Genomic DNA, 69,997 nt, shown 5'->3' with positions numbered 1-69,997 from the left:
GAGGTTTGCGTTTGATACGTGAGCGGACACCCAAGTCAACAAGCTCTTCAGGTCAGTGTTATTAATAGCACAGTTCTGCTCCTCTAACACTTTTGTTAGACTCGTTAAAACTGATTTATGTTCCTTTGAAGCAGTGCTTCTTGTCGTTCTGGTCTGGAGGACCGCGGCTCTATCACCCGCCGCTTTCTCCTTGATCTCGGGGACCGTGGCTCTTTTCAGCACCAGGAAAGCGCTAGGACCCTGCTCCGCGTCCCGCGACTCCTCGGGCGCCACCTCGAAACTGGCTCCAGCCTCACTATTGCCCCTCCGTGAATTTACAAGCGGTGGAGCCGATGGGGCAGAAGGAGAGACGGAGGGCACCCCCGCGTCCTCACATCCGGGGGGTCGCCCCCTCAGCCCAGGCCCCCCCAGCAAGCAAGGCGCAACACACGGGGGAGCACACCCAAACTCCATCGCCCCTTATCACTGTCAGAGGCTCTCGGCCGAACCGGGCAGGCCACCGGAGTGCCACCCCCTAGTCTCATCCACGCCGTCTCGACCCTGTTCGTCCCCCTCCCCTTCCGAGGGCCACCCTTCTTTGATTGCAGTTAAAGCCGCAACCCACACTTCGTGTGCCTCTCGAGCCTTAGCCAGCAGTCTTTTCACCGAACCTAACGTCTCCAGCTGTGCCGCCACACCCTTTGTTCTGACCCCCCCTTCTTCCAACGACTCTTTCCCCGCCACCTGTAACCGCACCACTTCCATCACCTCTCCCGGCTTGTTCATCAAGCCCCTTTTCTGCATCCATAGGATGAACTCCGTCAATGGTGCCCTGTGCACCAGACAATTAAGATCTTTACCCAACGCCTTTAATACCTTCACTGTATCACAGATGGATGCCATCCTAACAGCAGGCAGGCACGACCGCCGCGCGGCCCCAGCTCAAAACTGTCCGAACGTGTCACACATTGGGGTCACCGCTTGCCGGCTCTCTTGCCAGCTAACCTACCCCGCACGCAGTGGAGCCCCACCCCGGGGAAAGCAGGGCATCACACGGATACCGTCAAGCCAAGCCTTCAATTTAATGCTGTGCAACACAGGGCTAAATACCCGTACACCCGCTACGCACGCGAACGCACCCGCCCCCTGCGCCCATGAATCTATCCGTGCCGGCCACGCACCTGCCCCCTGCGCCCATGGACTTATCCGTGCCCACCATGTATGTGGATGCACCTGCCCCCTGCGCCCATGGACCTATCTGCGCCTAGCGCGCGAATCACCGCGGACTGCCCCTCCTGCATACATGCAGCCCTGCTAACGTTACCCCACAGGGGGAGATAATATAAGAAAAAAAGACTTGAGGTTTGAGATAAGGACAGGGAGAAAATCCTTAAAGTTACTGTTTCAGGCAAAACAGACTCGACTTGGGGAAAACTATTCATTTGTTAATAAAACCAAAGCAGGATAATGTGACAGAGAACAAGATAACCTCCCCCCACCCCTCCCTCTTCCCAGGCTTAACATTATCTCTACCACCTTCCCCTCCCCGAGTGGCACAGGGGGGAAAAGGGAATGGGGGTTGCGGTCAGTCCATCAGACGTTGTTTTACACCACGGCTTCAGTGTTGGGGAAAGAACTCCTCACATTCCTCCCCTGCTCTAGCGTGGGGTCCCTCCCACGGGCTGCAGTCCTTCGTGAAACTGCTCTGGCGTGGGTCATCTCTTCCATGGAGTGCAGTATCTCCAGAACAGCTGCCCCAGAGGGGCCTCCATGGGCCACAGCCTCCTTCAGGCATCCACCTGCCCTGGGCTGGGGTCCTCCATGGGCTGCAGGGGGACAACCTGCTCCACCATGGCCATCACCATGGGCTGCAAGGGAATTCTGCCCAGGAGCTGCATTACTGCTCATCTTCCTTCTTTACTGACCTTGGCGTCTACAGCTGTTCCGCTCACAAGAAAAAAACTTCACAGCAGGAAGGCAGACGCCTCTCAGGATCTCTTCACATCTCATCTCCTCTCCTCTTCTTTCAGCTGGGCCGGGCCGAGTTGGGCCCAGTCGGCAGCCCGGCGGGAGGCCAGAGGGTGAGGCCTGCAAGGCCCACGAGGCTCATGCCTCCGCCTCTCTGCCCCTGCTTCAGCTTCTTCACATCCTCTCTCCTTTTTTTTTTTTTTTTTTTCTTTCCCTGTCTTAAATACATTATTGCAGAGGCGTTATCACAGAACATTCTGCTGCCTTGGCCACTCAGCTCTAGGCCCAGCCGAGTCCACTGAACAAAGGGGAAACAACTTCTAGCAGTTTCCTACAGAAGCTACCACCATAGTCCCCCCTTAATAAATAAAATGAGAACACCAGGGGTGCCTGAAGCGCCCACATGGGACTAGGAAATGTGACCCAGGGCTGATGGGAGCATTTCTGGAGCAGGAGATGGTGGACAGGCAGGGTAGGCCAAAGCATCTCAGTTGAGACAACTCATTTCTCTCCCTTGAGGAGAAGGGAAAATATGAATAATGGCACCCGAGCTGTCCAGTGTTGGAGGAGAATGAGAAATGAGTGGGTCTCGATGCTGCAGAGCCTGCCTGAAGACATTTCTATAGCCCAGATCTGCTGCGATTAGCGCAGGCTGTTCAAAAAAGAGCTTTTCACTGACTTTGTCTCTTTGCTTCCCTCTGTGAATCGAGGGAGCTCATGGCTTCAGAGTGTGACATGCTGTGAGCAAATATGGACAAACAGCGTCCAGCGCAGGGAGTGCTTTGGGGGCTCCTGGGCTCTGTGCTTGGCACAAAATGTATTTTCCTTTGGTCTAAGGCCATCCACGGTGGAAAGTGAACTTCAGAGGAGGTAAGGTGGGCTTAATATACAGCAGAGGAGTGCATTTTTTTAAAAATTGAACTGGACATTCACTTAATTTTGTTTGGTTTTTTTTTTTTATAATTAAGAAACATCATTCTGTATCCAGGGGCACGTCATTCCCCAAGTAAAACAAGTGGAAACTGGTGTCAATGGGCAAAATGAGGCAGCTACAGGCTGGAGTGGAGAAAGCTCTGATCTGAACAGAGGTGCTGTCAGTCCCAGGTGGCTGAGGAGAGACATGTGAGGTTGTACATGGGGATGAAGACTGCCCATAGAGTGTCTGACATACAGGGTCTTGACTTCCGTACATATTCAGATTCAATCAGGACTCCAGATCAGTATCAACAGGAGTTTGCTGATGGCACGTAATGCATAAGCAGAAAAAATGGCGTGGTGCATAAAGAATAAATTGTTTCTTACTGACATTGATCACTGAGAACTTTGTACTTTGACTACACTCCTGTAGCCTCTCAAATTAGCCACATAAGAGCGGAGGAATTGAATTAAGTCCAGAGACTTGGCTTGTTAGGGCATTTTGCATGTTAATGAGCCCTCTGCTGCCAAGTTCCTGAACTGCAGGTACCGAAAGTGGATTCAAGTGGCCTCTGGAGCAGTCAAAGTCAGCAGCAAACCTCCAAATCTCTGGGGATGTCAGTGGGCTCCACTGAGGGCCATCACTGAAGAGCCCATGAAGGAATGAGGAGATAAGGTTGCTGTCCCTGCGAGCTGGTGAAGTAGGAAGTCAGAGGCACTGCTTACAGGTTGAAAATCCAGTGTTAAGGCAATTGTGAAAGCCCTGATGTGTTTCATTGAGCAGGATGATCAACTACTGACCCCATACCCTGGGCAGTGGGATCCTTTCTCTCACGGGATGCTGAAGGCCATTCCTGGGAGCACTGAGAAGTGAGGGTGTGTGATGCTGAGTGCAGGAGAGCAGTAGGACACCTCCCAGCCTCTATGGAGAGTGGGGAATGGGAAAAAAGCCTTGTGGCTGTAAGGAACTCATGTTTTCTCAGGGGTCTCACTGGAAGAGACAGCAGCCAGAGTAGAAAGGAAAATTATTTCAGTTCTGTTGCGGGCTTCCAGTCTCAACAAAGAGACCATCTCCACCCCTGCTTCCCCACCTCACTCTGACCCCATGCTGTCCCAAGTTTGACTGAACTCACAATGGCTGTGAGTTCCCCATCACCCGTGCAGCTTCTTCCAAAGCCCCGCTAATGCTCCTCAGATACTGAAGGTGCCAACCCCTGACTCCCTTGACTCCTCTTTTTAGCTCCATGTCCCAGCCCTGAACTGCTCATCCACCTCTTTCTTCTGCCTCAACATCAAAACTGAACATATTTCGTCTGAGGATGACACACTCCCACCCCTCGCCATCTTCTTCCTCTCTTTTACACGCACACTGCCACACACACCCCACTGCATCCCTGCACTCCCATGTGTCTCACAATCTTTCCTCTTCCCCCGCAGTGATGGGAGCTCAGTCCAGGAGGTCTGTGCTTCTTCCATGCTCATGGATGTTTCCTGAGGTCCATCCAAGCATGGAGAGTGAAGGAAGAAAACAGAGGTGTCTCAGGGCTGAAGGCCACCCATGGCATGAAGAGACAGAGGACAGTGTCTCCGTGTGTCCCTTGTGCCTGTCTCCCAGACATCCTTCTTGTCCACTGCCAACAAGTTGTTCTGTGCCAGCCCCTCTCCCAGGAAAAGACTCCTGGCCCAGGGACTCCTCAGGCTGCTGCAGCTCCCCAGCAATAGAGAAAGCTGCCCCGACCTGGTGCATTCAGAAATAGGTTTCTCTTGGTCATTGACCCCCTCCTGGAAGCACAGAGTTGCTCCTTTGCTCTTCCCCAGGAATGTCCCTGCCCCCAGAGAGCCGTTCTCCAGGGCAATGTGTCCATGCTGACCTGACGTGCTGCCCCTGACCCCTCCCTGTACTCTCCACATGGCCCTGAGCTGCTGGCCCTGCTCTGCAGAGTGAGGTGGTGACAACACCATGAGGTGGTGACAACGCCATGTGGTGAGTGTGGTGACAACGCCATGTCGTGACAGTCCCAGGCAGACCCCTGTTGATCACTGTCTCCAGGGTAACCAGACACCCACATGCTAAGGCTCAGCCCATTCTCGAACACGTTGCCCTACGCCCTCCTCCCCTCATCCCATGGAGAACCCCGGCACAGCACCATGGTGCTGTGGGGAGAACTCCTTCAGCTTGACCTCACCTTTGGAAGAAGAGCCCAACCTCCAGACACAGATATTGTAGGAACTTTCTTTTATTATCGTGATGCAACATGGGAGGCTAGCTCTACCATTGTGTCAGACACATGTGAACAGACCTCTGGGTCAGACAGGCTGGGTCCATGCCTCTGGTGAAGTGGAGTGCGTGTAGGCATGGACAAACATGCTTAGCATAGATAAAATACCCAAAGCACAGAAGAACGCCAAGGTGAATTTGCAATGACTTCTGTAGAGACATGGGCAGCTTAATGCTTCTGAGGAAGGGCTGATTGAATCAGCTTCTTCACTGTGTCTTTCAGCTCCTGGTTCCTCATGCTGTAGATGAGGGGGTTCACTGCTGGAGGCACCACCGAGTACAGAAATGACACCACCAGATCCAACAATGAGGAGGAGATGGAGGGGGGCTCTAGGTAGGCAAATGTGCCAGTGCTGATAAACAAGGAGACCACAGCCAGGTGAGGGAGGCACGTGGAAAAGGCTTTGTGCCGTCCCTGCTCAGAGGGGATCATCAGCACAGCCCTGAAGATCTGCACATAGGACACAACAATGAACACAAAACAGCCAAGACCAAAACAGGCACTGAGCACAACAAGCCCATCTTCCCTGAGGTAGGAGTCTGAGCAGGAGAGCTTGAGGATCTGGGGCACTTCACAGAAGAACTGGTCCACAGCATTGCCCTGGCAGAGTGGCAGTGAAAATGTATTGGCAGTGTGCAGCAGAGCATAGAGAAACCCACTGCCCCAGGCAGCTGCTGCCATGTGGACACAAGCTCTGCTGCCCAGGAGCGTCCCGTAATGCAGGGGTCTGCAGATGGCAATGTAGCGGTCATAGGCCACGACAGTGAGAAGCCAGTACTCTGCTGACATCAAAAAGGAAAAGAAAAAGACCTGAGCCGCACATCCTGAGTAGGAGATGGTCCTGCTGTTCCAGAGGGAATTGGCCATGGATTTGGGGACAGTGGTGGAGATGGAGCCCAGGTCAAGGAGGGAGAGGTTGAGGAGGAAGAAGCACATGGGGGTGTGGAGGCGGTGGTTGCAGGCTATGGCAGTGATGATGAGGCCGTTGGCCAGGAGGGCAGCCAGGTAGATGCCCAGGAAGAGCCAGAAGTGCAAGAGCTGCAGCTCCCGTGTGTCTGCGAATGCCAGGAGGAGGAACTCCGTGATGGAGCTGCTGTTGGACATCTGCTGCTTCTGGACATGGGAACACCTGAAAGGACAAAAAGTCATTGAAAAGCTTGAGAGACTTTTCTGAGCCAAACCAAAAAAGTTTCATACAGACTCTTCCCTTCCTAAACATCTTGTCCTTTTTTTTTTTTTTCTTCCATTTCTGAAGACCTTCCTTCTCCTCCATGGCTGTAGCTCTGGTTTGGTGCTGGCTGAATGTGCCCTGAGGAGCTGGGCCTCTGCCCGCTGGCTGCCCAGGTGTCAGATGTGCTCTGCAGCAGTGAGTTCATGGGAACGGTAGAAGAAGGGGCCAGCTCTGGTGCTCAACATTGTGAAAGGAAACCACCCCTAACGCAGAAGGGCTTGTCAGCATCTGCATTTCCTGTTCCAAGGAAAGAAGATGGTAGAAGGCAGACTGAATATGTAGGTTTTTGGGGGTTTGATTTTTTTTTTAAATATTTGCCATATTAATAGGAAATTATTTTGAGATACCAGTAACACCCAACATCTCTGCTGCACTCAGAGAGAACAGAATGAGTCTTGTATGAGAAGAGAATTGCTGTGGCTTAGTGCAGAGTGAGGGGAGCTGGTCTGTCCCTCAGTCCCAGGGGCTCTGGGCTTGCAGCATTCTGAGATTAAATGCAATCGCACTACTATGTTTCCAAAAAAGCCAGCAAGCACTGCTGAAAGTACAGGGATGCACTGCAGACCACTAAATGCCTCACCCTTACTCGAAATCTCAGTACCCCGCTTCTAGCCCACAGCACTCAGGGCTCATTTCACCAAAACAACAGCAGGGTTTTGGCCTCAGCATCTCTGTGCTGAACCATGGGGTGTTCTGGTAACACAAAGATGTTATGGTAGATGTTTTCATCCTGAAAGGAAACTCACAGCTTGGAAGGATACTGGAAGAAGTTACACTAAGTGTTTCATGATGGTATCTCACTGAGGGAAAAGCAGCTGATGCCCCAGCCCCACAGCCTGCAGTGCCCACAGCCCCACAGGTGAAAGCTGGGACAGTTGTTCCCATGGACACAGCTGCAGGAAAGGACCCACAAGATCAGGGGGTGACTCTGCAGCTGGAACTCCCCTCCCCAGACAGCCTGACAGCAAGAACAAGATCCCAGCAGCAACACCACAGAGAGGTGGAGGCACAAGGGCAAATACAGCGAGGGTGGGGCTGAGAGAGGACAGGGCAGAGGCAGGTGGGCACTGGGGCTAGCATCCCCCTCCCCTAGCTGTGCGTGCCCCCTCCCTGACACCACCATTGCCGGGCAGCTGCTCTCAGCCCCTGTGCTCTGCAGAGGGCCGTGGGCACGTGGCTGGAGAGCTGCAGCACGGCTCTGCTGGAGCTCTGGCTGCAGAGGAGGGGGTTCATGGCTGGGACCCCACAGCCCTGAGGGCAGAGGCTTGGGTGGGTGGGAGAGGAGGCCAGGGGGCTTGCTCAGAGGAAGGGGTCTGCCCTGGAGGGGATGATAGAGAGATTTCTGAATTCTCCCTCCCCACCAAAACTCTGGTTTCAGTTTCCTCTCATTCCCTCATCATATCCCTGATGCCTGGAGATTTTCCTCCTGGGAGGTGTTTCCCTGTGCCATCTCTTTTCCCTGTCAGCACTCAAAGACCCCATCCCAACCTCTGTGCACTCACCCTGGCCCTACACACACCTGCCTGTTTGCAGGGCGCTGGCTGGGTGCCTGTTCCTGTTTGGAGGTTCCAAAGGCCAGGGCAGGACAACCCTGCTGGGTGCAGCAAGGGTGATGCTGGTGCTGTCCCTGGGCAGAGGAGTGGCTGAAGGCACTTGAGGAGGCTCTTAGCAGACCAACTGACCACTCACAGTTACAGCTCAGAGGTCTCAAGGACTCGTCCAAGCTTGACAGCTCCTTTTCTATTTCTTTCCCTCCCTTCTCCTCACCTGCTATCTGTCCCCTACCCTCAGAGCAGGAAAAAAAAAATCACACTCAGGAAATCTCTTTATCTCTACAGCAAACCCTGCCTTGACCTTCCTCTTGAAACATCCCCTTGGAAGTTTCCCAGTGGTGATGTGGAGGTGTGAGCAGCACTGACCGACACAGCACCCTCTCGACAGCAGAAGGGCCCTGCTCGGCCAGAAGTTGTTCCTCCCACCCACAGCTTCTTTCCCCAGCGCCGTGGGGAGCTCACAAAGGGAGGCTGAGTGCTGAGCCTGGCAGAGGCAGAGTCCCTGCCCCAGCACACAGCCCCTGGGGCGCAGGGACCCTGCTCTGAAGGACAGCCCTGGGCACCCCTGGCTGCACACACACATTCACACCCTGCAGCCGTCCCTGGGAGAAGGCAGCCATCATGCTCTGTCCCTCTGACAGAGCGGCAGGGAATTCCTGCTGTGTAGCACGTCCTCCTCTCTGCTCTGGAGAAAATGAGAGACTCCTCCTTGAAGATCATATATGCTTTGGGATAGCTTTTGGGTGTCCCTCCAGCTGCATTGCCCTGCATCCAGAGACCTACCATATCCAGGGCTGTGAAGATTTCTCCATCACCAAGGTCTCGGCATCCTCCCACCCCAGGCTGCCTTTCACCTCTCTGTGCCTCGCTCCTCTTCCCTCAGCTCCTGCAGGCAGAGCCCTCAGCCCTGCTGCGCTTGGCAGAGGAGCTGCTCCTGGGCAGAGCTGTCTCTCTGCAGCGCTGCCCTGTTACCAGCAGCTCCCTCCATCCCAGGAGCCCGGCCCAGCTCAGCAGCAGAGGCCCAGCCCAAGGCAGCACTTCCTCTGTCCCCTCTGGGCTCCCTCCAGCTGTCCCTGGGGCTGCAGGGGAACCTGCTGGGAAACAGCCTGAAGCCATCACTGATGGTTCCTCTCTCAGCTGCGGAAAGAGACTGATTTTCAGCAGTGTAATTCCTTTTTTACTGAGAGAGTCTCTGTAAATATAAACTCTTCTTGGCACATTGTTAGGCAGGACACCCAGATAGAGATGGGCAGGGATCACATTTGCCTTTGCTGAGGGAAGGGATTCAACTGAGTTTGTGAATGCATCTTCTCCTCAGTTTGTGTTCCTGGGGCTGGAAGGAGACTCAGCTCCCTCCCATGCCCGCAACAAATGCCCAGGAAGTGGGATTCCTCTTGCCTCTCTTCAAGTGGTCATTAAATAGGCGCCTGCATGTCACCTCCTTAGGTCCCTTCCAGATGGTGGGGACCGCAGGGGATGAGGCACTGAAGAGGACTCTGACCCACACACAGCACGCCATGCAGACCTCACCCATAGACGACATTCCTCTGTTGTGATCAAGCTACTGTAGGAATGCCTCTCAAAAGAAAAACTCTTTTCACCATCTCTACAGTCAGACAGAAATGATGTTCTCATGAGAACACCTTCCCGCATTGTTGGATACAGGCAAGGCCACGCAGGAGGCGTAAGGGCCGGCGCTGAGGGGGAGCTGCCCGCAGGCTCCGCTGTGACAATGAGCTGCTGAAGTTGTCCTGCAGCCAAAGGCTCTGCTCTGCACAGCACAGGCGTGAAGGCCAAGCTGCACATGCAGCGCAGCACAGCTCCATGTACAACGGTCTGCTGGTCAGGGTCACTGCTCAGGTTTCCCTCTGAGAAGTCTGCACTCCACCCTGGTGCCACGGCTGAGCCGCTACGGCCCAGATGTGCACAGCCAGGAGGAGATGGGTCACAGGCAGGAGGAGCTGGAGCCCCAGGGCTTGTCACACAACTGTGGTGGTTTAGGATTAAATGAGATGTGGTGGGACAGCTTCCTCACATGGGGTTTTGCAATGCAGGAATAGAGGCTCTGCTGGAGAGACAGTCAGGGAGGATGAGCATGGAGGATGCCCTCTGTGTTGAAGGCTATGGTTTGTTGGTTCTCTTGCTATAGAGGTGAACAACCAGTGGTGGATGAGGATCAGCTCAAGGGTTACTTGAGCAAACTGAACCACCATGACAGAAATGGAGATGGGTGTTTTGATCAGATCCCTGAACACAAGTGTTGGGATGCCATTACATTTGAGACTCCATTTTTTGGTCCAGAGGACTATGACGCCTCTTGAGGTGTCCTGAAATATCTGCTGACCCATGTGGTGCTTTAGTCTGTGAAGAGAATCAAAACAACACCTCTGACTGCAGTAATATCTTCTTCAGTACTGACATACAGAGCAGACAGAGGGGTCTCAGACCTTCCAGACACTCTGCTGAAAAGTTAGGTCTTCAGAGCTCCAAAGCTAATGGTGGTGTACCAGTGTCCATCCCATGAATATTTGCCCTTCTTTGTGCTTTTCACCAGTTTGAGACATGTCCCTTGACATTTCTGGGTAGCAAAATAAACTCCTCTCACACAAAGTTCAAATAAGGATGAAAGAGAGCAGAAAGGAATGAGGGGCAATATTGTCTGAGAGGTGTTACCATGAAATGATAACGCACACTGCAGTGAGAGGAAAAGCACTGTTCTAAAAACTCCATACCAGAGGCTAAACTCTGTTACGTTACAGCTGCCCAGTCAAGTAAGAAGGCATGACAGGAATAAAAGTAAAGAAATTACATTTATCATCATCAAGAAGGGGAAGAAATTGTAGAGCATGGTACTGTTACTCTTTGAAGTGAAAACAGAAATACGTCCATAACGTGGCTGTTAAGCCCCCATCCAGCTGCTCGCTCACTCGTCTCTCCTGAGGGATGAGGAGAGAATCAGAAAGGGCAAAGTGAGAGAAACTCCTGGGTCAAGACGATGAAAGTTGAACAAATAAAGTAAAAGCTGTGCCCAGAAACAAAATAAACCGAGGGATTCATTCATGACTTCCCATTGGCAGACAGGGGCTCAGGAAAGCAGGATTCTATCACAAAACTCTAAATATCCGCCTCTTCCTTCTTCCTCCAGCTTGTATTGCTGAGCATGACATCATGTGGTACAGAATATCCCCGTGGTCAGTTGGGGTCAGCTGTGCTGGCTGTGTCCCCTCTCAACTACTTGCCCACCTCCAGGTAGGGAAGTGTGAGGAACAGAAAAATTCTTGGCACTGTGCAAGCACTGCTCGGCAACAGTTAAATCAATGATGCATTACCAACACTGTTTTGGTCACAGATCCCCAGATTGCAACTACGCGGACTGCTATGAAGACAATTAACTCCATCTCAGCCAGGCAGGGTAGGCTAGAGGTCTTGGAAGCCGTGAGGATGGTAACAGTGAAGAACTTGTGAGGGGGAAAATGAGCCAGTAAATTAAAGGTGAGGCCAAGGATGTCAAGATATCTGTGGAGTAACAGCTTACTCAAAGCAGGATCACACCAGGTTGCTCTTGGCTTTATGCAGACGGGTATGAGAAACTTCCAGGGATGGATGAAGCGCACACTCTCCGGGAAATGGCTTCCCATGTCTCACTGTCCACGTGTTGCAACAGTGTTTCCCTATATTGAGCCTGACCATCCCTTCTTTTCACTCCTTGCCTCCTGTGCTCCTGCCTTTCACCAAAGTGTCTTCTGATAAACCTCACCGTAGGTAGTACAAGTCTGTGACATCCTCCCCTCAAAGCCCTCCATCCTCCTCACACCACAGGAGTGAGAGCTCCTCTTGGGAGGTGTATTTTTCATTTTGTGGTTTTGTCTTTTGTTTAGTATACATTGCACACTGAACAGTGTACAATGTGAAATATCTCTCTCGTAAGAACATCAATACAGCTTCATGCTGTAAAGACTCAATGACATGAAAGGGAGGGAAATGTTCATAGCACTCTGCAGACACACACACAGTGTGGTTCCCTCCAGGAGCTGGTTTTAGACCCTCTGTCTATTCAGCAGCTAGCCCTGGGATCCCCTCATCCCCCCTGTTCCCCCATGCCCACACAAGCACACACACACAAATGGCTCTCTCCAGCCCAGAATTTCTGAACCATTGAGGCTGGAAGGCAGTCAGCTTCCACCCTCTCTGTGCTGCCTCTTCATGCTTTGTTTTAGTCAGGAGCTCCTTTCTCATCCATGCCAGCCCCCTGACAACTATGCATGACTTCCTGTCTCTTGGGGTGGGCTGTTCTGCAGCTGGGAGAGACCCTTGACCATCCAACAGCTCTCTGCACCCTTTTTCTCTGCAGTGCCATATCCCATGGGATTCATCAAGGCAGGTCCCTCAGTAGGCCAGAGCCTGATGTCCTGAAGCCCTGCTCTTGGCCTTGTCCCTTTCTTTCAGGAACCTCTACCTTCTTACCCCTGGCTTCTACATTTCTGACCACCTCTTCCTTGTTTGTAAGTATGACGTCCCACAGGGCAACTCACCTCACTGGCTGCTCTGTCACCTTTGTCAGGAAGACGCTGTCAATGTGCTCCAAAAAACCTCCTTGCTATGTTGCCCCTTCAGCAAATACTGGGATAGTTCAGGTCTGCCATGAGGACCAGGGCCTGCAAACATGAGGCTTCTTTTTACAATGAGAGTGGTGAAACACTGGACCAGGTTGCCCAGAGAGGTGGTAGATGCCTCATCTGTGGAAACATTCAAGACCAACTTGGACAGGGCACTGAGCAACCTGATCTGGTTGAAGATGTCCCCGTTCCTTACAGGACGGATGAACTACATGACCCTTAAAGGTCCCTTACAACCCAAAATAGGCTATGATTTTAGGATTCTATGATACTTGTAGTTTTCTGCAGAAGGCCTCATCTACTTCCTCTTCCTGATCACGGCGTCACCACCAGACATCCACCAACCACAATGCTGCCCATGTTGTTCTGCCCTCTCATGTTGACCACTCAGCTCTCAGCTGACTCATTGTCCCCAGGCAGAACTCCAGGCCCTCCTGCTGCTCTCTCCCATAAAGGGCAACTTCCCCTCCGAGCACACATCTGTGGCCTTGTGACTTGTAGATCCCCCCGGCCCCACAGTTTCTCCCAGAGGTGTTATTTGTAGTGCCCTGCAACTCCTGCTGCTGTTACCTTGTGAGAGACCCCACCATCATGGTGAGCCATCTGCACACAAACATGAACAGCTGGCTCAGTGCAGAGGAACCTTGAGAAAACCTGGGATTGGACCAACAGAAACCTCTGGAAGTTTTACAAGGAGTAGTGTCCAGTTCTGCAAAGGGGAGAGATTAACCAAATTCATAAGGACAGGCTGAGACCTGACACGGACCCTGAGGAGAAGGGTCTGGACACTGAGGGACACCACAGGAGCCAGTGGTGCACGCTCACCATGAACAAGGCCAGCTGCATATGACGCTGTATTAAGGAGGAGCATGGGCTACCCAGACAACCTGAGTTAACATCCTTCTCATCTCAGAAGTTGTGTAGCCCCACACACACAGGTGTGTCCCAGTGTGGGGATCTCCATTTTAAAGTGGGAAGGAATTGGAGAGTGTCCAGAGAAGGTCTGCTGCCATGGTGTTTGGGACCTGGTGCATGTGACCTTTGTGAGACAGCTGAAAGACAAGGGCTTCTTTGGCCCAAAGTTCTGGATGCTCCAGAGAATACAGGAGTAGCCTGAGAGTTCTTGAAGGGTGGTTTCAGAGATGGTGGTGCTGTTCTTTGTAGTGCAATACAGTATAAGAAAGAAATAATGCCCTAATGTTCATCTTGGAAGGTCCAGAGTGGTCATAAGGAGAAAGAAATGTCACTCAAGAGCAGTGTTGTTGTGCAGCAGGTCACCCTGGATCAGCCCAAGGCTCTGTGTTTCACGGGAGGGCCAGGGAGGACAGAGAGATATCAGTAAAGGAAGGAAGATGCTCAGGTGAGAGTGAGGTGCAGTAGCAGGGTGGATGTGCACAGCCTGTGGGGAAGGAGGCAGAGGTGAGGCAATGCTGTAGGGCAGCCCGTGGTGGAGATGGCAGGGGGACGTGGAAAGGCTTAAAGTCCCCTAAAATGATGAGGTCTTTTTCCCATTGTCAATGGCTGTTGTGTCTGCCACTGATGGCTATGAGACACCCTATCCGCAGAGCATTAGGGCGTCCTTGCCTCCTTGTCCATATCCAGCAGCCTGGGAGGTGTCGTACCATAGTCCTGCCCTTGGCACCACAGCTTCCCAGATCACAGTGCCCCAGGAAGAGCCCTGAGCCACTTGTGAGGGACAGCATCTCCCTTCCTAGGGGCTGGGATTTAGGGCTGGACACTTTGGCTTAATGTGACACACCCAGGTTCACTCAGCATCAGAGCCACCTCGACATTGCCTTTGCCTGTCACCTCTGCCTCCAGGTTCCTGCTCTCACCAGCCCCAGGGAGCCTTTGTCAGTAATGTCCCTCAGTGGGACCCATTAAAGCTCGAAGAAACTTTGGAGTTTGCATCTGACTTGGCTTCTGGAGTGGTTTCCTCAACTTCATTGCAGTGTCTGAGGTTCATGGACTCCTCCCAAAACCCACCAGAGAGGTTATTAAAATGCCTTGGGCTGGTCCTCTGCTGATGAGCTGTCCTGTCCCTGGGGCTCCTTAGGTGGCTCCCACATCTCTCCAGTCTCACCTCCCTGTGCCTGTTTGGCACTGACCCGATGTCACTGGAGAGTCTTGTTTGTGGGAACCTTGATTCACTGCTTCACTTGTGAGAAATTTCACCTTTGAGGGAGTTTCACCTTCTGAGTCACCATTCACTCCCAGCCCAAGGCACATGGTGAGTCCCCATCCTGTCCTGACCTCTCTAAACTAATTTGCAGAGAGACTGAACATGCCATCAGTGCAGTCATACATGATGCAGCCTGAGGAGACAATAGGGAGCCCATACACCATCTCCACTGTCATTGGACTCCAAGAAAAGAGCTTTTAAAACCACAATTTTTGGTCCAGTTGAACCCAATTTACTGTGAGCATAACTCAAAACACCAGGAGAAAACAAAGCCCAAAGGTTCTTTAAAAGATCAATTCCTTGGAAATTTTTTTTGGCAGCAACTTTGGCAGAAGTACCCAGCCTTCAGTCACTGCAGACGGTACATATAATTTATTGAGAAGCTGCTATTGGACAGGTCACATCTGACACACTTTAGTACAAGACTCAGACGCAAGAGGATCAAGCCTCAAAAGAAGTAAAAGAACATAGAAAATCACACAGAAGTAGAATTATCACAGAGGAAAAAGATAAGGTAAACTCTAAGAAACATGCAGAGAAGGGGAGGTAGGTTGCTGTTAGTGAAACTACGTCAATTGCATGAGTTTCCATAGGGCATCCTTGAGCTCCTGGTTCCTCATGCTATAGATGAGGGGGTTCACTGCTGGAGGCACCACGGAGTACAGAAATGACACCACGAGGTCCAGGATTGGGGAGGAGATGGAGGGGGGCTTCAGGTAGGCAACCATGGCAGTGCTGATAAACAGGGAGACCACAGCCAGGTGAGGGAGGCACGTGGAAAAGGCTTTGTGCCGTCCCTGCTCAGAGGGGATCCTCAGCACAGCCCTCAAGATCTGCACATAGGACAGCACAATGAAAACAAAACAGCCAAATGAGAAACAGAGACTAAACGCAATAAGCCCAGCTTTTCTGAGGTAGGAGTCTGAGCAGCAGAGCTTGAGGATCTGGGGGATTTCACAGAAGAACTGGTCCACAGCATTGCTCTGGCAGAGTGGCAGTGAAAATGTATTGGCAGTGTGCAGCAGAGCATGGAGAAACCCACTGCCCCAGGCAGCTGCTGCCATGTGGACACAAGCTCTGCTGCCCAGGAGGGTCCCGTAGTGCAGGGGTCTGCAGATGGCAATGTAGCGGTCATAGGCCATGACTGTGAGAAGATAGTACTCAGCAGATATAAAAAAGAAAAAGAAAAAGAGCTGGGCCATACACCCTGGGTGTGAGATATCTCTGATATTCCAGAGGGAATTGGCCATGGATTTGGGAACAGTGGTGGAGATGGAGCCCATGTCAAGCACAGAGAGGTTGAGGAGGAAGAAGTACATGGGGGTGTGGAGGCGGTGGTCGCAGGCTATGGCAGTGATGATGAGGCCGTTTCCCAGGAGGGCAGCCAGGGAGATGCCCAGGAAAAGCCAGAAGTGCAAGAGCTGCAGTTCCCGTGTTTCTGCGAATGCCAGGAGGAGGAACTCAGTGATGGAGCTGCTGTTGGACATTTCCTTCCTCTGAACATGGGGGCCTGTCCAAGGCAGAAAAGGCGGTGAAGCGTTATGAAAGACAACTCTGAGGAAAACCTCTTCAATTTCTCATAGAACCATTACCCTCCCCAAAGACTCTGTCCTTCCAGAAAGACCTTCATGCAGCTCCCTGGCTGAGCTCTGGGTTCTGCTGGCTGAGGGTGCAATGGGGAGCAGAGGACTCTGCTGTGGGCTCCTGAGGAGTCCGTGCTGCTGTGCACCAACAGGCAGGTAGGAACCAGCAGTGATCTCTGTTTAAATCTCCTCATGAAATCAGTGACATTTCAGCACTGTCCCTCCCAACTCACCCGGCTGCAGAGCAGAGCTGTGGGGGTTGGATTATGTTTCTTTTACTTTTTGAAGCAGACAGCCTTGACATTTCTGACACACTACAAGTGCTACATTGGGAGAGCTGGGATGCAAACAGGCAGACCCTTAGTGCAGAGTGAGTCCATCAGACTTTCTCCCAGGTGCCCTGGGCTTGCACCTCTTTATTGTGGAGGATGATCATACCCAGCTGTTCCCTTGAAAAGAAGATCGGATACTGCTGAGAGCAGAGGAATCCAGTTTAAAACTCCCCTCCCCAGTAAAACTCTCCTCAGTAAAGATCTGTGAGCTTTCTGATCCCTTGAAGATGGGGTGTCTGGCAAAAAGAGCCAGCTTCATCCCCACCCTCTGGACTGCATTGCCCAGAGACCCAGAGGCCAGAAGAGCACTTGGACACCTTGCTCCCATGGACACATCTGCACCGCGAGACCTGCAGGGTCAGTGGCTGAGCTGCTGCTGAACCCCCATCCCCAGAGAGCCCAAAACCAAGAGCAGCAGCAGCAGGGGCAGGTGGAGAAAGAAGGAGAAATGCCCCAGTGCTTCTGCCCAGGGTGGCAAGGCCATGGAGGGACAGAGGGGCACTGGGGAGAGTCTCCTGTGCTGGAGCTCTGGCTGAAGATTCTAGAACTCACAGAGCCCATCCCACCCACCGTGTGCTCACCCCTGTCATCAGGACAGCTCCTGGCAGCAGGACCCTGCCCAGGCCCATCTTTCTGTTGGCCAGCCCTAAGGAGCGGATCAGAAAAACACTGAAGAGATGACTGAGCTTTCTGTAGGCAAAGGAATGGATGAAGGAGCTTTATCAAGTTTCTCGCAGACCTCCTGATCTGTCAGTGTAACGCTATAGGAGCCTCCTTCTCTTGTCCAAACCCAACAGCTGCATTGCTGTTCCCTCACAGTCACAGCAGGAAACCGAGAGCACAGACCCTGGAAAGCACCTTTCCTTGGAGGTAGCCCCTGCCTGTTGTGCTTCTTGGAAAGCTGCCTTTGCCCATGTCCTGGGAGTGACCTGGAGCTGTGAGAAGCTCTGAGCCATGCAGCACCTTCTTGTCAGCAGAAGGACCCTACCCTGATGGGGGTCTGTCCTTCCACCCACAGCTTCTCCCTCAGTGCCCCTGGGGAGCTCCCTGGGAAGGCTGATTCCAGCAAACATCGGACACCCTGCCCCAGCACACAGCCCCTGGGGCGCAGGGACCCTGCTCTGAAGGACAGCCCTGGGCACCCCTGGCTGCACACACACATTCACACCCTGCAGCCGTCCCTGGGAGAAGGCAGCCGTTGTGCCCTGTCCCTCTGGCAGTGCAGCAGGGAATCCCTGCTCTGGAGCATCTCCTCCTCCTCCTCTACGCTGGAGAGAGATCTCTGGGGGCTGTGGCAGCTGGACGAGACCCCTCCAGGAACCTCCTGTTCGTTGCCCTGCAGCCAGAGACTTACCGTGCAGAGGGCTGTGAAGGTTTGTCCTCCAGTGAGCTCTCAGCTCAGGCCGCCTTCAACCTCTCACCGCCCTGCCTGTCCCCACTCAGTGCCTGCAGCAGTGCCCTCAGCCCTGCTGCGCTTGGCAGAGCAGCTGCTCCTGGGCAGAGCTGTCTGTCTGCCATTCTGCCTCCTTGCCGTGAGCTCCCTGCGTCCCAGGAGCCTGGAGCAGCTGAGCAGCAGAGGACCAGCCCAAGGCATTTAAATGACCTCTCTGGTGGGTTTGGGGCCAAGTCCATGAACCTCGGACATGCTGGGGAATTATAGAATCATACAACGGTTAGAGTTGGAAGGGACCTTCAAAGGTCATCTAGTCCAACCCCCATGCAAGGAGAAGGGACATCCCCAACTAGATCAGGTTGCTCAGAGCCTCATCCAACATGGCCTTGAACATTTCCAGGGATGGGGCATCCACCACCTTTCTGGGCAACCTGTTCCAGTGTTCTATAACCCTCAGTGTAAAAATTTTTTTCCTAATATCCAATCTAAATCTAACTCCCTCTATTTTGAAACCATTGCCTCTCATCCAATCAAAACAGGCCCTACTGAACAGCCTTTCCCCATCTTTCTTGTAGGCCCCCTGGAGGTACTGGAAGACCACTATAAGATCTCCCCGGAGCCTCCTCTTCTCCAGGCTAAACAGCCCCAACTCTCTCAGCCTGTCCTCATAGGAAAGGTGCTCCAGCCCTCTTATAATCTTTGTGGCCCTCCTCTGGACCTTCTCCAACTGGTCCATGTCCTTCTTGTGTTGGGGGCTCCAGAACTGGACACAGTACTCCAGGTGGGGCTCACCAGGGCAGAGTAGAGGGGGAGAATCACCTCCCTCGATCTGCTAGCCACGCTTCTCTTGATGCAGCCCACGATGCGGTTGGCCTTCTGGGCCGCAAGGGTGCATTGCCGGCTCATGTTGAGCTTCTCGTCCACCAGCACTCCCAAGTCCTTCTCCTCAGGGCTGCTCTCAACCCATTCCCCGCCCAGCCTGGATTTGTGCCTGGGATTGCCACGACCCAGGTGCAGGACCTTGCACTTGGCCTGGTTGAACTTCATGAGGTTGGCACCGGCCCACCTCTCCAGCCTGTCAAGGTCTCTCTGGATGGCATCCCTCCCTTCCAGCGAGTCGACGGCACCACACAACTTGGTGTCATTGGTGAACTTGCTGAGGGTGCACTCTATCCCACTGTCCATGTCGCCAACAAAGATGTTGAACAGGGCCGGGCCCAACACGGACCCCTGAGGGATGCCACTCGTGACCGGTCTCCACATGGACATTGAGCCGTTGACCACCACTCTCTGAGTGCGGCCATCCAGGCAACTCCTTATCCACCGAGTGGTCCGTCCATCAAACCCATGTCTCTCTAGTTCAGCGAGAAGGATGTTGTGCAGGACGGTGTCAAAAGCTTTGCACAAGCCCAGATAGATGATGTCCGTTGCTCATCCCTTCTCCACTGATGCTGTCACCCTGTCATAGAAGGCCACCAAATTGGTCAGGCACGATCTGCCCTTGGTGAAGCCATGTTGGCTGTCACCAACCACCTCCTTGCTCTCCATGTGCCTTAGCATGGTTTCCAGGAGAATCTGCTCCATGACCTTGACAGGCACAGCGATGAGGCTGACCAGCCAGGGTTGCCTGTTCCCCTTTTTAAAAATGAGGTTATGTTACCCCTCTTTCTGTCATTGGCGACCTCACCAGACCACCATGACTTTTCAAATACAAAGGCCAGTTTCCCTTTATATCATATAATTCTTGGCATCCTATCTTCTTGATATTTTTCTGATCCACGTACCTCATGTACAAATGGAGCCAGACTGCACTGTAGAGAGACACAATAAAGAAACCAGTACAAAATTATTTCTTCAGACACACATCCCTATTTAACTTCTCTGGAGCAAGGTGCAGTTGCAGCATGCAGGACTGGGTCAGGAGCCAAGAGCCCAAATGCCCTGTGGGGACCTCTGGCTTTTCCATTGCTCTCCAGTTACCCCCTGCCCTTGCACCTTGTTCAGAATCAGATCCCTCTCAAATACCCAGGTGCTGCTTTGAGCTTCAAGGAGTCAGAAGCCTCGCCTCGTCTGTCAGCAACAGGATTATCTCTTCAGCCAGCTCCTTCACTGCGTTTGTATCTATCTATCTCTGACAAACATCTCTAGTGAGGTTGTCCCTTGTGAGTGGTGAACCTCACTGGAAGCACCTTGGACAGATGAGAAGCGTGGGTTCTTGTTTATTAAATTTTACCATCCTCTCTTTCTGTTTGTTTGCAATGAAGGAAACCCTGCTGTGCCTGTGTGCAGCCAGGTCTCTCAGGAAAGCAGGTGGGAGTTTGTGCAGAGGAGCTGTCACCTCCAGCTGCATTCTTGGGTGGAGAAGTCTGATGTCAGGAAAAGTGATGCAAGTCCCAGGAGGTCGATGAGAGGAATGGTGGGGCTGGAGTGGTGAGGAATCAGATTGTCCGTGCAGTGCCTGACCTCCAGGAGGAGCTGGTCCTACCCATCCTGATACCATTAGCAAATGTCCCGCATCCATATCAACTGGAGAGTGCAGCAATCACTCCTTCTGACAACCGAAAAATTAATAAAATTGAAAAAAAAATAATAAACTTAAAAAAAAAACCTTTCTATTGAATATTCATTGAAAGCTTCCCCTTTACCTACACTCTGGAGACCTCTCCAATTATCTCTCCGAGAGTTGAAGATTGTAGGAAATAACTGGAAGAGACATGGCCTTTTGCATTTTAATGAGCCCCAGGGTGTACCTGCTGCGGAGACCATGAAGCTCAGACACTGAGAGGAGCCTGGACAAACCCCTGAAGAAGCCAATGTCAGAAGCAACCCCTGCAGTTTCAGGGAGTATTAATGGGTCCCACTGAGGATTGTTACCAACAAAGCCTCCCTGGGGGCTGGTTAGAGGAGAAAATGGGAGGCAGAGAAGAGAGGCAGGCAAAGGCCATGTAAAGGTGGCTCTGAGGCTGAGTGAACCTCCATGTGTTGCATGAAGACAAAGGGCCATGGCCTGACCCCCAGCCCCTGGGAAGGGAGATCCTGTGGGTCACACATTGCTTAGGGCTTGTCCTGGGGCAGTGTGATGTGGGAATGTGTGGTGCCAAGTGCAGGACTGTGGTACGATGCTTATGAATCTCTCCTTGGTGGAGTGAGGAGGACTTCATGTCTTGGTTCCATCAAGTTATGGTGTCTCCTCACAGGCCTGGGTTGTCCCAGTAACAGCGATAGTGTGGAGGAAGACCTTTTCTCTGTTGTGGGCTTCTCGCCCTTCCACAGCTCTTAATCATCTCCAGCACAGGGTGTCCTGGAGGGTCTCACACCTACAGCTCTTGCCTTGCATGCTGTCAGTCTTCCTGCACGCTCCCAGTCTTCCTTGCTTACCCACCTTGCTCTCTCACTTCAGGATCCCACTACCCTTACTTGTATCTTTCCATCTGCTCTAGCTGTTGCTTAAAACACGAAATGATGGGATGGTCTAGGAGCTCTGTTGGTGACCTGTTGTAGCACAGAATTACCCTTGGAGAGACATTTCTTTGTTTTATTCCCCTCATCTCAACGTCTCCCTTCATCTCAACGTCTTCCATTATTTCCTTGTCATGCTTTTATTACTGTGAAGCAAAGCTCCACCATCTCTGAAACCACCCTTCAAGCACTCTCAGGATACTCCTAGTCTGCCCTGAGCCTCTTTGCTGCTGAGCTGAAGATGCCCAGGTCCTTCTTCCTCTATACTCAGAACATATGGTTGAGGCTCTGAAGCCTGTCTTGGCAGACCTCTTCTGGGACCCCTCCAGCTCCTCCCAACTCCTCCACATGTGGAACTGCAGACAGGGACACACCTGTGTATGGAGCCACACCAGTGCTGAGGTGAAGGGGAAGGTAACTCAAGTTGTCTGATTTGACACATTCTTCCTAATGCAGCCCCAGCTGGCCTTGTTCATGGGGAGCATGCACCACTGGCTTGTATGGCATCCCTCACAGTGCCTTCTCCTCAGAGTCACTTCTCAGCATGTCAGCTTACAGTGGGCCTAATAAATGGGGTTATTCTCCCCTCCGATGCAGGACTGGCTACTTCTTCTGGTAAACTTCAAGAGGTATCTCTTGGCCAATTCCCCAAGTTACTCAAGGTTCCCCAGGCTCCATTTGGTCGGCTGTTAATGTCTGTGTGCTCATGGCTCACCCTCACTCAGGTGTGTCTGACACAATAACAGCAGGAGGAGTTTCAGGATACTATAGAAAATAAAAGACGTACTAGTTTAATTTCTGGCCCAGCTATGAATTATTGTGACAACCGTCTCTGCAACAGCAAATGAGGATACAAAGCAAGCAAATCAAGCACCAGTGGAAATAGACTTGATGAAGGTTGGTGTGCCAGGCTGTGTTAGTGGAAAAAGTTATACCTATATAGACAGACAGAGAATATGACTCCCTCAAGGAGCTGGTCTTCAACCCTTCTGGCCAATGTTCTTCTGCCTTCTCCTGCAGACCCCTCAGCTCTCAGCTGACTCAGATACAAAAACGAGGCATGTAGGTGGTGAAAGCAAAGATGAATAATTGGGAGAAACAAACATCCAAGTATCCAGGAATGAAGTTAGAAAAGCTAATACCCAAATGGAATTGAGTCTGGCCAGGGATGTCAAAGACAACAAGAATGGCCTCAATAAGTACATAGGTGACAAAAGGAAGAATATGGAAAATACGGGCCCATTGCTCAACAATCAAGGGACTGGCTTACACAAGACATTGATACCGTGGACGTACTGAACACTTTCTTCACCTCTGTCTCCACTAGCAAGGCTTTGACGAATCTCAGGTCCTAGAGACCAGTGGGAAAGGTTGGAACAAGGAAAATGCACCCTTCGTAAAAGAGTATCAGGTCAGGGAACAGTGACTTTTTAATGTCATTCTGAGGTCACCCTTGATAATCTTTGATCGATGATGGTGACTGGGAGAAGTGCCTGGAGACAAAAGTAAAGCAAATGTCAGACCCATCTTCAAGAGTGGCACAAAGGGAGAACCAGGGAATTGCAGGTCTGTCAGCCTAACCTTGATCCCTAGGAGGCTGATGGAACAGCTAAATCTGGAAAACAATTACCAGGCACTTTGAAGACAATAAAATGATCAGGAGTTTTCTGCATGGCTTCACCAAGGGGAAATCATGCTTAACAAACTGATAAACTTGTATGATGAAGTGATTGGCCTGGTAGATGAGAGCAGAGCAGCACTCAGAGAGTGGTGGTCAATGGCTCTCTGTCCAGGTGGAGACTGGTGACGAGTGGAGTTCCTCTGGGGTCCATATTGGGGCACATCCTGTTTAAGATCTTTGTCAGTGGCATGGACAGTGGGATAGAGTGCACCCTCAGCAAGTTTGCTGATGACGCCAAGCTGTGTGGTGCCATCGACACGCTGGAGGGTAGGGATGCCATCCAGAGGGACCGTGACAGGCTGGAGAGGTGGGCCTGTGCCAACCTCATTGAGTTCAACCAGGCCTGCATCAAGAGAAGCGTGGCCAGCAGGTCAAGGGAGGTGATTCTCCCCCTCTACTCTGCCCTGGTGAGACTCCACCTGGAGTACTGTGTCCAGTTCTGGAGCCCCCAACACAAGAAGGACATGGACCAGTTGGAGAAGGTCCAGAGGAGGCCACAAAGATGATAAAAGGGCTGGAGCACCTCTCTTATGAGGACAGGCTGAGAGAGTTGGGGCTGTTCAGCCTGGAGAAGAGGAGGCTCCAGGGAGACCTGATAGCGGTCTTCCAGTACCTCAAGGGGGCCTACAAGAAAGATGGGGAGAGGCTGTTTAGTAGGGCCTGTTGCAGTAGGACAAGAGGTAATAGTTTTAAAATAGAGGGGGGTTGATTTAGATTAGAAATTAGGAAAAAATTTTTTACGATGCAAGTTATAGAACACTGGAATAGGTTGCCCAGAAAGGTGGTGGAGGCCCCATCCCTGGAAACGTTCAAGGCCAGGCTGGATGAGCAACCTGATCTAGTTGGGGATGTCCCTGCTCCTTGCAGGGGGATTGGACTAGATGACCTTTGAAGGTCCCTTCCAACCCTAACCATTCTACGATTCTATGATTTCCAAAGACACTACAGGTATCCAGGTCGGCCTCTAGATCCATCCAGCAGTAATTCATTGCGGGTAATAGGAACTTTTCTCTAAGCTGGGCCTGCTGAGTCCCCACTGCATCTTGTGCAATTGTAGAGTCTGTCTTTGTGGATGCCTTGGTTTAGGACTTTACCTTGAGATGACTCCACCGTGGGCAATCCATCACTATGTGAGGTACCAGTCACTGCCCACCCAATGCACATGCTGCTTCAGGAGATCCACTGGGCTCTCCAGGAAGCTCCAGATTCCCCTCTTGAAGGGGTTCTCTGCCATATGGAAAGCCCCAGGTATGTACCTCAGTGAGCATTCACTCTCCCCACTGTGATTAGACACTGACGAGCGAGTTCTAAACCCAACCATTGATCACAAGGTCACTGTAATGTTTTTGCTCCTGAACCCATGGAGCAACAGACCTGTTTGGAGTCCAGTTTCTTGGACCTGTTCATGACAGCACCTTTAGAAGAAGAGGAAAACCTTCAGGCACTGCACTGCGGAGATTTCATTTTATTACAGAGGTGCTAGGACACCTATCCCACCTATCTCCCAGCTCTATCGACTATTAGGTAGAATTTTATACAGGCTCAAAACTGAAAAAAAAGCAAGGTCATACCTCGGTATAAGTGAGGGGAAAAAATTGTGAAAAGGCATAAGAACAATCTACAACATAATGATACAAATACAGTGAATAAAAAGATCCGGTTTTGTCTAGGGCAAATCAACTGTGAAGAAAGACAGGAGGTGTTTGACTGCTGAAAAATGACTGAGAAATCCATTTCCATGCTCCATCCTTGATAACAGTAATGATAATGATAACCGAAATGATAAAAATAACAATAATGACAATGATAACAATAAAGATAATGATAAGAACACAGATCATGATAAGGGTAATGATAACAATAAGAATGATAAACAAAGCACCAGAGTCATCTGTGGTTAGTGATGAGAAGTGTATCACTATTCAGAAACATCCATGAAATCACTTTATTAATGGCATCCTTGAGCTCCTGGTTCCTCATGCTGTAAATGACGGGGTTCAGTGCTGGAGGCACCACTGTGTACAGAAATGACACCACCAGGTTCAGAGAAGGGGAGGAGATGGAGGGTTGCTTCAGGTAGGTAAACATGGCAGTGCTGGTAAACAAGGAGACCACAGCCAGGTGAGGGAGGCACGTGGAAAAGGCTTTGTGCCGTCCCTGCTCAGAAAGGATCCTCAGCACAGCCCTGAAGATCTGCACATAGGACACAACAATGAACACAAAACAGACAAATGCGAAACAGACACTGAGCACAAGAAGCCAAATTTCCCTGAGGTAGGAGTCTGAGCAGGAGAGCTTGAGGATCTGGGGGATTTCACAGAAGAACTGGTCCACAGCATTGCCCTGGCAGAGTGGCAGTGAAAATGTATTGGCCGTGTGCAGCAGAGCATAGAGAAACCCACTGCCCCAGGCAGCTGCTGCCATGTGGACACAAGCTCTGCTGCCCAGGAGGGTCGCGTAGTGCAGGGGTCTGCAGATGGCAATGTAGCAGTCATAGGCCATGATGGTGAGAAGCCAGTACTCTGCTGACATCAAAAAGAAGAAGAAAAAGACCTGTGCAGCACATCCTGCATAGGAGATGACCCTGGTGTCCCAGAGGGAATTGGCCATGGATTTGGGAACAGTGGTAGAGATGGATGCCAGGTCAAGGACAGAGAGGTTGAGGAGGAAGAAGTACATGGGGGTGTGCAGGCGGTGGTCGCAGGCTATGGCAGTGATGATGAGGCCGTTTCCCAGGAGGGCAGCCAGGTAGATGCCCAGGAAGAGCCAGAAGTGCAAGAGCTGCAGCTCCCGTGTGTCTGCGAATGCCAGGAGCAGGAACTCAGTGATGGAGGTGCTGTTGGACATCTCTTATATTTTTGATGAGCCACTATCTGAAAAGGTAAAGACAGAATAGGGCAGACTTCTCTGAGAAAAATTTTGTAGGTCCTTAGACAAAGTAACTGTCCCATACTGCAGGATGAGGAGAGATGTTCTGTCCGTCAGCGCTGGTGTCAGCCGACCTGTGCTGGCACCTCTTTGACCTGGAGGAGGCTCACACACAGACATTTCCCCAAAAAGTATCCGGACACTGCTGAGAGCAGAGGAGTCCAGTTTCCAAGTGCAGACCTGCAAACTCCTCACCTCATCTCATCGCACCCAAGCAGGATCTCATCTCTCCTCGCACAGCCAGGGACACAGAGGGCTCATTGTAGCTGCCCACATAGAAATGCCCAGTAGCATTTCCACGACCTCAGCATAGAGGTGTCTTCTCCATGGGGCAGTTATGTTTCACAGAAAGCCCATGGTAGAGCTGTGCCCTTGGGGAAAGCAGCCTCCATCCAGCAGGACCCTCCAGGGAAACAGCTGAATGTTTCAGTGGTGGGATGTGCTGACGGGAGGGTCAGATCATTGCCAGCCCCACAAGCTACATCTCCCAGACCCCAAAATATAAGAACCAATTTGGATGCTTTTCCTCCATTGATACATCTGCATGAGAGGACCCCCAGCATCAGTGTCTGAGCTGCCAATTAACCCTCAACCAGGACACAGTGAATCCAAGGGGAAGAAGAAGGGAGCGCGGAGAAGAGAGGAGCATGCCAAAGAACTCCTGTCAATAGAGGAAGACAAGGAGACATGGTCGGACACTTGAGCATTTCTCCTCTGTGGTGGTTGGGCTGGTGGGAAGGCAACTCATACCCAAGTCTCCATGATGTTAAAGGGTGGGGTGCTCTGCTGAGGGGGAGAGGAGACCGGGAGGGTTCTCTGGGAAAGGCATCTGCCCTGCAGGGAAATGCCTACATCCCCCCTCGCAGTGCATTTCTGTGAGCAGCTCCCTACACTCCCTGCCCCTCCCTGTGCATCCTGGAGCTGTCCCTGCCAGATGCTGTTCCTCTCTCCCCGTGTCTCTGTCAGTGGTCACAGACCCCATCTCACCCACTGAGTGCTCAGCTCTACCCTGCAGAAACCACCTGGCAACAGGGCACTGCCCAGCAACGTCTCTGTGGATGCAGGGGCTAAGAAGCCGCTCAAAAAAGTCCTCATGAGAATTTGTGTCTCAGTGCCTTCTCCAGAGCAGAGAAATGAATTTCCACCTCCCACTGCCCACCAAACAGAACAAGAGCAAACACAAAGCACAGGCTCATTTCACTTTCAGATAAATGCTGCCTTTATGTCCTTCTTGAACAGGACCCTCTGTAAATGGGGTGATCTGGGGCTGTGAGCAGCCCTGACCCATGCAGCACCATCAAACTGGAGAAGTACCTTACCATGACAGAGGTCACTCCTTGCCCCCTCAGCTTCTCCCCACAGAACCACAGGGAGCTCCCGGGGCCGGCTGAGTGCTGAGCCTGGCAGAGGCAGAGTCCCTGCCCCAGCACACAGCCCCTGGGGCACAGGGACCCTGCTCTGAAGGACAGCCCTGGGCACCCCTGGCTGCACACACACATTCACACCCTGCAGCCGTCCCTGGGAGAAGGCAGCCGTCATGCTCTGTCCCTCTGGCAGTGCAGCAGGGAATCCCTGCTCTGGAGCATCTCCTCCTCCTCCTCTCCAGCAGAGAAGGTCTGAGAGTGGTACTTACAGATCCCGCAGGCTGGGGGAGGTGCCAGCTTTACAAAATCCCTCAAGAAACTGAAGCTTCAATAACCTGCAGCCAGACACTTAATATGTCAAGGGCTGTGAAGTTTTCTCCTCCCGTGGGCTCTCAGTGTTCCCTCACTCCAGGCTGCCTTTAACCTTTCTGCCTCGCTCCTCTCCCCTCGGTGCCTGCAGGCAGAGCCCTCAGCCCTGCTGCGCTTGGCAGAGGAGCTGCTCCTGGGCAGAGCTGTCTCTCTGCGGTTCTGCCTGTTTGCTGTGAGTTCCCTTTGTCCCAGGAGCCTGGCCCAGCTCAGCAGCAGAGGACCAGCCCAAGGTGGCACTTTCTCGGCCCTCCTGGTGTCCCTGGAGATGTCCCTGGGGCTCCAAGGTCTGACAGCACCTGGGAGGCAGCCGTGTCTCTCCTGGGGAGTGTAGGCTGATGCAGAGTGAAGTAATCACTGTCCCTCTCTGAACATTGCCAATACTGATTTTGGAAGTGAGATTTGTCCTTCCATGGTGTTGTCATCCAGGAGAGATGTCAATGCTCACTTGCCTTTACCAGGATCCCTGTCCCATTGCCAGGCAGGACACCACAGCAGGGACAGGCAGGGGTCATTTCTACCCACGCAGGGCAGGGATTTGAGTCTGTACAGGTGTCTCCTCTCTGGTGAGAAGCCCAGAGCCTGGAGTGGGGTTCACCTCTGCCCCATACACCCCACAGACCCACAGGAGTCAGGAATCCTCTTGCCTCAGCTCAGTGTGCACACAATAGGGGCTACAGGCCAGCCACTTCCCTGAGCTCCCACCATCATCCATGGGGATGGACAGTGGCAGTGAGCAGCTCACACACAAACACCTGCTAGGCACTGGAGGTGCGAGGGGTGGTCCAAGACTTGTGTACATGTCTGTAAGCTGTGATGGGGCACACATGGGACACCTGCACCTGCCTGAGTGTCAGCTGTGGAGCTGTGAGGATGGGGTCACTTTGTCACCTCAGATTGCATTCAGTGTTTAGGGCACCTGGACATCTGGTAGACACATTTCCAAGGCAGCTGCTGGACTTCCAGATGACCAAAAGGATGAGTGCACCAGAAGGGGAGTCAGATCTCTCTCTAGGTCCCATCCTCTATACTCAGTAGAGCTCAGCTCACTGCAAAACTGCATGTGCACATCCCTCTGTCGCAGGCACTGACATTATTTCAAGGTTTTCCCTCAATGGCATAAGAAAGGTCGCTAGTGCCCTGTCTGGTCCCTGAGGTGCCCAGCACAACTCCTTGTGGCTGGAAATACAGCATGGGACCTCCAGGAAAGCCATGTCCCCCTGGAGTAGGGGCTGGGCAGAAACCCCAGAGCCTCCCAAAGGGGCCTGGTATGTGCAGCATCTGAACACCAGCACCACGGCAAGCATGCAAGATCCATCCCATCTACACCCAGGGGTACTGCAGGATTGGGAGGAACATCACACCAGGGTCACCACTCATGTCCCTGTGCTCTCAAGCCCTGACAGTTCTCCTCTCCTTTATCCTCTACCCATGTCCCTGATGACATAAAGAAAAACCACGCCACTGATGTCCACAGCGTGGCTGGATCACAGGCCCTGCCACCCAGGGACATTCTTTGTGGTCCCTTGTGTTCCTGGAGATTGGACAAGGCACTGCGGAGTCACCTCTGCTAGAAAACTCTTCTCTTGCAAGGTCCCAAGCGAGGCTAAACTACGACACATGGGAAGTAAGACAGAAGAGCAAGAGAACTCAGGTTTGAGATCTCAGAGAAGCAGACATTGGCCTGCCCAGGGTTGTTGTTGTAGGAGATCCCATGGAGAGGAAGCTCTGAAAGATAAAAATCTATGACAGCTGAGAGTCCTTTAAGGACAGGAAAGGTCTGTCCTGATACTCAGGAAAACAAGCCTTCATCTCAGGAAACTGGCTGGGCTAACCAGGAACCTCACGGCTCAGCTGCAGTGCCAAAAGGCAGCACGCAGGAGCTGGAAGCAGGGACAAGCTGCAAAGGTGGAGTTTAGAAAAGCTGTCTGGAGAAATAGGAATTATCTTAGGACAGTTAAAGCTCCCCAAAAGTTCAAGCTTGCAAGGAATGTCAAAGGGCAACAAGATGAGCTACTACTGCTTCCTTAACACTTAAAAAACCCTCAAATAAATGTGAAGTAGGCCACAGTTGAATTTAGAATAGAATAGAATGGAACAGAACAGAACTGAACTGAACTGAATGGAATTGAATTTTGCAATTGGAAGAGACCTACAGCAATCATCTATTCCAACTACCTGACCACTTCAGGGCTGACCAAATGTTAAAACATGCTCTTAGGGCTTTGCCCAAATGCCTTTTAAACACTGACATGGGGCATCAACTGCCTCTCTAAGAAGCCTGTTCCAGTGTTTGACCACCCTCTCAGAAAAGAAATTCTTCCTCATGTCCAGTCTAAAACTCCCGTGGTGCAGCTTTGAGCCATTCCCACACACTCTGTCACTGGATACCAGGGAGAAGAGCTCAGCACCTCCCTCTCCACGTTCCCTCCTCAGAAAGCTGTAAAGAGCATTGAGGTCGCTCCTCAGCCTCCTTCTCTCCAAACTAGACAAACCTAGTTTGTCCTCAGCCGCTCCTCATAGGACATGCCTTCCAGCCATGTTGTCCTCCTCTGCATGCATTCAAGTACCTTAAAATGCTTCTTAAACTGTGGGTCCCACACCTACACAGTGCTCAAGCTGAGGCCATATCAATACTAAATACAGCAGGATAATCACTTCTTCTGACCGACTGGTTACACTGGTCAAATTTAGGAAGAGTAGATGAGCTAGGTCTGAAGTACCCTGTGTCTTTTTTTCCTCTGTCTTCACTAGCAAGGTCTCTGTGATGGATTCACTGGACCCCTAGCTGTACTCTAGTTTGGGTTGACTGAGGAGCCTAAGTCAACTAAGGATAACTCATGGCCTGCAGTGAACCTGTGAGGTGTTAGGTCCTGGCTCACGCACAAGGGAGAGAAGGTGCCTCAGGAAAAAAAAAAAAATTGAAAGGTGGTTTTGAAGCCCAAAAATGCAAGAAAACCAAAGTTCAGCAGAAGACACCAGAGCTAAAATGATTACGTCTATCTTGTCTGTGCTATTGACTAGCAGCCAACTGCTCTATAAATACTACCATCAGGATGGGCCCAGTTTGAGCTCTCCCTGAATGGCAGCTGGACTGCATGCCACGTGACTGTCCCTTTGAGCAGGGACACCTCTCAAGGTTTGAGATCCCTCACCTGACACTAAGGGATCTTAGTCTTGGTAAAAAGAGTAAGGGATCTTATCTTGGCATAAATCTCTGCCCAAGGAGGGGAGATGCCTTACTGAGGACAGATCCCTGCTAAGTGACTGATAGCATGCTGAATTAATCCTAATGAAACATTACTAATCCATGTAGCTACTCAATATTAATTATCATAAACTTTGTAGAGATAATTCCATTAGACACAAAACATTGTCCAAGTCTGAAACTGAGATTGGACCTAGCAGCACCTAGGTTTCACAAGGAGTTTCTAAAGCAAGAGGATCCACTCTGAACTTCATGACTTGGCAAAAGAGACTTCCTTATCCTTTTCCTTGTCCTGGTAAACCACTGTTAAACTTTGTTAAATTCCATCCAATATGTCAAACTTTTTCTAATTATTATTTCGCCTCAAGAAAACGTATTACAGCTTCTCTCTTTTCAGTGAGGCACATTCCACTCATGTGAGAAAACAAGTCCATGGAAAAGGACAGGATACACCCAAGGGTGCTGGGCAAGCTGGACAGTGTCCTTGCTTGTCTGTCCTTGAAATTTCAGGGCCCTCTGGGAAGGCTGTTGACTGCTGAAAGGCAGATGTTGCACCCATCTTCAAGAATGGTCAGAGGGAGGAATTGGAGAACTACAGCCCAGTCAGCCTCACCTCATTCCCTGGTAACATGGTGGAATAAATCTGCCTGGAAGAAGGTTCCAGGCCTGAAATGGACAAGATTGGGAAGAGTCAGCAAGGGCAAATAAAAATCACCCTTGACCAGCCCGCTTGCATTCTCCATGAAGAAGAATGTCACTTAGTGGGCCCTTGCTTTACTAAGGCCTTTAACACAGGCCCCCTGGTCTCTCTGTATCCAAACCACTGAGCTCTGGCGTGGGTGAATGGATCATAGGTGGGTGGAAACTTGAGTGAGCCATGCACTCACAGTGCAGCCAGTTACTAGTGGCCTCCATCAGTGACCAACACCTAGGGCAACACTGGTAGATATCTTTATTGATGGCCCGAACAAGGGAGCAGCGTAAACACTCAGCTTGTTTGTGGATGATGCCAGATGGAGAGGGAACCCCTGAGAAACCTCATGTCCATCTAGCTGACCTAGGTGATGTTCAGATGGCTTGTACACCCTGAGTTCCGCACAAAGTCAATGATACCGAAGAGAAGGAAGGAAGGAGCAAGAGGCAGAAGAAGAAACATGAATTATGTCAATATAGGTGTAGTAGTTTCTCTGAACAAAATAACTGTCTTTATACACAAGTCTATAAATATATATGCATATGTATTTGCATATCTCTGTATTTATACCTGTTATATCTACAGAAGCACACAGGGAGATGAAATCTTGCAGGGAATGAAAAGACAGAATGACCAGATGCCTTACAGGCTCCTTTAAGAAGTCACTGTAACACAGCTATGATGAGGTTTGTGCAGAAACGGTCATCCAAAAATTAGAGTGTTTCACTGAAACTGCTTCCCCCATCAGCTGAGAGAGCTCAATACCTTGGTGTGACTCTGTGCCATGAGTGAGGAGAGGCATGGCCAGAGAAAGACAGGAAGATTTTGGGGAGCTCTGGGGTCTGTGCTTGAAACAAAATTCTATCAATTAATGCTGCAGGCCTGATTGTGACAGAAATGTGCAGGAAATTTTACAGAAAAATGAAACAATGAAGAAGTAAACGCAAAGATCTAAAGTGAAGAAATATTTTAATATGCTTTTCATCTTATTAAATTCTTTGTGTTCTTCTCCTTGGTTTTGTTCATTTTGATTTAACATACTAGTCTTTGGGGGGATTTTGTGACTGTTTTCTGTTTTTAGAAGGAAAAGCCATTTCCAAAACTGATCTGGGATGCAGCTACAGGGACACAGATGTCTTCAGGTACAGTGACACAGGCGCCTGGTGCCAGTTCAGATGCCCTGGGACCCTCTGCCTGGCCCATGCAATCAGTATCCAAGGCACCCTCGTCTTCTGTAGGAGACCTCCTGTCCTGTCTGACAGCGACCAGTCCCAGGCAAACACCTCAGCTACAGTGGGGCCTCTACAAGGGGCACTTTATGTCCCTGGTCAGACAGCTGAGCTCTGCCTGGAAGGAGGAAGAACTGCTTCTAACTTCTAAAAGTCACATTGATACCTTTATAACAGCTGAGATAATTGAATCCTTTTCCTAAAATGATGATGTCTTTCCACCATGCAATAACAGGAATTTCCAGGAAGTATATTAATGAGTGGAGAAGAAATATTGACCTTTACTTGTATTTGTATTGCCGGGACTCTGGCCATTATACCGTGTATTCTCCCAAATCATAGAATCATAGAATGGTTAGGGTTGGAAGGGACCTTCAAAGGTCATCTAGTCCAACCCCCCTGCAAGGAGCAGGGACATCCCCAACTAGATCAGGTTGCTCAGAGCCTCATGCAGCCTGGCCTTGAATGTTTCCAGGGATGGGGCTTCCACCACCTCTCTGGGCAACCTGTTCCAGTGTTCTAAAACCTCAGTGTAAAATTTTTTTCCTAATATCCAATGTAAATCTACTTCCCTCTATCTTAAAACCATTGCCCCTCGTCCAATCACAACAGGCCCTACTGAACAGCCTCTCCCCATCTTTCTTGTAGGCCCCCTTGAGGTACTGGAAGACCGCTATCAGGTCTCCCTGGAGCCTCCTCTTCTCCAGGCTGAACAGCCCCAACTCTCTCAGCCTGTCCTCATAAGAGAGGTGCTCCAGCCCTTTTACCATCTTTGTGGCCCTCCTCTGGACCTTCTCCAACTGGTCCATGTCCTTCTTGTGTTGGGGGCTCCAGAACTGGACACAGTACTCCAGGTGGGGTCTCATGAGGGCAGAGTAGAGGGGGAGAATCACCTCCCTCGACCTGGTGGCCATGCTCCTCTTCATGCAGCCCAGGATGCGGTTGGCCTTCTGGGCAGCAAGGGCGCATTTCCAGCTCATGTTGAGCTTCTCATCCACCAGCACTCCCAAGTCCTTCTCCTCAGGGCTGCTCTCAATCCATTCCCCGCCCAGCCTGGATTTGTGCCTGGGATTGCCACAACCCAGGTGCAGGACCTTGCACTTGGCCTGGTTGAACTTCATGAGGTTGGCACGGGCCCACCTCTCCAGCCTGTCAAGGTCCCTCTGGATGGCATCCCTTCCTTCCACCGTGTCGACGGCACCACACAACTTGGTGTCATGGGCGAACTTGCTGAGGGTGCACTCTATCCCACTGTCCATGTCGCCAACAAAGATGTTGAAGAGGGCCGGGCCCAACATGGACCCCTGACGGACGCCACTCACGGCACGTCTCCACATGGACATGGAGCCATTGGTTGACCACCACTCCCTGTGTGTGGCTGACCAGCCAATTCCTTATCCACCGAGTGGTCCGTCCATCAAACCCATATCTCTCCAGTTTAGAGAGAAGGATGTCGTGTGGGACAGTGTCAAATGCCTTGCACAAGTCCGGGTAGCTTATATCCATTGCTCATCCCTTGTCCACCAATGCTGTCACCCTGTCATAGAAGGCCACCAAATTGGTCAGGCATGATCTGCCCTTGGTGAAGCCATGTTGGCTGTCACCAACCACCTCCTTGCTCTCCATGTGCTTTAGCATGGTTTCCAGGAGAATCTGCTCCATGACCTTGCCAGGCACAGACGTGAGGCTGACTGTAGGCCTGCTTTAGGAATCATAGAATGGTTTGGGTTGGAAGGGACCTTAAAGACCACCTAGTTCCAACTCCACTGCTTTGGGCAGGGACACCTTCCACTAGACCATGTTGCTCAAAGCCCCGACCAACCTGATCTTGAACATTTCCAGGCAGGGGACATCCACAGCTTCTCTGGGCAACCTCTTTAAGTGCTTCACCATTCATGTAGTGAAGAATTGCTTCCTTATATCTCATCTCGAGCTAGTCCGTTTCTTTTGAAGTCATTACTCTTTGTCCTATCACTACATATCGTTGTCAAAAGTCCCTCTCCAACTTTCTTGTAGGCCTGCTTTAGGTAGTGGAAGGCTGCTAGAAGGTGTCTCCAGAGCATTCTCTTATCCAGGCTGAATAGCCCCCACTCTCTCAGCCTGTCCTCATTGAAGAGGTGTGTCAGCCCTCTGATCATCTTTGTGGCCTCCTCTGGACTTGCTCCAACAGGTCCACATCCTTATGTTAGAGTCACCAGAGCTGGACGCAGTACTCCAGGTGGTGTCTCATGAGAGCAGAGTAGAGGGGGAGAATCACCGCCCTTGACGGGCTGGCCATGCTTCTTTTGATGCAGCACAAGATGTGATTGGCTTTCTGGGCCGCAAGCACAAAGTGCTGGCTCATGTTGGGCTCAGTGGAGTAACTGCCACAGTCATCCATGGAGTAACTGTCATCATCTTTTCTAAGCACCCCATGGAAGTCTCTGGATGTAGAAGCCTGGGCCTCCATGGGGACTTTAATGATCCTGGCATTTCTGGAAGAGGAACACAGCAGCATGCAAACACTCCAGGTGGCTTTAGGACAGCTTATTGTCACAGCTGCCAGATGGGTCAACAAGGGCAATGCAAACCTGGATCTGATATTTACAGAGAATGAGGAGCTGGTCAGTGGTGTGAAGTTTGGCTGTTGTGACCCTGAAACAGTGAGATCTGAGGTGCTCGGAGGAGTGTGGAACAACAGTAGAAGTCTGCAGATTCTGTTCATCAGTGGAGCAGAATTTGGCGTATTGTGGGGAGTTTTAGTGGGGATCTCATGGTCAGCAGCACTGATGGACAGCAAAGCTCAGTGTACCTGGTCTTGAAGGACAGCATCCTCCAAGCACAGGTATTATCTGTTTCAAAACTCAGTTGAAATTCAAAAGGCAGTTCAAGGGCATTATAATAAGATGTGACTAGTTTAGAAAAAAATAAAGAAGAAATAAAGATAATATGTGGACCCTGCTGAATTCAGTAAGAGTAGGTGGAGATAGATCTGAGATACTGCATGTCCTCTTTGCCTCGTATTTCACCAACAAATTCTCCTCAGCCATTGTGCCTCATGGCAGGACTCTATAGGAACACAACCAATGATGGATAGGAATCAGATCAGAGGTTACTTGAGAAACCTCAAATAGTACCAGTTAGAAGAAAACAGAGCAAAAATCTTGAGGGAAAATCTTGAGAGAAAATCTTGAGGGAACGTGTCAACAGCTTGTTCGTTGTTGTCCATGGTTGATGAAAAATAAATATGAGACTCTACAGAACAGTGTCCAAGTTCTCAGAATGAAGTCTTCTTACACATTTGTTACTACGATGTCTCTTCTGCGCATGATTCAAGTTCTTCCTGATACCGTCATACAGGGGTTGATGCCGTTGCCCACACAGAGGTGGCCACTGCCTCCAGGACACCCAGGGGCACCTGAAGCCCCCACATGGGACTGGGAAATGTGACCCAGGGCTGATGGGAGCATTTCTGGAGCAGGAGATGGTGGACAGGCAGGGTAGGCCAAAGCATCTCAGTTGAGACAACTCATTTCTCTCCCTTGAGGAGAAGGGAAAATATGAATAATGGCACCCGAGCTGTCCAGTGTTGGAGGAGAATGAGAAATGAGTGGGTCTCGATGCTGCAGAGCCTGCCGGAAAACATTTCTATAGCCCAGATCTGCTGCGATTAGCGCAGGCTGTTCAAAAAAGAGCTTTTCACTGACTTTGTCCCTTTGCTTCCCTCTGTGAATCGAGGGAGCTCATGGCTTCAGAGTGTGACATGCTGTGAGCAAATATGGACAAACAGCGTCCAGGCCAGGGAGTGCTTTGGGGGCTCCTGGGCTCTGTGCTTGGCACAGAATGTATTTTCCTTTGGTCTAAGGCCATGCACTGTGGAAAGCAAACTTCAGAGGAGGTAAGGTGGGCTTAATATACAGCAGAGGAGTGCATTTTTTTTTTCAAATTGAACTAGACATTCATTTAGTTTCGGTTTTTTTATAATTAAGAAACATCATTCTGTATCCAGGTGCGTGTCCTTCCCCAAGTAAAACAAGTGGAAACTGGTGTCAATGGGCAAAATGAGGCAGCTACAGGCTGGAGTGGAGAAAGCTCTGATCTGAAGAGAGGTGCTGTCAGTCCCAGGTGGCTGAGGAGAGACATGTGAGGTTGTACATGGGGATGAAGACAGCCCATAGAGTGTCTGACATACAGGGTCTTGACTTCCCTACATATTCAGATTCAATCAGGACTCAAGATCAGTATCAACAGGAGTTTGCTGATGGCACGTAATGCATAAGCAGAAAAAATGGCGTGGTGCATAAAGAATAAATTGTTTCTTACTGACATTGATCACTGAGAACTTTGTACTTTGACTACACTCCTGTAACCTCTCAAATTAGCCACATAAGAACTGAGGAATTAAATTACGCCCAGAGACTTGGCTTGTTAGGGCATTTTGCATGTTAATGAGCCCTCTGCTGCCAAGTTCCTGAACTGCAGGCACCGAAAGTGGATTCAAGTGGCCTCTAGAGCAGTCAAAGTCAGCAGCAAACCACGTTTCTGGGGATGTCAGTGGGCTCCACTGATGGCCATCACTGAAGAGCCCATGAAGGAATGAGGAGATAAGGTTCCTGTCCCTGCGAGCTGGTGAAGTAGGAAGTCACAGGCACTGCTTACAGGTTGAAAATCCAGTGTTAAGGCAACTGTGAAAGACCTTGACGTGTTCCATTGAGCAGGATGATCTTGTAGTGACCCCATACCGTGGGCAGGGGCATCCTTTTCCTCATGGGATGCTGACAGCCATTCATGGGAGCACTGAGAAGTGAGGGTGTGTGATGCTGAGTGCAGGAGAGCAGTAGGACACCTCCCAGCCTCTATGGAGAGTGGGGAATGGGAAAAAAGCCTTGTGGCTGTAAGGAACTCATGTTTTCTCAGGGGCCTGATTGGAAGAGACAGCAGCCAGAGTAGAAAGGAAAATTATTTCAGTTCTGTTGGGGGGTTGCAGACTCAACAAAGAGACCATCTCCACCCCTGCTTCCCCACCTCACTCTGACCCCTTGCTGTCCCAAGTTTGAGTGAACCCACAACGGCTGTGAGTTCCCCATCACCTGTGCAGCTTCTTCCAAAGCCCTGCTAATGCTCCTCAGGTACTAAAGGTGCCAGCCCCTGACTCCCTTCACTCCTCTTTTTAGCTCCGTGTCCCAGCCCTGAACCACGCATCCTCCTTCTTCTGCTGCCTCAACATCAAAATTGAACATATTTCATTTGAGCATGACACACTCCCACCCCTCACCATTTCACATCTTCTTCCTCACTTTTACACACACACTGCCACACACACCCACTGCATCCCTGCACTCCCCTGTGTCTCACAATCTTTCCTCTTCCCCTGCAGCGATGGGAACTCAGTCCAGGAGGTTTGTGCTTCTTCCATGCTCATGGATGTTTCCTGAGGTCCATCCAAGCATGGAGAGTGAAGGAAGAAAACAGAGGTGTCTCAGGGCTGAAGGCAACCCATGGCATGAAGAGACAGAGGACAGTGTCTCCATGTGTCCCTTGTGCCTGTCTCCCAGACGTCCTTCTTGTCCACTGCCAACAAGTTGTTCTGTGCCAGCCCCTCTCCCAGGAAAAGACTCCTGGCCCAGGGGCTCCTCAGGCTGCTGCAGCTCCCCAGCAATAGAGAAAGCTGCCCCGAGCTGGTGCATTCAGAAATAGGTTTCTCTTGGTCATTGACCCACTCCTGGAAGCACAGAGTTGCTCCTTTGCTCTTCCCCAGCAATGTCCCTACCCCCAGAGAGCCGTTCTCCAGGGCAGTGTGTCCATGCTGACCTGACTTGCTGCCCCTGACCCCTCCCTGTTCTCTCCACATGGCCCTGAGCTGGAGGCCCTGCTCTGCATAATGAGGGGCTGTGGTGAGAAAGCCGTGGGCTGACAGTCCCAGGCAGATCCCTGTGTGGAATGTCGATCGTTCACCATCTCCAAGGGAACCAGACACCCACATGTTAAGGCTCAGCCTGGCCCATTCTCAAACACCTTGCCCCAACCCTCCTCCCCTCATCCCATGGAGAACCCCAGCACAGCAGCACGGCACTGTGGGGGCAATTCCTTCAGCCTGACCTCAAATTTGGAAGAAGAGCCCAACCTCCAGACACTGAGAATGCAGAAATTGCCTTGTGTCAGACACACGTGAACAGACCTCTGGGTCAGACAGGCTGGGTCCATGCCTCTGGTGAAGTGGAGTGCATGCAGGTATGGACAAACATGCTTAGCATAGATAAAATACCCAAAGCGAAGACCGCTGAGGTGAATTTGCAAGCACTTCTGTAGAGACATGGGCCGCTCAATGCTTCTGAGAAAGAGCTGATTGAATCAGCTTCTGCACCGTGTCTTTCAGCTCCTGGTTCCTCATGCTGTAGATGAGGGGGTTCACTGCTGGAGGCACCACTGAGTACAGAGATGCCACCACCATATCCAGCAATGGGGAGGAGATGGAGGGGGGCTTGAGGTATGAAAACGTGGTAGTGCTGAGAAACAGGGAGACCACGGCCAGGTGAGGGAGGCACGTGGAAAAGGCTTTGTGCTGTCCCTGCTCAGAGGGGATCCTCAGCACGGCCCTGAAGATCTGCACATAGGACACAACAATGAAAACAAAACAGACAAATGCTACTGAGAGACTAACTACAAGAAGCCAAACTTCCCTGAGGTAGGAGTCTGAGCAGGAGAGCTTGAGGATCTGGGGGACATCACAGAAGAATTGGTCCACAGCATTGCCCTGGCAGAGTGGCAGTGAAAATGTATTGGCAGTGTGCAGCAGAGCATGGAGAAACCCACTGCCCCAGGCAGCTGCTGCCATGTGGACACAAGCTCTGCTGCCCAGGAGGGTCCCATAGTGCAGGGGTTTGCAGATGGCAATGTAGCGGTCATAGGCCATGATGGTGAGAAGCCAGTACTCTGCTGACATCAAAAAGAAGAAGAAAAAGACCTGTGCAGCACATCCTGAGTAGGAGATGGCCCTGGTTTTCCACAGGGAATTGGCCATGGATTTTGGAACAATAATGGAGATGCAGCCCACGTCAAGCAGGGAGAGGTTGAGGAGGAAGAAGTACATGGGGGTGTGGAGGCGGTGGTCACAGGCTATGGCAGTGATGATGAGGCCGTTGGCCAGGAGGGCAGCCAGGTAGATGCCCAGGAAGAGCCAGAAGTGCAAGAGCTGCAGCTCCCATGTATCTGCGAATGCCAGGAGAAGGAACTCAGTGATGGAGCTGCTGTTGGACATTTCCTTCCTCTGGGCATGGGAACCCCTGTAAGGAGGAAAAGTCATTGCAAACTCAGAGAGACTTTTCTGAGCCAAACTAAAGAAATTTTGTACAGACTCTTCCCTTCCTAAAAACTCTGTCCCTTTTTTAATTTTTTCCAGTTCTAAAGACTTTCCTTCATCTCTGTTGCTGCAGCTCTGGTTTGGTGCTGGCTGAATGTGCCCTGAGGAGCTGGGCCTCTGCCCGCTGGCTGCCCAGTTGTCCGCCCTGCTCTGCAGCAGTGAGTTCATGGGAACGGTGGAAGCAGGGGCCAGCTCTGGTGTTCGACTTTGCCAGATGAAATCACCCCTAATGCAGAAGGGCTTGTCAGCATCTGCATTTCCTGTTCTCAGAAATGAAGATGGTAGGAAAAGCAGATGGAAACTCAAAAATTGAAAAAAATCCCTCTTTTTTTTTTTTTTTTGAGGAGTGTTTTAGCATGTGAGTAAGTCTCAGCATTTCTTCTGCACTCAGGGAGAACAGAGTGAATCCTGCATATGAAGAGGATTGCCTCTGGCTTAGAGCAGAGTGAGGGGAGCTGCTCTGTCCATCGGTCACACGTGATCTGGGCTTGCAGCATTCTGAGATTAAGGGCAAGTACACTGCTATGTTTTTGTGAGATGCCAGCAGACACTGCTGAGAGCACAGGGATGCACTGCAGACCACTAAATATCTCACCCTTACTCAAGGGCTCAGCACCTCACTTCTAGCCCAGCTCAACAGCATTTCCTTGGTCATAGCATCTCTGTGCTTATCCATGGGAATTTCAGATAACACAAAGATGGTAAGAGACAGTTTGGCAGGCTTGGGGGAAACTCACAGCATAGAAGGACGTCTAAAAATTTATGTAAGTGTTTTCACAATGGAAGTGTGGCCAGCAGGTCGAGGGAGGTGATTTTCCCCCTCTACTCTGCCCTCATGAGACCCCACCTGGAGTACTGTGTCCAGTTCTGGAGCCCCCAGCACAAGAAGGACATGGACCAGTTGGAGAAGGTCCAGAGGAGGGCCACGAAGATGATAAAAGGGCTTGAGCACCTCTCTTATGAGGACAGGCTGAGAGAGTTGGGGCTGTTCAGCCTGCAGAAGAGGAGTCTCCGGGGAGACCTGATAGCGGTCTTCCAGTACCTCCAGGGGGCCTACAACAAAGATGGGGATAGGCTGTTTAGTAGGGCCTGTTGCGATAGGACGAGAGGTAATGGTTTTAAAACAGAGGTGGGTAGATTTAGATTAGAAATTAGGAAAAAATTTTTTACGATGCGGGTTATAGAACACTGGAGCAGGTTGCCCAGAAAGGTGGTGGAGGCCCCATCTCTGGAACCGTTCAAGGCCAGGCTGGATGAGGCTCTGAGCAACCTGATCTAGTTGGGGATGTCCCTGCTCCTTGCAGGGGGCTTGGCCTAGATGACCTTTGAAGGTCCCTTCCAACCCTAACCATTCTATGATTCTATGATTCATTCTATGATTCTATCTCACTGAGGGAAAAGCAGCTGATGCCCCAGCCCCACAGCCTGCAGTGCCCACAGCCCCACAGGTGAAAGCTGGGACACTTGTTCCCATGGACACAGCTGCAGGAAAGGACCCACAAGATGAGGGGGTGACTCTGCAGCTGGAACTCCCCTCCCCAGACAGCCTGACAGCAAGAACAAGATCCCAGCAGCAGCACCACAGAGAGGTGGAGGCACAAGGGCAAATACAGCCAGGGTGCGGCTGAGAGAGGACAGGGCAGAGGCAGGCGGGCACTGGGGACAGCGTCCCCCTCCCCCAGCTGTGCGTGCCCCCTCCCCGACACCACCATTGCCGGGCAGCTGCTGTCAGCCCCTGTGCTCTGCAGAGGGCCATGGGCACGTGGCTGGAGAGCTGCAGCACGGCTCTGCTGGAGCTCTGGCTGCAGAGGAGGGGGTTCATGGCTGGGACCCCACAGCCCTGAGGGCAGAGGCTTGGGTGGGTGGGAGAGGAGGCCAGGGGGCTTGCTCAGAGGAAGGGGTCTGCACTGGAGGGGATGCTACAGAGTTTTCTGAATTCTCCATCCCACAACGTTTCTTCTTTTAGTTTCCCCTCAGTCCTTGATCGTAACTGTGATGCCTGGAGATTTTCCTCCTGGCAGCTGTTTTCCTGTCTGATCTCTTTTCCCTGTCAGCACTCACAGACCCCATCCCAACCTCTGTGCACTCACCCTGGCCCTACACACACCTGCCTGTTTGCAGGGCGCTGGCTGGGTGCCTGTTCCTGTTTGGAGGTTCCAAAGGCCAGGGCAGAACAACCCTGCTGGGTGCAGCAAGGGTGATGCTGGTGCTGTCCCTGGGCAGAGGAGTGGCTGAAGGCACTTGAGGAGGCTCTTAGCAGACCAAATGACCACTCACAGTTACAGCTCAGGAGTCTCAAGGACTTGTCCAAGCTTGACAGCTCCTTTTCTATTTCTTTCCCTCCCTTCTCCTCACCTGCTATCTGTCCCCTACCCTCAGAGCAGGAAAAAAAAAAACACACTCAGGAAATCTCTTTATCTCTACAGCAAACCCTGCCTTGACCTTCCTCTTGAAACATCCCCTTGGAAGTTTCCCAGTGGTGATGTGGAGGTGTGAGCAGCACTGACCGACACAGCACCCTCTCGACAGCAGAAGGGCCCTGCTCGGCCAGAAGTTGTTCCTCCCACCCACAGCGTCTTTCCCCAGCGCCGTGGGGAGCTCACAAAGGGAGGCTGAGTGCTGAGCCTGGCAGAGGCAGAGTCCCTGCCCCAGCACACAGCCCCTGGGGTGCAGGGACCCTGCTCTGAAGGACAGCCCTGGGCACCCCTGGCTGCACACACACATTCACACCCTGCAGCCGTCCCTGGGAGAAGGCAGCCATCATGCTCTGTCCCTCTGACAGAGCGGCAGGGAATTCCTGCTGTGTAGCACGTCCTCCTCTCTGCTCTGGAGAAAATGAGAGACTCCTCCTTGAAGATCATATATGCTTTGGGATAGCTTTTGGGTGTCCCTCCAGCTGCATTGCCCTGCATCCAGAGACCTACCATATCCAGGGCTGTGAAGATTTCTCCATCACCAAGGTCTCGGCATCCTCCCACCCCAGGCTGCCTTTCACCTCTCTGTGCCTCGCTCCTCTTCCCTCAGCTCCTGCAGGCAGAGCCCTCAGCCCTGCTGCGCTTGGCAGAGGAGCTGCTCCTGGGCAGAGCTGTCTCTCTGCAGCGCTGCCCTGTTACCAGCAGCTCCCTCCATCCCAGGAGCCCGGCCCAGCTCAGCAGCAGAGGCCCAGCCCAAGGCAGCACTTTCTCTGTCCCCTCTGGGCTCCCTCCAGCTGTCCCTAGGGCTGCAGGGGAACCTGCTGGGAAACAGCCTGAAGCCATCACTGATGGTTCCTCTCTCAGCTGCGGAAAGAGACTGATTTTCAGCAGTGTAATTCCTTTTTTACTGAGAGAGTCTCTGTAAATATAAACTCTTCTTGGCACATTGTTAGACAGGACACCCAGATAGAGATGGGCAGGGATCACCTTTACCTTTGCTGAGGGAAGGGATTCAACTGAGTTTGTGAATGCATCTTCTCCTCAGTTTTTGTTCCTGGGGCTGGAAAGAGACTCAGCTCCCTCCCATGCCTGCAACAAATGCCCAGGAAGTGGGATTCCTCTTGCCTCTCTTCAAGTGGTCATTAAATAGGCGCCTGCATGTCACCTCCTTAGGTCCCTTCCAGATGGTGGGGACCGCAGGGGATGAGGCACTGAAGAGGACTCTGACCCACACACAGCACGCAATGCAGACCTCACCCATAGACGACATTCCTCTGTTGTGATCAAGCTACTGTAGGAATGCCTCTCAAAAGAAAAACTCTTTTCACCATCTCTACAGTCAGACAGAAATGATGTTCTCATGAGAATACCTTCCCGCATTGTTGGATACAGGCAAGGCCATGCAGGAGGCGTAAGGGCCGGCGCTGAGGGGGAGCTGCCCGCAGGCTCCGCTGTGACAATGAGCTGCTGAAGTTGTCCTGCAGCCAAAGGCTCTGCTCTGCACAGCACAGGCGTGAAGGCCAGGCTGCACGTGCAGCGCAGCACAGCTCCATGTACAACGGTCTGCTGGTCAGGGTCACTGCTCAGGTTTCCCTGTGAGAAGTCTGCACTCCACCCTGGTGCCACGGCTGAGCCGCTACGGCCCAAATGTGCACAGCCAGGAGGAGATGGGTCACAGGCAGGAGGAGCTGGAGCCCCAGGGCTTGTCACACAACTGTGGTGGTTTAGGATTAAATGAGATGTGGTGGGACAGCTTCCTCACATGGGGTTTTGCAATGCAGGAATAGAGGCTCTGCTGGAGAGACAGTCAGGGAGGATGAGCATGGAGGATGCCCTCTGTGTTGAAGGCTATGGTTTGTTGGTTCTCTTGCTATAGAGGTGAACAACCAGTGGTGGATGAGGATCAACTCAAGGGTTACTTGAGCAAACTGAACCACCATGACAGAAATGGAGATGGGTGTTTTGATCAGATCCCTGAACACAAGTGTTGGGATGCCATTACATTTGAGACTCCATTTTTTGGTCCAGAGGACTATGATGGCCCTTGAGGTGTCCTGAAATATCTGCTGACCCATGTGGTGCTTTAGGCTGTGAAGAGAATCAAAACAACACCTCTGACTGGAGTAATATCTTCTTCAGTACTGACATACAGAGCAGACAGAGGGGTCTCAGACCTTCCAGACACTCTGCTGAAAAGTTAGGTCTTCAGAGCTCCAAAGCTAATGGTGGTGTACCAGTGTCCATCCCATGAATATTTGCCCTTCTTTGTGCTTTTCATCAGTTTGAGACATGTCCCTTGACATTTCTGGGTAGCAAAATAAACTCCTCTCACACACAGTTGAAATAAGGATGAAAGAGAGCAGAAAGGAATGAGGGGCAATATTGTCTGAGAGGTGTTACCATGAAATGATAACACACACTGCAGTGAGAGGAAAAGCACTGTTCTAAAAACTCCATACCAGAGGCTAAACTCTGTTACGTTACAGCTGCCCAGTCAAGTAAGAAGGCATGACAGGAATAAAAGTAAAGAAATTACATTTATCATCATCAAGAAGGGGAAGAAATTGTAGAGCATGGTACTGTTACTCTTTGAAGTGAAAACAGAAATACGTCCATAACGTGGCTGTTAAGCCCCCATCCAGCTGCTCGCTCACTCGTCTCTCCTGAGGGATGAGGAGAGAATCAGAAAGGGCAAAGTGAGAGAAACTCCTGGGTCAAGACGATGAAAGTTGAACAAATAAAGTAAAAGCTGTGCCCAGAAACAAAATAAACCGAGGGATTCATTCATGACTTCCCATTGGCAGACAGGTGCTCAGGAAAGCAGGATTCTATCACAAAACTCTAAATATCCGCCTCTTCCTTCTTCCTCCAGCTTGTATTGCTGAGCATGACATCATGTGGTACAGAATATCCCCGTGGTCAGTTGGGGTCAGCTGTGCTGGCTGTGTCCCCTCTCAACTACTTGCCCACCTCCAGGTAGGGAAGTGTGAGGAACAGAAAAATTCTTGGCACTGTGCAAGCACTGCTCAGCAACAGCTAAATCAATGATGCATTACCAACACTGTTTTGGTCACAGATCCCCAAATTGTAACTACGCGGACTGCTATGAAGACAATTAACTCCATCTCAGCCAGGCAGGGTAGGCTAGAGGTCTTGGAAGCCGTGAGGATGGTAACAGTGAAGAACTTGTGAGGGGGAAAATGAGCCAGTAAATTAAAGGTGAGGCCAAGGATGCCAAGATATCTGTGGAGTAACAGCTTACTCAAAGCAGGATCACACCAGGTTGCTCTTGGCTTTATCCAGACGGGTATGAGAAACTTCCAGGGATGGATGAAGCGCACACTCTCCGGGAAATGGCTTCCCATGTCTCACTGTCCACGTGTTGCAACAGTGTTTCCCTATATTGAGCCTGAGCATCTCTTCTTTTCACTCCTTGCCTCCTGTGCTCCTGCCTTTCACCAAAGTGTCTTCTGATAAACCTCACCGTAGGTAGTACAAGTCTGTGACATCCTCCCCTCAAAGCCCTCCATCCTCCTCACACCACAGGAGTGAGAGCTCCTCTTGGGAGGTGTATTTTTCATTTTGTGGTTTTGTCTTTTGTTTAGTATACATTGCACACTGACCAGTACACAACGTGAAATATCTCTCTCGTAAGAACATCAATACAGCTTCATGCTGTAAAGACTCAATGACATGAAAGGGAGGGAAATGTTCATAGCACTCTGCAGACACACACACAGTGCGGTTCCCTCCAGGAGCTGGTTTTACACCCTCTGTCTATTCAGCAGCTAGCCCTGGGATCCCCTCATCCCCCCTGTTCCCCCATGCCCACACAAGCACACACACACACACACACACAAATGGCTCTCTCCAGCCCAGAATTTCAGAACCATTGAGGCTGGAAGGCAGTCAGCTTCCACCTTCTCTTTTCTGCCTCTTCATGCTTTGTTTTAATCAGGAGGTCCTTTCTCATCCATGCCAGCCCCCTGACAACTATGCATGACTTCCTGTCTCTTGGGGTGGGCTGTTCTGCAGCTGGGAGAGACCCTTGACCATCCAACAGCTCTCTGCACCCTTTTTCTCTGCAGTGCCATATCCCATGGGATTCATCATGGCAGGTCCCTCAGTAGGCCAGAGCCTGCTGTCCTGAAGCCCTGCTCTTGGCCTTGTCCCTTTCTTTCAGGAACCTCTACCTTCTTACCCCTGGATTCTACATTTCTGACCATCTCTTCCTTGTTTGTAAGTATGACGTCCCACAGGGCAACTCACCTCACTGGCTGCTCTGTCACCTTTGTCAGGAAGACGCTGTCAATGTGCTCCAAAAACCTCCTTGCTATGTTGCCCCTTCAGCAAATACTGGGATAGTTCAGGTCTGCCATGAGGACCAGGGCCTGCAAAGATGAGGCTTCTTTTTACAATGAGAGTGGTGAAACACTGGACCAGGTTGCCCAGAGAGGTGGCAGATGCCTCATCTGTGGAAACATTCAAGACCAACTTGGACAGGGCACTGAGCAACCTGATCTGGTTGAAGATGTCCCCGTTCCTTACAGGACGGATGAACTACATGACCCTTAAAGGTCCCTTACAACCCAAAATAGGCTATGATTTTAGGATTCTATGATACTTGTAGTTTTCTGCAGAAGGCCTCATCTACTTCCTCTTCCTGATCACGGCGTCACCACCAGACATCCACCAACCACAGTGTTGCCCATGTTGTTCTGCCCTCTCATGTTGACCACTCAGCTCTCAGCTGACTCATTGTCCCCAGGCAGAACTCCAGGCCCTCCTGCTGCTCTCTCCCATAAAGGGCAACTTCCCCTCCGAGCACACATCTGTGGCCTTGTGACTTGTAGATCCCCCCGGCCCCACAGTTTCTCCCAGAGGTGTTATTTGTAGTGCCCTGCAACTCCTGCTGCTGTTACCTTGTGAGAGACACCACCATCATGGTGAGCCATCTGCACACAAACATGAACAGCTGGCTCAGTGCAGAGGAACCTTGAGAAAACCTGGGACTGGGCCAACAGAAACCTCTGGAAGTTTTACAAGGAGTAGTGTCCAGTTCTGCAAAGGGGAGAGATTAACCAAATTCATAAGGACAGGCTGAGACCTGACACGGACCCTGAGGAGAAGGGTCTGGGCACTATGAGGGACACCACAGGAGCCAGTGGTGCACGCTCACCATGAACAAGGCCAGCTGCATATGACGCTGTATTAAGGAGGAGCATGGGCTACCCAGACAACCTGAGTTAACATCCTTCTCATCTCAGAAGTTGTGTAGCCCCACACACAGAGGTGTGTCCCAGTGTGGGGATCTCCATTTTAAAGTGGGAAGGAATTGGAGAGTGTCCAGAGAAGGTCTGCTGCCGTGGTGTTTGGGACCTGGTGCATGTGACCTTTGTGAGACAGCTGAAAGACAAGGTCTTCTTTGGCCCAAAGTTCTGGATGCTCCAGAGAATACAGGAGTAGCCTGAGAGTTCTTGAAGGGTGGTTTCAGAGATGGTGGTGCTGTTCTTTGTAGTGCAATACAGTATAAGAAAGAAATAATGCCCTAATGTTCATCTTGGAAGGTCCAGAGTGGTCATAAGGAGAAAGAAATGTCACTCAAGAGCAGTGCTGTTGTGCAGCAGGTCACCCTGGATCAGCCCAAGGCTCTGTGTTTCACGGGAGGGCCAGGGAGGACAGAGAGATATCAGTAAAGGAAGGAAGATGCTCAGGTGAGAGTGAGGTGCAGTAGCAGGGTGGATGTGCACAGCCTGTGGGGAAGGAGGCAGAGGTGAGGCAATGCTGTAGGGCAGCCCGTGGTGGAGATGGCAGGGGGACATGGAAAGGCTTAAAGTCCCCCAAAATGATGAGGTCTTTTTCCCGTTGTCAATGGCTGTTGTGTCTGCCACTGATGGCTATGAGACACCCTATCCGCAGAGCATTAGGGCGTCCTTGCCTCCTTGTCCATATCCAGCAGCCTGGGAGGTGTCGTACCATAGTCCTGCCCTTGGCACCACAGCTTCCCAGATCACAGTGCCCCAGGAAGAGCCCTGAGCCACTTGTGAGGGACAGCATCTCCCTTCCTAGGGCCTGGGATTTAGGGCTGGACACTTTGGCTTAATGTGACACACCCAGGTTCACTCAGCATCAGAGCCACCTCGACATTGCCTTTGCCTGTCACCTCTGCCTCCAGGTTTCTGCTCTCACCAGCCCCAGGGAGCCTTTGTCAGTAATGTCCCTCAGTGGGACCCATTAAGGCTCCAAGAAACTTTGGACTTTGCATCTGACTTGGCTTCTGGAGTGGTTTCCTCAACTTCATCGCAGTGTCTGAGGTTCATGGACTCCTCCCGAAAACCACCAGAGAAGTTATTAAAATGCCTTGGGCTGGTCCTCTGCTGCTGAGCTGTCCTGTCCCTGGGGCTCCTTAGGTGGCTCCCACATCTCTCCAGTCACACCTCCCTGTGCCTGTTTGGCACTGACCCGATGTCACTGGAGAGTCTTGTTTGTGGGAACCTTGATTCACTGCTTCACTTGTGAGAAATTTCACCTTTGAGGGAGTTTCACCTTCTGAGTCACCATTCACTCCCAGCCCAAGGCACATGGTGAGTCCCCATCCCGTCCTGACCTCTCTAAACTAATTTGCAGAGAGACTGAACATGCCATCAGTGCAGTCATACATGATGCAGCCTGAGGAGATAATAGGGAGCCCATACACCATCTCCACTGTCATTGGACTCCAAGAAAAGAGCTTTTAAAACCACAATTTTTGGTCCAGTTGAACCCAATTTACTGTGAGCATAACTCAAAACACCAGGAGAAAACAAAGCCCAAAGGTTCTTTAAAAGATCAATTCCTTGGAAATTTTTTTTGGCAGCAACTTTGGCAGAAGTACCCAGCCTTCAGTCACTGCAGACGGTACATATAATTTATTGAGAAGCTGCTATTGGACAGGTCACATCTGACACACTTTAGTACAAGACTCAGACGCAAGAGGATCAAGCCTCAAAAGAAGTAAAAGAACATAGAAAATCACACAGAAGTAGAATTATCACAGAGGAAAAAGATAAGGTAAACTCTAAGAAACATGCAGAGAAGGGGAGGTAGGTTGTTGTTAGTGAAACTACGTCAATTGCATGAGTTTCCATAGGGCATCCTTGAGCTCCTGGTTCCTCATGCTATAGATGAGGGGGTTCACTGCTGGAGGCACCACTGAGTACAGAAATGACACCACGAGGTCCAGGATTGGGGAGGAGATGGAGGGGGGCTTCAGGTAGGCAACCATGGCAGTGCTGCTAAACAGGGAGACCACAGCCAGGTGAGGGAGACACGTGGAAAAGGCTTTGTGCCGTCCCTACTCAGAGGGGATCCTCAGCACAGCCCTGAAGATCTGCACATAGGACAGCACAATGAAAACAAAACAGCCAAATGAGAAACAGAGACTAAACGCAATAACCCACATTTCCCTGAGGTAGGAGTCTGAGCAGCAGAGCTTGAGGATCTGGGGGATTTCACAGAAGAACTGGTCCACAGCATTGCCCTGGCAGAGTGGCAGTGAAAATGTATTGGCAGTGTGCAGCAGAGCATGGAGAAACCCACTGCCCCAGGCAGCTGCTGCCATGTGGACACAAGCTCTGCTGCCCAGGAGGGTCCCGTAGTGCAGGGGTCTGCAGATGGCAATGTAGCGGTCATAGGCCATGACTGTGAGAAGATAGTACTCAGCAGATATAAAAAAGAAAAAGAAAAAGAGCTGGGCCATACACCCTGGGTGTGAGATATCTCTGATATTCCAGAGGGAATTGGCCATGGATTTGGGAACAGTGGTGGAGATGGAGCCCATGTCAAGCACAGAGAGGTTGAGGAGGAAGTACATGGGGGTGTGGAGGCGGTGGTCGCAGGCTATGGCAGTGATGATGAGGCCGTTTCCCAGGAGGGCAGCCAGGTAGATGCCCAGGAAGAGCCAGAAGTGCAAGAGCTGCAGCTCCCGTGTGTCTGCGAATGCCAGGAGGAGGAACTCAGTGATGGAGCTGCTGTTGGACATTTCCTTCCTCTGAACATGGGGGCCTGTCCAAGGCAGAAAAGGCGGTGAAGCGTTATGAAAGACAACTCTGAGGAAAACCTCTTCAATTTCTCATAGAACCATTACCCTCCCCAAAGACTCTGTTCTTCCAGAAAGACTGTCATGCAGCTCCCTGGCTGAGGTCTGGGTTCTGCTGGCTGAGGGTGCAATGGGGAGCAGAGGGTTCTGCTGTGGGCTCCTGAGGAGTCCGTGCTGCTGTGCACCAACAGGCAGGTAGGAACCAGGAGTGATCTCTGTTTAAATCTCCTCATGAAATCAGTGACATTTCAGCACTGTCCCTCCCAACTCACCCGGCTGCAGAGCAGAGCTGTGGGGGTTGGTTGTGTTTGTTTTACTTTTTGAAGCAGACAGCCTTGACATTTCTGACACACTACAAGTGCTACATTGAGGGAGCTGGGATGCAAACAGGCAGACCCTTAGTGCAGAGTGAGTCCATCAGACTTTCTCCCAGGTGCCCTGGGCTTGCACCTCTTTATTGTGGAGGATGATCATACCCAGCTGTTCCCTTGAAAAGAAGATCGGATACTGCTGAGAGCAGAGGAATCCAGTTTAAAACTCCCCTCCCGAGTAAAACTCTCCTCAGTAAAGATCTGTGAGCTTTCTGATCCCTTGAAGATGGGGTGTCTGGCAAAAAGAGCCAGCTTCATCCCCACCCTCTGGACTGCATTGCCCAGAGACCCACAGGCCAGAAGAGCGCTTGGGCACCTTGCTCCCATGGACACATCTGCACGGCAAGGCCTGCAGGGTCAGTGGCTGAGCTGCTGCTGAACCCCCATCCCCAGAGAGCCCAAAACCAAGAGCAGCAGCAGCAGGGGCAGGTGGAGAAAGAAGGAGAAATGCCCCAGTGCTTCTGCCCAGGGTGGCAAGGCCATGGAGGGACAGAGGGGCACTGGGGAGAGTCTCCTGTGCTGGAGCTCTGGCTGAAGATTCTAGAACTCACAGAGCCCATCCCACCCACCGTGTGCTCACCCCTGTCATCAGGAAACCTCCTGGCAGCAGGACCCTGCCCAGGCCCATCTTTCTGTTGGCCAACCCTAAGGAGCGGATCAGAAAAACACTGAAGAGATGACTGAGCTTTCTGTAGGCAAAGGAATGGATGAAGGAGCTTTATCAAGTTTCTCGCAGACCTCCTGATCTGTCAGTGTAACGCTATAGGAGCCTCCTTCTCTTGTCAAAACCCAACATCTGCATTGCTGTTCCCTCACAGTCACAGCAGGAAACCGAGAGCACAGACCCTGGAAAGCACCTTTCCTTGGAGGTAGCCCCTGCCTGCTTGTGCTTCTTGGAAAGCTGCCTCTGCCCATGTCCTGGGAGTGACCTGGAGCTGTGAGAAGCTCTGAGCCATGCAGCACCTTCTTGTCAGCAGAAGGACCCTACCCTGATGGGGGTCTGTCCTTCCACCCACAGCTTCTCCCTCAGTGCCCCTGGGGAGCTCCCTGGGAAGGCTGATTCCAGCAAACATCGGACACCCTGCCCCAGCACACAGCCCCTGGGGCGCAGGGACCCTGCTCTGAAGGACAGCCCTGGGCACCCCTGGCTGCACACACACATTCACACCCTGCAGCCGTCCCTGGGAGAAGGCAGCCGTTGTGCCCTGTCCCTCTGGCAGTGCAGCAGGGAATTCCTGCTCTGGAGCATCTCCTCCTCCTCCTCTACACTGCAGAGAGATCACTGTGGGCCATGGTAGCTGAACGAGACCCCTCCAGGAACCTCCTGTTCATTGCCCTGCAGCCAGAGACTTACCGTGCAGAGGGCTGTGAAGGTTTGTCCTCCAGTGAGCTCTCAGCCCAGGCCGCCTTCAACCTCTCTCCGCCCTGCCTGTCCCCACTCAGTGCCTGCAGCAGAGCCCTCAGCCCTGCTGCGCTTGGCAGAGCAGCTGCTCCTGGGCAGAGCTGTCTGTCTGCCATTCTGCCTCCTTGCCGTGAGCTCCCTGCGTCCCAGGAGCCTGGAGCAGCTGAGCAGCAGAGGACCAGCCCAAGGCATTTAAATGACCTCTCTGGTGGGTTTGGGGCCAAGTCCATGAACCTCGGACATGCTGGGGAATTATAGAATCATACAACGGTTAGAGTTGGAAGGGACCTTCAAAGGTCATCTAGTCCAACCCCCATGCAAGGAGAAGGGACATCCCCAACTAGATCAGGTTGCTCAGAGCCTCATCCAACATGGCCTTGAACATTTCCAGGGATGGGGCATCCACCACCTTTCTGGGCAACCTGTTCCAGTGTTCTATAACCCTCAGTGTAAAAATTTTTTTCCTAATATCCAATCTAAATCTAACTCCCTCTATTTTGAAACCATTGCCTCTCATCCAATCAAAACAGGCCCTACTGAACAGCCTTTCCCCATCTTTCTTGTAGGCCCCCTTCAGGTACTGGAAGACCACTATAAGATCTCCCCGGAGCCTCCTCTTCTCCAGGCTAAACAGCCCCAACTCTCTCAGCCTGTCCTCATAGGAAAGGTGCTCCAGCCCTCTTATAATCTTTGTGGCCCTCCTCTGGACCTTCTCCAACTGGTCCATGTCCTTCTTGTGTTGGGGGCTCCAGAACTGGACACAGTACTCCAGGTGGGGTCTCACGAGGGCAGAGTAGAGGGGGAGAATCACCTCCCTCGATCTGCTAGCCACGCTTCTCTTGATGCAGCCCACGATGCGGTTGGCCTTCTGGGCCGCAAGGGTGCATTGCCGGCTCATGTTGAGCTTCTCGTCCACCAGCACTCCCAAGTCCTTCTCCTCAGGGCTGCTCTCAACCCATTCCCCGCCCAGCCTGGATTTGTGCCTGGGATTGCCACGACCCAGGTGCAGGACCTTGCACTTGGCCTGGTTGAACTTCATGAGGTTGGCACCGGCCCACCTCTCCAGCCTGTCAAGGTCTCTCTGGATGGCATCCCTCCCTTCCAGTGAGTCGACGGCACCACACAACTTGGTGTCATCAGTGAACTTGCTGAGGGTGCACTCTATCCCACTGTCCATGTCGCCGACAAAGATGTTGAACAGGGCCGGGCCCAACACGGACCCCTGAGGAACGCCACTCGTGACCGGTCTCCACATGGACATTGAGCCGTTGACCACCACTCTCTGAGTGCGGCCATCCAGGCAACTCCTTATCCACCGAGTGGTCCGTCCATCAAACCCATGTCTCTCTAGTTCAGCGAGAAGGATGTTGTGCAGGACGGTGTCAAAAGCTTTGCACAAGTCCAGGTAGATGATGTCCGTTGCTCATCCCTTCTCCACTGATGCTGTCACCCTGTCATAGAAGGCCACCAAATTGGTCAGGCACGATCTGCCCTTGGTGAAGCCATGTTGGCTGTCACCAACCACCTCCTTGCTCTCCATGTGCCTTAGCATGGTTTCCAGGAGAATCTGCTCCATGACCTTGACAGGCACAGCGATGAGGCTGACCAGCCAGGGTTGCCTGTTCCCCTTTTTAAAAATGAGGTTATGTTACCCCTCTTTCTGTCATTGGCGACCTCACCAGACCACCATGACTTTTCAAATACAAAGGCCAGTTTCCCTTTATATCATATAATTCTTGGCATCCTATCTTCTTGATATTTTTCTGATCCACGTACCTCATGTACAAATGGAGCCAGACTGCACTGTAGAGAGACACAATAAAGAAACCAGTACAAAATTATTTCTTCAGACACACATCCCTATTTAACTTCTCTGGAGCAAGGTGCAGTTGCAGCATGCAGGACTGGGTCAGGAGCCAAGAGCCCAAATGCCCTGTGGGGAGCTCTGGCTTTTCCATTGCTCTCCAGTTACCCCCTGCCCTTGCACCTTGTTCAGAATCAGATCCCTCTCAAATACCCAGGTGCTGCTTTGAGCTTCAAGGAGTCAGAAGCCTCGCCTCGTCTGTCAGCAACAGGATTATCTCTTCAGCCAGCTCCTTCACTGCGTTTGTATCTATCTGTCTCTGACAAACATCTCTAGTGAGGTTATTCCTTGTGAGTGGTGAACCTCACTGGAAGCACCTAAGACAGGTGAGAAGCGTGGGTTCTTGTTTATTAAATTTTACCATCCTCTCCTTCTGTTTGTTTGCAATGAAGGAAACCCTGCTGTGCCTGTGTGCAGCCAGGTCTCTCAGGAAAGCAGGTGGGAGTTGGTGCAGAGGAGCTGTCACCTCCAGCTGCATTCTTGGGTGGAGAAGTCTGATGTCAGGAAAAGTGATGCAAGTCCCAGGAGGTCGATGAGAGGAATGGTGGGGCTGGAGTGGTGAGGAATCAGATTGTCCGTGCAGTGCCTGACCTCCAGGAGGAGCTGGTCCTACCCATCCTGATACCATTAGCAAATGTCCCGCATCCATATCAACTGGAGAGTGCAGCAATCACTCCTTCTGACAACCGAAAAATTAATAAAATTGAAAAAAAAATAATAAACTTAAAAAAAAAACCTTTCTATTGAATATTCATTGAAAGCTTCCCCTTTACCTACACTCTGGAGACCTCTCCAATTATCTCTCCGAGAGTTGAAGATTGTAGGAAATAACTGGAAGAGACATGGCCTTTTGCATTTTAATGAGCCCCAGGGTGTACCTGCTGCGGAGACCATGAAGCTCAGACACTGAGAGGAGCCTGGACAAACCCCTGAAGAAGCCAATGTCAGAAGCAACCCCTGCAGTTTCAGGGAGTATTAATGGGTCCCACTGAGGATTGTTACCAACAAAGCCTCCCTGGGGGCTGGTTAGAGGAGAAAATGGGAGGCAGAGATGAGAGGCAGGCAAAGGCCATGTAAAGGTGGCTCTGAGGCTGAGTGAACGTCCATGTGTTGCATGAAGACAAAGGGCCATGGCCTGACCCCCAGCCCCTGGGAAGGGAGATCCTGTGGGTCACACATTGCTTAGGGCTTTTCCTGGGGCAGTGTGATGTGGGAATGTGTGGTGCCAAGTGCAGGACTGTGGTACGATGCTTATGAATCTCTCCTTGGTGGAGTGAGGAGGACTTCATGTCTTGGTTCCATCAAGTTATGGTGTCTCCTCACAGGCCTGGGTTGTCCCAGTAACAGCGATAGTGTGGAGGAAGACCTTTTCTCTGTTGTGGGCTTCTCGCCCTTCCACAACTCTTAATCATCTCCAGCACAGGGTGTCCTGGAGGGTCTCACACCTACAGCTCTTGCCTTGCATGCTGTCAGTCTTCCTGCACGCTCCCAGTCTTCCTTGCTTACCCACCTTGCTCTCTCACTTCAGGATCCCACTACCCTTACTTGTATCTTTCCATCTGCTCTAGCTGTTGCTTAAAACACGAAATGATGGGATGGTCTAGGAGCTCTGTTGGTGACCTGTTGTAGCACAGAATTACCCTTGGAGAGACATTTCTTTGTTTTATTCCCCTCATCTCAACGTCTCCCTTCATCTCAACGTCTTCCATTATTTCCTTGTCATGCTTTTATTACTGTGAAGCAAAGCTCCACCATCTCTGAAACCACCCTTCAAGCACTCTCAGGATACTCCTAGTCTGCCCTGAGCCTCTTTGCTGCTGAGCTGAAGATGCCCAGGTCCTTCTTCCTCTATACTCAGAACATATGGTTGAGGCTCTGAAGCCTGTCTTGGCAGACCTCTTCTGGGACCCCTCCAGCTCCTCCCAACTCCTCCACATGTGGAACTGCAGACAGGGACACACCTGTGTATGGAGCCACACCAGTGCTGAGGTGAAGGGGAAGGTAACTCAAGTTGTCTGATTTGACACATTCTTCCTAATGCAGCCCCAGCTGGCCTTGTTCATGGTGAGCATGCACCACTGGCTTGTATGGCATCCCTCGCAGTGCCTTCTCCTCAGAGTCACTTCTCAGCATGTCAGCTTACAGTTGGCCCAATAAATGGGGTTATTCTCCCCTCCGATGCAGGACTGGCTACTTCTTCTGGTAAACTTCAAGAGGTATCTCTTGGCCAATTCCCCAAGTTACTCAAGGTTCCCCAGGCTCCATTTGGTCGGCTGTTAATGTCTGTGTGCTCATGACTCACCCTCACTCAGGTGTGTCTGACACAATAACAGCAGGAGGAATTTCAGGATACTATAGAAAATAAAAGACGTACTAGTTTAATTTCTGGCCCAGCTATGAATTATTGTGACAACTGTCTCTGCAACAGCAAATGAGGATACAAAGCAAGCAAATCAAGCACCAGTGGAAATAGACTTGATGAAGGTTGGTGTGCCAGGCTGTGTTAGTGGAAAAAGTTATTCCTATATAGACAGACAGACAATATGACTCCCTCAAGGAGCTGGTCTTCAACCCTTCTGGCCAATGTTCTTCTGCCTTCTCCTGCAGACCCCTCAGCTCTCAGCTGACTCAGATACAAAAATGAGGCATGTAGGTGGTGAAAGCAAAGATGAATAATTGGGAGAAACAAACATCCAAGTATCCAGGAATGAAGTTAGAAAAGCTAATACCCAAATGGAATTGAGTCTGGCCAGGGATGTCAAAGACAACAAGAATGGCCTCAATAAGTACATAGGTGACAAAAGGAAGAATATGGAAAATACGGGCCCATTGCTCAACGATCAAGGGACTGGCTTACACAAGACATTGATACCGTGGACGTACTGAACACTTTCTTCACCTCTGTCTCCACTAGCAAGGCTTTGACGAATCTCAGGTCCTAGAGACCAGTGGGAAAGGTTGGAACAAGGAAAATGCACCCTTCGTAAAAGAGTATCAGGTCAGGGAACAGTGACTTTTTAATGTCATTCTGAGGTCACCCTTGATAATCTTTGATCGATGATGGTGACTGGGAGAAGTGCCTGGAGACAAAAGTAAAGCAAATGTCAGACCCATCTTCAAGAGTGGCACAAAGGGAGAACCAGGGAATTGCAGGTCTGTCAGCCTCACCTTGATCCCTAGGAGGCTGATGGAACAGCTAAATCTGGAAAACAATTACCAGGCACTTTGAAGACAATAAAATGATCAGGAGTTTTCTGCATGGCTTCACCAAGGGGAAATCATGCTTAACAAACTGATAAACTTGTATGATGAAGTGATTGGCCTGGTAGATGAGAGCAGAGCAGCACTCAGAGAGTGGTGGTCAATGGCTCTCTGTCCAGGTGGAGACTGGTGACGAGTGGAGTTCCTCTGGGGTCCATATTGGGGCACATCCTGTTTAAGATCTTTGTCAGTGGCATGGACAGTGGGATAGAGTGCACCCTCAGCAAGTTTGCTGATGACGCCAAGCTGTGTGGTGCCATCGACACGCTGGAGGGTAGGGATGCCATCCAGAGGGACCGTGACAGGCTGGAGAGGTGGGCCTGTGCCAACCTCATTAAGTTCAACCAGGCCTGCATCAAGAGAAGCGTGGCCAGCAGGTCGAGGGAGGTGATTCTCCCCCTCTACTCTGCCCTGGTGAGACCCCACCTGGAGTACTGTGTCCAGTTCTGGAGCCCCCAACACAAGAAGGACATGGACCAGTTGGAGAAGGTCCAGAGGAGGCCACAAAGATGATAAAAGGGCTGGAGCACCTCTCTTATGAGGACAGGCTGAGAGAGTTGGGGCTGTTCAGCCTGGAGAAGAGGAGGCTCCAGGGAGACCTGATAGCGGTCTTCCAGTACCTCAAGGGGGCCTACAAGAAAGATGGGGAGAGGCTGTTTAGTAGGGCCTGTTGCAGTAGGACAAGAGGTAATAGTTTTAAAATAGAGGTGGGTAGATTTAGATTAGAAATTAGGAAAAAATTTTTTACGATGCAAGTTATAGAACACTGGAATAGGTTGCCCAGAAAGGTGGTGGAGGCCCCATCCCTGGAAACGTTCAAGGCCAGGCTGGATGAGCAACCTGATCTAGTTGGGGATGTCCCTGCTCCTTGCAGGGGGGTTGGACTAGATGACCTTTGAAGGTCCCTTCCAACCCTAACCATTCTACGATTCTATGATTTCCAAAGACACTACAGGTATCCAGGTCGGCCTCTAGATCCATCCAGCGGTAATTCATTGCGGGTAATAGGAACTTTTCTCTAAGCTGGGCCTGCTGAGTCCCCACTGCATCTTGTGCAATTGTAGAGTCTGTCTTTGTGGATGCCTTGGTTTAGGAATTTACCTTGAGATGACTCCACCGTGGGCAATCCATCACTATGTGAGGTACCAGTCACTCCCCACCCAATGCACATGCTGCTTCAGGAGATCCACTGGGCTCTCCAGGAAGCTCCAGATTCCCCTCTTGAAGGGGTTCTCTGCCATATGGAAAGCCCCAGGTATGTACCTCAGTGAGCATTCACTCTCCCCACTGTGATTAGACACTGATGAGCGAGTTCTAAACCCAACCATTGATAGCAAGGTCACTCTAATGTTTTTGCTCCTGAACCCATGGAGCAACAGACCTGTTTGGAGTCCAGTTTCTTGGACCTGTTCATGACAGCATCTTTAGAAGAAGAGGAAAACCTTCAGGCACTGCACTGCGGAGATTTCGTTTTATTACAGAGGTGCTAGGACACCTATCCCACCTATCTCCCAGCTCTATCGACTATTAGGTAGAATTTTATACAGGCTCAAAACTGAAAAAAAAGCAACGTCATACCTCGGTATAAGTGAGGGGAAAAAATTGTGAAAAGACATAAGAACAATCTACAACATAATGATACCAATACAGTGAATAAAAAGATCCGGTTTTGTCTAGGGCAAATCAACTGTGAAAAAAGACAGGAGGTGTTTGACTGCGGAAAAATGACTAGAGAAATCCATTTCCATGCTCCATCCTTGATAACAGTAATGATAATGATAACCGAAATGATAAAAATAACAATAATGACAATGATAACAATAAAGATAATGATAAGAACACAGATCATGATAAGGGTAATGATAACAATAAGAATGATAAACAAAGCACCAGAGTCATCTGTGGTTAGTGATGAGAAGTGTATCACTATTCAGAAACATCCATGAAATCACTTTATTAATGGCATCCTTGAGCTCCTGGTTCCTCATGCTGTAAATGACGGGGTTCAGTGCTGGAGGCACCACCGAGTACAGAAATGACACCACCAGGTTCAGAGAAGGGGAGGAGATGGAGGGTTGCTTCAGGTAGGTAAACATGGCAGTGCTGGTAAACAAGGAGACCACAGCCAGGTGAGGGAGGCACGTGGAAAAGGCTTTGTGCCGTCCCTGCTCAGAAAGGATCCTCAGCACAGCCCTGAAGATCTGCACATAGGACACAACAATGAACACAAAACAGACAAATGCGAAACAGACACTGAGCACAAGAAGCCCAATTTCCCTGAGGTAGGAGTCTGAGCAGGAGAGCTTGAGGATCTGGGGGATTTCACAGAAGAACTGGTCCACAGCATTGCCCTGGCAGAGTGGCAGTGAAAATGTATTGGCCGTGTGCAGCAGAGCATAGAGAAACCCACTGCCCCAGGCAGCTGCTGCCATGTGGACACAAGCTCTGCTGCCCAGGAGGGTCGCGTAGTGCAGGGGTCTGCAGATGGCAATGTAGCGGTCATAGGCCATGACAGTGAGAAGCCAGTACTCTGCTGACATCAAAAAGAAGAAGAAAAAGACCTGTGCAGCACATCCTGCATAGGAGATGACCCTGGTGTCCCAGAGGGAATTGGCCATGGCTTTGGGAACAGTGGTGGAGATGCAGCCCATGTCAAGGACAGAGAGGTTGAGGAGGAAGAAGTACATGGGGGTGTGGAGGCGGTGGTCGCAGGCTATGGCAGTGATGATGAGGCCGTTGCCCAGGAGGGCAGCCAGGTAGATGCCCAGGAAGAGCCAGAAGTGCAAGAGCTGCAGCTCCCGTGTGTCTGCGAATGCCAGGAGCAGGAACTCAGTGATGGAGGTGCTGTTGGACATCTCTTATATTTTTGATGAGCCACTATCTGAAAAGGTAAAGACAGTGCGAGAATAGGGCAGACTTCTCTGAGAAAAATTTTGTAGGTCCTTAGACAAGGTAACTGTCCCATACTGCAGGATGAGGAGAGATGTTCTGCTGTCAGGGCTGGTGTCAGCTGACCTGTGCTGGCACCTCTTTGAACTGGAGGAGGCTCACACACAGACATTTCCCCAAAAAGTATCCGGACACTGCTGAGAGCGTAGGAGTCCAGTTTCCAAGTGCAGACCTGCAAACTCCTCACCTCATCTCATCGCACCCAAGCAGGATCTCATCTCTCCTCGCACAGCCAGGGACACAGAGGGCTCATTGTAGCTGCCCACATAGAAATGCCCAGTAGCATTTCCATGACCTCAGCATAGAGGTGTCTTCTCCATGGGGCAGCTATGTTTCACAGAAAGCCCATGGTAGAGCTGTGCCCTTGGGGAAAGCAGCCTCCATCCAGCAGGACCCTCCAGGGAAACAGCTGAATGTTTCAGTGGTGGGATGTGCTGACGGGAGGGTCAGATCATTGCCAGCCCCACAAGCTACATCTCCCAGACCCCAAAATATAAGAACCAATTTGGATGCTTTTCCTCCATTGATATATCTGCATGAGAGGACCCCCAGCATCAGTGTCTGAGCTGCCAATTAACCCTCAACCAGGACACAGTGAATCCAAGGGGAAGAAGAAGGGAGCGCGGAGAAGAGAGGAGCATGCCAAAGAACTCCTGTCAATAGAGGAAGACAAGGAGACATGGTCGGACACTTGAGCATTTCTCCTCTGTGGTGGTTGGGCTGGTGGGAAGGCAACTCATACCCAAGTCTCCATGATGTTAAAGGGTGGGCTGCGCTGCTGAGGGGGAGAGGAGACCGGGAGGGTTCTCTGGGAAAGGCATCTGCCCTGCAGGGAAATGCCTACATCCCCTCTCGCAGTGCATTTCTGTGAGCAGCTCCCTACACTCCCTGCCCCTCCCTGTGCATCCTGGAGCTGTCCCTGCCAGAGGCTGTTCCCCTCTCCCCGTGTCTCTGTCAGTGGTCACAGACCCCATCTCACCCGCTGAGTGCTCAGCTCTACCCTGCAGAAACCTCCTGGCAACAGGGCACTGCCCAGCAACGTCTCTGTGGATGCAGGGGCTAAGAAGCTGCTCAGAAAAGTCCTCATGAGAATTTGTGTCTCAGTGCCTTCTCCAGAGCAGAGAAATGAATTTCCACCTCCCACTGCCAACCAAACAGAACAAGAGCAAACACAAAGCACAGGCTCATTTCACTTTCAGATAAATGCTGCCTTTATGTCCTTCTTGAACAGGACCCTCTGTAAATGGGGCTATCTGGGGCTGTGAGCAGCCCTGACCCATGCAGCACCCTCAAACTGGAGAAGCACCTTACTATGACAGAGGTCACTCCTTGCCCCCACAGCTTCTCCCCACAGAATCACAGGGAGCTCCCGGGGCCAGCTGAGTGCTGAGCCTGGCAGAGGCAGAGTCCCTGCCCCAGCACACAGCCCCTGGGGCGCAGGGACCCTGCTCTGAAGGACAGCCCTGGGCACCCCTGGCTGCACACACACATTCACACCCTGCAGCCGTCCCTGGGAGAAGGCAGCCGTCATGCTCTGTCCCCCTCACAGTGCAGCAGGGAATCCCTGCTCTGGAGCATCTTCTCCTCCTCCTCTCCAGCAGAGAAGGTCTGAGAGTGGTACTTACAGAGCCCGCAGGCTGGGGGAGGTGCCAGCTTTACAAAATCCCTCAGAAACTGAAGCTTCAATGACCTGCAGCCAGACACTTAATATGTCAAGGGCTGTGAAGTTTTCTCCTCCCGTGGGCTCTTAGTGTTCCCTCACCCCAGGCTGCCTTTAACCTTTCTGCCTCGCTCCTCTCCCCTCGGTGCCTGCAGGCAGAGCCCTCAGCCCTGCTGCGCTTGGCAGAGGAGCTGCTCCTGAGCAGAGCTGTCTCTCTGCGGTTCTGCCTGTTTGCTGTGAGCTCCCTTTGTCCCAGGAGCCTGGCCCAGCTCAGCAGCAGAGGACCAGCCCAAGGTGGCACTTCCTCTGCCCTCCTGGTCTCCCTGGAGATGTCCCTGGGGCTCCAAGGTCTGACAGCACCTGGGAGGCAGCCGTGTCTCTCCTGGGGAGTGTAGGCTGATGCAGAGTGAAGTAATCACTGTCCCTCTCTGAACATTGTCAAGACTGATTTTGGAAGTGAGATTTGTCCTTCCATGGTGTTGTCATCTAGGAGAGATGTCAGAGGAGAGATGTCCCTGTCCCATTGCCAGGCAGGACACCGCGGCAGGGACAGGCAGGGGTCATTTCTACCCACGCAGGGCAGGGATTTGAGTCTGTACAGGTGTCTCCTCTCTGGTGAGAAGCCCAGAGCCTGGAGTGGGGTTCACCTCTGCCCCATACAACCCACAGACCCACAGGAGTCAGGAATTCTCTCGCCTCAGCTCAGTGTGCACAAAATAGGGGCTACAGGCCAGCCACTTCCCTGAGCTCCCACCATCATCCATGGGGATGGACGGTGGCAGTGAGCAGCTCACACACAAACACCCGCTAGGCACTGGAGGTGCCGGGGGTGGTCCAAGTCTGATGGACTCACTCTGCACTAAGGGTCTGCCTGTTTGCAGACCAGCTCTCAATGTAGCACTTGTAGCGGAACAGAAAATTCAAGGCTGTCTGCCTTCAAAAAGTAAAACAAACACAACCAACCCCCACAGCTCTGCTCTGCAGCCGGGTGAGTTGGGAGGGGCAATGCTGAAATGTCATTGATTTCAATAGTGGATTTAAACAGAGATCACTGCTGGTTCCTACCTGCCTGTTGGTGCACAGCAGCACTGACTCCTCAGGAGCCAACAGCAGAGTCCTCTGCTCCCCATTGCACCCTCAGCCAGGAGAACACAGAGCTCAGCCAGGGAGCTGCACGAAGGTCTTTCTGGAAGGACAGAGGCTGGGCGAATGATGGTTCCTTGAAAAATGGAGTCAGTTTTGCTTAGTGAACTCAGTCCTGACCTTTCACTGTCTTCTCCTGCTTTGACAGACTCCCATGCCCAGAGGAAGCTAATGTCCAACAGCAGCTCCGTCACTGAGTTCCTCCTCCTGGCATTCGCAGACACACGGGAGCTGCAGCTCTTGCACTTCTGGCTCTTCCTGGGCATCTACCTGGCTGCCCTCCTGGGTAACGGCCTCATCATCACTGCCATAGCCTGCGACCACCGCCTCCACACCCCCAGGTACTTCTTCCTCCTCAACCTCTCTGTGCTTGACATGGGCTCCATCTCCACCACTGTTCCCAAAGCCATGGCCAATTCCCTCTGGGACATCAGGGCCATATCCTACTTGGGATGCACTGCACAGGCCTTTTTATTTATCTTCTTGATCTCAGCTGAGTATTTTCTCCTCACCATCATGGCCTATGACCGCTATGCTGCCATCTGCAGACCCCTGCACTACGGGACCCTCCTGGGCAGCAGAGCTTGTGTCCACATGGCAGCAGCTGCCTGGGGCAGTGGGTTTCTCAATGCTCTGCTGCACACTGCCAATACATTTTCACTGCCACTCTGCCAGGGCAATGCTGTGGACCAGTTCTTCTGTGAAATCCCCCAGATCCTCAAGCTCTCCTGCTCAGACACCTACATGAGAGAAGCTGGGGTACTTGTGGTCAGTGTCTGTTTTGGTTTTGGCTGTTTTGTGTTCATTGTGGTGTCCTATGTGCAGATCTTCAGGGCTGTGCTGAGGATCCCCTCTGAGCAGGGACGGCACAAAGCCTTTTCCACGTGCCTCCCTCACCTGGCCGTGGTCTCCCTGTTTATCAGCACTGGCACGTTTGCCTACCTGAAGCCCCCTCCATCTCCTCCCCACCTCTGAACCTGGCAGTGTCATTTCTGTACTTGGTGGTGCCTCCAGAAGTGAACCCCATCATCTACAGCATGAGGAACAAGGAGCTCAAGGATGCCCTGAGGAAACTATATGAATACAACCTCTTCCATCATTAATAAGGAACCACCAGCTATATATATCTCCCAGGAATGCAGTAAAATCCCAGTCTGTCTTTTGTTCGTCTATTTGGTTTTTTTAAAATTTTTTTTAAACTTGTCATAATATGAATTGTAATGATATATTATTCATATAACTTTTTCTTAATTTTGAAACCTCTTTTTTCTCTCTCGTAAAGCCAATGTACATAAGGAACTCGGCTCATTGCAAAGATAAAGCAGCTGGAACGTAGTCCTTTGCCCCTACTCTCATCTCTCAGATCTCCTCTGGAGCTTGGGGCCCAGCCCCAGCAGGCAGAAGGGATACAGGAGCCAAGGGCACAGTTGTCACATGGGACAGGACAACACCAATGTTCACGTAGATGTTTGACCATGCAGAGCAAGGACACGCTGCAGTGGGTGTGTGGTGCACAGCCCAGTCTCCTGGAAGGCAGCTGAGACAGGCAAGTGCAGGAAAGAGGAGGCTGGTCCATTCCTTTGGTGGCATGGACAGTCCCAGAAGGTGCCCCAGGGCACCCATCACCCCCCAGCCTCCTTTGTCAGATATTTCTAGCACTACAAACTCACACCAGTTTGTGGGTGGTTTTGCTCTGTGGCCATCTCCATCCTCCTGCTGGTCTCGGCACCTGTGCTGGGGGAAGAGCCAGCCCTGCTCAGCCGCTCTTCTCACCCAGACCTTGGCCACCCTAGAGCAGGGCTGTTGGTGAGCCCTTGCATGGACACAGCTGGGGCTTGGCTGGATCTGGGCACTGGGGGACTACAAACGAAGGAGGGCTGATGGGGATGGACACTGAGGTCTGGCATGGGGGGTCTGGTGACAGCAGTTTCCCCACCCCAAACACACCCTGTCCTGTGCAGTATCTGATGAGGGAGGACCGTGGGGGCATGTGCTGGGCAGTGGGGCTGGGCTGGCTCCGGAACGGGTCACAGATTGGAGCCACAACCCAACAGTCAGGAGGTGGAAGCAAGGACAGCCCATGAAGGAGAAATTTGGAAGTGTGACCTCTGCGTACAGGCACGTGTTTAGGAAAGCTGGCAATCACCTGGAGCTGACGGGGGCTGCAGGAAAGGTCAAGAGAAAAATGAAGAGCTTCAGTCACTGAGTTTGCAGTGAAGGCTGAGCAAGGAAGGTGCTGCTGAGTGATGGGGTGGAGGGGGCATAACTGCAGACACAGACGGGGCTGAGGCACTCGATGCCTTCTTTGCCTCAGGCTTTGCTGATAAGATCCCACAAGGACAAGTGCCAGTTCCTGGCCCTGCAGGGCACTCACCCTGGCCGTGGCACAGGCTGGGGAGCAGCTCTGAGGGAAAGGACTTGGTGGGCAGGGAGCTGGACAGGAGGCAGATATGTGCCCTGGTAGCAAGAGAGGAGAGCAGTGCCCTGGGCTGTACAACCAGGAGCATGGCCAGGACATGGTGGGGGAAAGCACTCCCCCTCTATGTGGAGGTTGTTAGGCCACACCCAGAACACTGTGTCCAGTTTTGGGAACCCCAGCACTGGAAAGGTTTGGCAAGCTGAAACAGGTTTAGTGAAGGGCCCTGAAGATGATCAGAGGCTGGATCACTTTCCCTGTGAGGAAAAGCTGATGAAGCTGGGCTTGTTCAGCCTGCAGAAGGAATGGCTGAGGGGCACCTCACAGCAAGGGGGAGGGCTCATCTTTTTTACCATGAGGCTAGCCAGACATTGCAACAAGCTTTGGTCACCACAAGACATTGTGAAATCCTCCATCCTTGGAGATTTTCAAGACCCAGGGACCAAGCCCTGAGCAAGCAGGTCTGGCCATATACCTGACCCTGTTTTGAGGTTCTATAGATCTTCCAAGGTCTGCTTTGAACCTCAGTGTTTTTATCATCCTGGGATCTCTTGTCTGATACCTATTCAGCAGATGAGAGAACAGATGTACATGGGGCACAAACCCTCCTGTTTTTTATGTGACCATGTAAACCAAGTCAGGTGAACTTCTCCTCCCCTCCATTTTCTGCAAGCAGAACCTGGGAGACACTGCGTCAGACAGCTCCGCATTACCCCTGAAGCTCATTGCATCAAGTTTTAGCACCCTCAAAGGCCATGGTCTGGACCCTGAAGCTCTTACCTGTTGATTTTGGAGAGTGCCCAGAGGAGGTCTCCCAAGATGGGGTTCAGAGCCTCAAGTTTATGGTCTATGTATAGAGAAGGAGAGACCTGGCATCTTTGGCCCAGTGGCAGACAGGCTCAGAGCAGTGTAGGAGTAGCCTGAGAGTGCTTGAAGGGTGGTTTCAGAGACGGTGGACCTTTGCTTCACAGTGAGAAACAACATGAGACAAAAAGAAAAGGAGAAAGTACAGCTTAGGAGGTTGAGATTTGACATGAAGAGAAAGAAATGTCTCTCCAAATGCTGTTCTGTGCTACAACAGGTCACTCTGAGGGAATTGAGATTAGTCCGTGTCTTCGTGTTTCGAGGAACAATCAGGGAGCACAGAGAGAGATGGGTAATGTTAGGGATATGGTCTGGTGAGATCAGGAGAGGGAAGCAAGGAAGATTTTGACAGCGTGCAGGGAAAGAGCCGCAGATATGAGACTCTGTAGGACAGGCTGTAGTGGAGATGGTCCAGGGCTGTGGCAAGGCTAGAAGCTCCCAACAGAGCCAAGGTCTTTACCCCCACTATGGCTGTTGCCTGGATCACCAAGGCCTGTCAGGAGACACCACAACTTGGTGGCACCAGGATATGAAGGCCTCCTGACCCCACCAAGGAGAGACCCATAGGCATCATACCGTACTCCTGCACATGGCACCACACATTCCCACATCACACTGCCCCAGGAAAAACCCTGAGCAAGGTGTGACCCACAGGATCTCCCTTCCCAGGGGCTGGGGGTCAGGCCATGGCCCTTTGTCTTCATGCAACACATGGAGGTTCACTCAGCATCAGAGCCACCTTTACATGGCCTTTGCCTTCCTCTCATCTCTGCCTCCCATTTTCTCCTGTAACCAGTCCCCAGGGAGGCTTTGTTGGTAACGATCCTCAGTGGGACCCATTAATACTCCCTGAGACTGTAGGGGTTGCTTCTGACATTGGCTCCTTCAGGGGTTTGTCCAGGCTCCTCTCAGTGTCTGAGGTTCATGGTCTCAGCATCAAATGCACCCTGGGGCTCATTAAAATGCAAAAAGCCATGTCTCTTCCATTTATTTCCTACAGTCTTAAGGTCTTGGACAGCTAATTGGAGGGTCTCCAGAGTGGACATAAAGGGGAAGATTTTTCTGAGTATTCAACATAAAAGTATTTTTTATTTTTAAGTTTCTTATTTTTTTTTCAATTTTATTACTTTTTCAGTTGTCAGAAGGAGTGATTGCAGCACTGCCCAGTTGATATGGATGCAGGGGATTTGCCAATGTTATCAGGATGGGTAGGACCAGCTCCTCCTGGAGGTCAGACACTGCATGGACAACCTGATTCCACACCCCTTCAGCCCTGCCATTTCTCTCATCACCCCCCTGGGACTTGCATCACTTTTCCTGACATCAGACTTCTGCACCCAGGTCTGCAGCTCCTCTGCACCAACTCCCACCTGCTTTTCTGAGAGACCTGGCTGCACACAGGCACAGCAGGGTTTCCTTCATTGCAAACAAAGGGAAGGAGAGAATGGTAAAGTTTAATAAACAAGAACCACATTTGGCAAATGTATGCTAAGTCTAAGGTGCTTCCAGTGAGGTTCACCACCCACAGGGATAACCTCACCGGAGATGCTTTTCACAGGTAGATACAAACACAGTGAACGAGCTGCATGAAGAGATAATCCTGTTGCTGACAGACGAGGCGAGGCTTCTCACTCTCTGAAGCTCAAAGAAGCACCTGGGTACTTGAGAGGGATCTGATTCTGATCAAGGTGCAAGGGCAGGGGGAAACTGGAGAGCATTGGAAAGGCCGTAGGTCCCCATGCGGCACCTGGGCTCTTGGCTCCTTGTGTCTCTCTACACAAGGAGTTTAGCTCCATTTTTACATGAGGTGTTTGGATCAAAAAAAAACAGGAATCAAATGCCGAGAATAATATTATTTAAGCGGAAATTTTAGAATCCTGGAATATTTAGGTTTGGAAGGAACCTTTAAATGTTGTCTAGTCTAACACCTCTGCAGGGAGCAGGGACATCTTCAACCAGATCAGGTTCCTCAGAGCCTCATCCAACATGGCCTTGAATTTTACCAGGTACGGGACATTCACCACCTCTCTGGGCAACCTGGGCCAGTGCTCCACCACCCTCAGTTTAAAAAAAAAATTCCTAATATCTAATCTAAATCTACCTCCCTTGTCAGAGACTGAAAATGTTAATTAATGTCTCAACATCGCTAAACGATGGATGGAACCGAGCAAAATGTCAACAAACCACAATGCTAAAAACTTCAATAACTGTGAAAGAGTCTAGACAAATATCCTGGTTTTGTAGCTGAAGCAGCAACATTTGCTTATAAACTCCAAGAACTGCAAAACGGGGTGTCTTGTTTTTGTACCCTTCCCCCAGAATAGAGCCAAACCCTGTGCATGAGCTCAGGCCCTGGACAGTACCAAGCATTGTGGGTCGTTAGGGTATGGCGACCGGAAGATATCGTGCTGTACGGAAAGATAGGGCCCCTCTCCTGATGACCCATAGCAGTCAGTTAGTGATGTAAGCAGAGGGAAATAACGTTGTAAACCCAAGCTATATAACGCCGTGTTACCCGTCAATAAACGCCATTTGCCGTCCACCACACTTGTGTCTGCGAGCTGATGGACCGAGCGGCCTGGGGGTGGTCATCGTGCCGTTCCTGAACCAGGTCGCCACGCCAACAAAGGCAACAAGTGGTGCCGAAACCCGGGAAGTCGCCTGGATGGGTGAACGGCGGCCAGAGCGGCAGGACCAGCCCGGCAGGGAGGATGCTCCCGGACCAACAAGGAGTATGGAAGGCCTTGTGAAGGTTGTATCACAATTACATAAGCAGTGGGGTATTGATTGTAAGCCCAAAGATTTTACTCTCGCAGTTGCGAGGCTTTTACAAATTGAGGTCATTGACCAGCCGGTGGCTATTCTCCGCCCCAAAGCGTGGGATAAATGCACTAAAGCATTAGCCGAGGAGACGATGTCCTCGGGTAGTGGGAAAAACCTTAAGTCGTGGGGGAAAGTCGTACAGGCCCTGCAGAAGGCCTTACAAGAGCAGGAAACATGGAGGGCGGCAAGGGACTCTTTGTTAGTCACTCCGAAATTGGGAGTCGGGGCAGCTACGCAGACTCCGCACCCCCCAAATGGCGATGATTCCGCGGAGTCTAAAAACTTACAAGAGGGCGACACACCCTCTCTACCCCTGAACCCTTTGCCCCCTCAATCCCCGAACCCTGACCCTATTACGGAGGGGCAGAAGCGCACACTGTCCTTCTGGAGTGGGTTAGCTGAGGATGCCAGGGGCGCCGAAGCCCGGGCGAGACCACCACCTTGTGCGCCTCAA

General features: G+C 51.4%; 5 protein-coding genes and 1 pseudogene across 5 annotated transcripts; all 6 read right to left on the bottom strand.

The window, feature by feature from the left end:
- Window positions 1-5,309: 5,309 nt before the first annotated feature.
- Window positions 5,310-6,245, bottom strand: LOC147599878 (olfactory receptor 14C36-like). Its single transcript, XM_086753710.1, has one exon. It carries the CDS (start codon window positions 6,243-6,245, stop codon window positions 5,310-5,312), a length of 936 nt encoding a protein of 311 aa, XP_086609836.1.
- A 9,044-nt stretch (window positions 6,246-15,289) lies between these two features.
- On the bottom strand, window positions 15,290-16,210 carry LOC147599877 (olfactory receptor 14C36-like). The gene has a single exon (XM_086753709.1). It carries the CDS (start codon window positions 16,208-16,210, stop codon window positions 15,290-15,292), a length of 921 nt encoding a protein of 306 aa, XP_086609835.1.
- An 8,848-nt stretch (window positions 16,211-25,058) lies between these two features.
- LOC147599876 (olfactory receptor 14J1-like) lies at window positions 25,059-26,018 on the bottom strand. Its single transcript, XM_086753581.1, has one exon. It carries the CDS (start codon window positions 26,016-26,018, stop codon window positions 25,059-25,061), a length of 960 nt encoding a protein of 319 aa, XP_086609707.1.
- Window positions 26,019-39,261: 13,243 nt separating this feature from the next.
- On the bottom strand, window positions 39,262-40,197 carry LOC147599875 (olfactory receptor 14C36-like). The gene has a single exon (XM_086753706.1). The coding sequence runs from the start codon at window positions 40,195-40,197 to the stop codon at window positions 39,262-39,264; it is 936 nt and encodes a 311-aa protein (XP_086609832.1).
- A 9,618-nt stretch (window positions 40,198-49,815) lies between these two features.
- Window positions 49,816-50,733, bottom strand: LOC147599874 (olfactory receptor 14C36-like; annotated as a pseudogene).
- An 8,850-nt stretch (window positions 50,734-59,583) lies between these two features.
- On the bottom strand, window positions 59,584-60,543 carry LOC147599873 (olfactory receptor 14J1-like). The gene has a single exon (XM_086753794.1). It carries the CDS (start codon window positions 60,541-60,543, stop codon window positions 59,584-59,586), a length of 960 nt encoding a protein of 319 aa, XP_086609920.1.
- Window positions 60,544-69,997: the final 9,454 nt, after the last annotated feature.

The sequence above is a fragment of the Chlamydotis macqueenii genome, chromosome 8 (assembly GCF_036417535.1).
Source record: "Chlamydotis macqueenii isolate bChlMac1 chromosome 8, bChlMac1.mat, whole genome shotgun sequence".
Lineage (NCBI taxonomy): Eukaryota > Metazoa > Chordata > Aves > Otidiformes > Otididae > Chlamydotis > Chlamydotis macqueenii.
Note: the sequence above shows the minus strand (reverse complement) of the source record. Positions and strands in the feature narration are given on the sequence as shown.

Excerpts from the sequence above, each read along its gene's own strand:
- LOC147599878 (XM_086753710.1), bottom strand. The coding sequence starts at position 6,245 with ATGTCCAACAGCAGCTCCATCACGGAGTTCCTCCTCCTGGCATTCGCA.
- LOC147599875 (XM_086753706.1), bottom strand. The coding sequence starts at position 40,197 with ATGTCCAACAGCAGCTCCATCACTGAGTTCCTTCTCCTGGCATTCGCA.
- LOC147599877 (XM_086753709.1), bottom strand. The coding sequence starts at position 16,210 with ATGTCCAACAGCAGCTCCATCACTGAGTTCCTCCTCCTGGCATTCGCA.
- LOC147599873 (XM_086753794.1), bottom strand. The coding sequence starts at position 60,543 with ATGTCCAACAGCACCTCCATCACTGAGTTCCTGCTCCTGGCATTCGCA.
- LOC147599876 (XM_086753581.1), bottom strand. The coding sequence starts at position 26,018 with ATGTCCAACAGCACCTCCATCACTGAGTTCCTGCTCCTGGCATTCGCA.